The sequence below is a fragment of the Rattus norvegicus genome, chromosome 8 (assembly GCF_036323735.1).
Source record: "Rattus norvegicus strain BN/NHsdMcwi chromosome 8, GRCr8, whole genome shotgun sequence".
NCBI classification, from domain to species: domain Eukaryota; kingdom Metazoa; phylum Chordata; class Mammalia; order Rodentia; family Muridae; genus Rattus; species Rattus norvegicus.
The window spans coordinates 77,764,420-77,836,508 of NC_086026.1; positions in this window are offsets into that span (position 1 = coordinate 77,764,420).

A 72,089-nucleotide genomic window follows, 5' to 3' on the forward strand; every position below is an offset into this window, starting at 1 on the left:
GTTCAATCCCTGCTGGTGGCAGAACGAGAAAGAGAGAGAGAGAGAGAGACAGAGACAGAGACAGAGAGACAGACAGATATAGAAAGACAGAGACACAGAGACAGAGACAGAAAGGTAGAGACAAAGAGACAGAGAGAGACACACAGAAAGAGACAAAGACAGAGACAGACAGAGATAGAGACACACAAAGAGAGACAGAGACAGACATAGAAAGACAGAGACACACAGAGAGACAGAGAGAGACAGAGAGAAAGAGAGATATATACACAGTGAGAATTTGCAATGTGTGGACAAGACAGAATATATATTTCAGAACTATAAATCAATGAAAAGTTTCCCAAAATAAGCCAGAGCAGCCAGGCTGGCTTTAAAATAAAAGGCTTCTTTGAGCAAGCAGACAATGATATTTATCTCTACAAGAGAGAAAGAAGAACGTGTTGGTATCATTGTTTTCAAAAACAATACTCTAACCTGAAAGCAACACAAGAATGTGTTTAGAGTATTTAAGGCTGCAAGTAATGAATCGGGAAGTTCACAAGCAAACAGGCTGACCTTTATCTCCTCTCTCTCTCTCTGTCTCTCTGTCTCTCTGTCTCTCTGTCTCTCTGTCTCTCTGTCTCTCTCTCTCTCTCTCTCTCTCTCTCTCTCTCTCTCTCTCTCTGTCTCTCTCATCCTACCACCAGCAGGGATTGAACCCAGGACTTTGGCCACACTGGTCAGGTGGTCTGCCACTGAGCTATGCCCTCGCCCTTGCAGAGCACCTCTGCAGTCTTCCTTCTATGTCCGTTTCTCAGTGAGTGACGTGTGCTTAATCGTTTGCACAATGCTCCAAAGTTGGCTTTAATTGTCAACCTGACATAGCCTAGAATTGCGAGGGAAGAGAGTCTCAACCAAGAAATTGCTTAGATCAGGCTGACCTGTAAGCATGAGCATGTGTGTGAGGCACATTATTATTATCTTGACTGTTACTTGATATTGGGAGACCCAGCTCCTTATGGGTAGCACCTAGGCAGGGGTATCCTGAACAGGGTGAGCCAAGAGAAAGCTGGGTGAGAACAAGCAAGCAGGGATCCATGGCTTACTCTCACTCTGCTTTGACTGCGGATGGGACACTTTTTTCTAAGTGCCTGCTGTCACTTCCCGTCAGTGATGCACTGTAACCTCAGATTGCATCAGATAAGGCCCTTCTTCCCCATGCTGCTCTCTATCAGGTTGTTTTATCACAGCAACCGAATTGAAACTGGAACAGACTCAGAGAATACTGACCTCATCCTTCATCCCTACGGAATCTTCCAATTCACCAAGAACATGAAAGAAAGCACAGGGAAGTATCCTTATGGGAGGGATCAGAGTATGTGGAAATAAGGTGTCATTTGCACATAGTCACGGTTTTTGAAAACAGAAGGCTCAGATACAACTGCTTGTGAAAACCCAAGGCACAATACCAAGGTACAGCCAACAACTAAGCCGCGGTGTTCATCTGATTCAACTATGAGGGTACCGGATAGGTATGGTTGGAAATCCCTTAGGGAAATCACTTCTTGGCGGTTGAGATGAAGTTCAGGTGCCATGCATATTTAGTGACAAAACACAAGCAAGGACTTGTCTAGGAATGAGTGGAGACTAGCACAGGCTATACTCAGAGTGGAGACTAGCACAGGCTATACTCAGACAGTCTTTGCAACCAAAAGAGCATCAGTACAGAAACAAAGAGCTTAGGGAAGAGCTTCCCCAGGCTAACTGTTTCTATGACTAAATTCTAGCTATTGTGGGAAAAAAGACAAGTGGACACTCTGTTTAATTCTGATGGGGAAGGTCAGTCACACCCTGTGATTGACCTCCTCCCACTGTGTTAGGTCATCGCTTCAGTGGGAGGACAAAGTGTTTCAGAACCAGGAGGGATTTGTGAGACTGAGGCACCTCACCAGCACTCCTCTGAATGGCTACTTCTACTCCGGATGCTTGGATGATACGCACGGCATTTTGAGGTGTGCTTCCTGACTTTGGTGCAATCCTCCCATCCCCGAAACACGCACACAAAGAAAAACCCAAACTCTCGAATTGCTCCAGTGTTCAGACTGGTTAAATCCACTTGAGTCAGCCGTATCCTAGGAGAGCTATAAAAGTCAGCCTAGGAAGTGTGCCGTATTCCTATCTGTCCTGTACATTCGGTTTCTTTGAGAACAGCCATTCAGTGTACTTTGAAACGTTGGCATGCCTAATTGTACATCCTTGGTCCCCAAATCCAAGGATCACTGCTGTCCCCTGATTGTATTCCTTTACAAAAAGATAGGACACAGTCTTTGAAACTAATGGGCTCAATTTTGCTGAATAACATTTTTTTCTTGTTTTATTTATCCCCAAATAAGAATAATTTTGAGATACGCTATAAATAATTTTATTGAAAACAACTTTTCTTTTAGAATTGAGCGGAAATAACCATGTCAGAAGCCAACAAACAGATGGTGAACTTCCTGGTTCTGCTGACTCGGGCAGATTGCTTTCTTCAAGCTGAAGGGGGGCTCCATGGCTGCCCGAAGATCTCAAGGCTTCTCAGCACCTTTCAACACTACAGATTTGGGTCATTCACTGAGAGCCCACATTTATTTCCAGCCTACACAATCTTAGCATTATCTCGGAGTTTAATTACTACAAATGATTGACACCAAAAATGTTCAAGTCGGAATCTGAAACTGTAGAAAACTATTAGGTTCTGCTGTTAACGCAGCATCATTTTGAGTATTCGGCTGGTCTTTCTGTTCCAAGGTGTTGAAACACTGTAAGCGCCATGTTATTTAACTATTTTTCCTCTGGGTAACTACAGAGACACCAGATTCACGTACTGCTTATCAAGGAAGTTAAGGTCTGTGGTTGGATCAGCATATTGAGGGCCAGAGCATTGTAACTTATGACCTCTGCACTCTTCTCTAGGGCACATTTCTCTTCTTGGGGTTTCTGGCTCTCCTCATGCCCCTATTTTCCAATAAGTAGGTCTACTAAACACTTATTTTGTGCTAGATACTATATATTATTCATGTGTGCATGTGTGTGTGTGTGTGTGTCTGTCTGTCTCTCTGTCTGTCTGTGTGTACATGTCTCTGTGTACATGTGTGTGATATAGCTTTCATGTGGGTGCGTAGGCTCACAAAGGCACATGTGTGGAAGGAAGCCGCATGTGTGGAAGCCAGAGATCAGCATCAGGTATCTTCCATGATCACCCTCCACATCCTTTTTTGAGGGGGAAGTCTCTACTGAACGTGGAGCTGATTTGGCTCACTAGCGCTTTCCATGGATCCACTTATCTCTCTATGCCTGCTCTGCTCCCCAATGCTGAGGCTACAAATGTGGGATGCTTCATCTGGCCTGTTCATGGAAGATGGGAAACCTAAGTCAAGCCTTTATGCTTGTAATGGGAAGCGCTTTACTGACTGAGCCACGTGCCCAGGGTCATAGGCATCTGAAAGGCTCGTTTTTGTCTCACAGCTGTAGGACGGAGTCCATCACAGCAAAGGAGGCACGGTGACAGGGATGGGAGTTAACTGATCGCATTGCATCTGGAGCCAGGAAGCAGAGGCAGATGGATGATGGTGCTCAACTGGCTTTCTCCTCGTTATTCAGTCTAAGACCCCCACCTTGTCAATGTCATTGCCCACTTTCAGGGTGTGTCTTCCCTCTTCAGTTAAACCCATCTAGAAACAAGCCAGTTCTTGCTGGGCAGCCAGTTCAAGTCTACCTCTCCCCTGCTCTTCCCCACCTTCAAGAGATTCCCTGCTCTGCAGTCCTGACTTGTGCACTGTTGTGGGGGAAAAACCCCATTTGGTGTGGTGTGCATTTTCTTGAACTTGCATGTAATCCCAATCTTACTTTTCCCCAGAGTTTCTGACACGCCTCGTGGATAGCGTATAAATTTCCAGTTTATGATTCCTGATGGCCATTGCTTTGGACTAAATAGTAACTCCTAGGTTCCATAATGTGCTATGTGGTTACAAAGGAGTAGATAAAAAGTGGTTAAATTGATAATGAATAAATGCTCAACAAATAACCATTTCGACGCCCCCATCAAAGATGGCAAATGTGTTTCACTCCTCCTAGGATAAATCATTTGCAAGTGGCTTCCTGGAGCAGGGTGTATCTCACCCTTCATATAAAGTGATATGCATTGATGTAGCTTGGTGTCTCAGAAGATGAGGACTGGCCTTGAAAGCACAAGGGCCAGAGTTCTGTTGCCCAGAACCCATGATGAGCAGACATGGTAACTGCCTGCAAACCTGATAAACTTGTGAGACAGAGACAGGGGATTCCCGGGGCAGACTCACTAGTTAGACTAGCTGCAATTGGTTTGAAAGACACTGTCTCAATAAATAAAAAGTACACAATAACTGAGGAGGATATTTATTTCAGCATCACACACAGACACACCTGTGTACATGTATGCCCAAATATACATGAACCCACACATGTGCAAACATGCCTGCCACATATGTGTAAACATGCCCCCCCCATATAGACACAGTGGGAATATAAGGTGTGATAGAACGTTCTAGAAAGAAAAAGAGTAATGGGCATCGGCCTAGACTATATGAGATGGGCAGAATTAAAATGGAAAGATAGTGGGTTACTCTGGTGATCTACATGGGCGTGATTAGGGCTGAGGAATTATGTGCTTTACTGCAGGGCAGAGCACTATGTCTGGAGTATGGTAGGCACCCTGCCAAAGATAAGCATTAGATACTGGTATAAAGGGATGTTCCTCCAGGAGGATAGTTCCCACGAGCGATTGGTATCAGATAAAACCCACACAGTGCTTGAAACTGCCTCATCTGGGTGCCATGCCACTGTGGTTCCAGGATTTGCAGTCTGGTCAGGTTCCATAGGTTGCATAGTTGACTTTCTGTCTACAAAGCACATCGTGTCTGCGTATAATCATTTGCTCTGTTTGGACAGAGGTTTTTTTGTTTGTTTGTTCTGCTTTTTGTTTCTGTTTGTTTTTGTTCTAGCCCACACGTGGATCTTTCATGCACAGGAAAAGCTCAATCGCCTGTCCATGGAGGTCACTGGCACCTCAGGTAGGTGGCCTTGCTCCCTGCACAGGGTGGGCTAACTTTCACCCTTTCTGATCTTCCTCTTCTGCCTCTCGTTGTCCACCCATAAATAACCAGCACCACAATCTCTGTGTGGGGCACATGCCCAAAAGCCTCACACTGGAGCCTGTTAATTTGTACAGTTGGATTTCAAAATTCCTGGACTGGCATGATGGCTCAGCAGGCAAACACACACACGCACGCACACACGGACACGCAACGCACCCCCCACATGCACAATGTAAATAAATGGCATTTGAAGTGGTTCTGCTTCACTCACTATCTCCCAGCTGCTCCATGGGCTCTTTCTTTCTCAGTCTCTCTCCTTCTTTCTCTTTTGACTGTTAGCATACGTAAGAGTTTTAAGTCAGCCTCAGTCCGTGACTTTAGCTTCAGCCCTTTGGTGGCTAGAAGAAAAAGGAAGGTGATGTTGGGTGCATTGAACTGTGAGCGCCTGAGGAATGTCTCTGGTCCATCTGTAGGTGAGTAGAGTCTGGTAAAGTCTCCTCAGCACACCTGGAAGTCCCAGTTAGTTTTAATGGGCACCACAGTTTTCCAAAACTGTATGAATCTGGTCAGGGACAGCCTCCCACTCCAAGCCCAAACCTTTCATGGCAGAATCCTCTCCCTTCTAAAATTAACTGAGAAAAGTTGAGGCTGAGGTTGTAGCTCAGTCGATGGAATGCTTACCCCTTAAGCACAAGGTTTGATTCCCAGCAGGGCTTAGAGGATAGTGGTGGAATGTGCCTTTAGAACCTTATGGATTCACAGCATTATGGAGATGAAAATGGGTCATAAGTTCAAGGTCATTCTAGCTACATAAAGAGTTGGAGGCTAGCCTGGGCTACCAAAAAAAAAGTGGGGTATGTTGTGAGCAGCCCTATTTAGTTAGCTCTGCTCCGCATCGTTTCCCTGGCCCTTGGTTATTTTTACTCTCACCAAGCGCCTTCCCATTCTTCAGGTGCCGGGCGAGGTGGCGTTCATTTGGCTTTGCTTCTGACACAAGATAAACGAGCTTGGGGCCCTCGGCGATTCACTCTAGCTGCCAGGGGGTTCCAAAATAGCAAACTATTTTTCATAACAGCAACGTGATCTGAAGGGAGATGCGGCAGGTGCAGTCAGGTTTCCGACCGCCGTCTGGGCCCCATGGTGCAGGAGAGAATTCATTAGGTGTGCGCTGATGTCCAGGAGAAAGAAGAGCGGGGCTTCACAGTGACCATTCCCTTTGGCTGGTTCAAGGTCTTAGTTCCTCAAGGTGGATCTTGTCCTTGGACAAAGTGGGAGGGTGGGCCAGCCCCAACCTGGCCATCCCACATCCCGACCTTTTTACATTTTTCCTTGTAGAAAGATAAGGTTATGAACACGAATAACTACTGTCTTCCTTTTTTCTTTTTGCACATCACCTTGTGTGTTTAACAAAAGATCAAGATTCCTTAAACGTTTCACGTTTTTGACATTTTAGTTCATTAAATGTGTGGTCATTTCACAAGGTTTAAAAGATAAATGTCGCTTTGACTCTCTCTGCTTCCAAAGTTGAGGAAGGGGAAGAAAGACCACACTGACATGGTCTCTTTGAGTTTGTCTTGTTCTTTTGACTCATTAGAAAATTAAAAGTTTAAAAAAATCAGCTTTCACCACACTCTCTTCACTATTAAAAAGTTGGTCCGTGGCCCTACAGCTAATAATCTCCCTTTATCCCCCATCATGAATTATGTATATGTTTTTAGGATGGAAAGTCTAATAAAGCAAAGAGGATTTTAATTTATATTTGCATAAATATGAGTTTGCTTTTGATGTTTTAGCCCACAAAGCGCCTAGGCCTTCCTAGTCAGGATTGAACACAAGTAACATTGAAGGGCACGTGAGATTCATAATAATGGGGGCTTTTCAGAATTGGGATGGGGGAGAGGTAGAAACCTTTGTAAAACAATGTCCATAATCAAGTCAGAATATTAGGGTCAGTGTTTGTGAAAAAGCTGCCTTGGTGAATTGTCATTGAGTGTGGAAGACCCCAGGAACTGACTTCTGATATGCCTTAATTTAAACATTTCTTAGGGGACCCAGCAGTGGGTGGTATACACATAAGGGAATGATATAGCTTCTTTTGAGGGCCTGGGTCATAATGCAGTGTTATGCACTACAAACTGTCCTGTGAGCTTTATCTTACTTTTAGTTATTATTGTATTACTTGATGTGTATGGGTGTTTTATACACACACACACACACACACACACACACACACACACACACCACAAACACCACATACACACACAGACACACACACATACCACACACACACAGAGACACACACACACACCACACATACCACATGCACACACACACACACACTCTCTCTCACATGCACACACACACACACACACACACACACACACACACACACACACACACACATCTGTGTTGCCTGTGGCCCATGGAAGCCAGAAGCCGGTGTTAGATCCCCAGAACTGGAGTTATAGAATCCTGTGAGCAGCCATGTAGGATGCTGGGAATCAAACCTGGGTCCTCTGAAGGAGCAGCCAGTGCTCTTAACCACTAAACCACTTCTCTAGCTTAAAATTTTGTTTTAATTCTGAAGCTGCATTGTGTGTGTGTGTGTGTGTGTGTGTGTGTGTGTGTGTGTGTGTGTGTGTGTTCTTCAATCAAGCCACAGATATGGAGTCCAAAAAGTTAGTCAGACTCTAAGAGGAATGTTTTTCCTTTTAGCACCGTGTCTGTCAGCAGGCAGGGGGATTCTGTTTAACATGCTGTTATTCTCCCTACTGATGGCCTGGGCCAACCAGCCAGTGGAAGAACAGGCAGAGGACAGGTGAGTGACTTTCTTTCACTGTGGCTGTGTTACCTCCCTGAGTTTTATTTCTTTACAAGTGATTTTCTCTCTCTCTCTCTCTCTCTCTCTCTCTCTCTCTCTCTCTCTCTCTGTGTGTGTGTGTGTGTGTGTGTGTTTAGTATGGTGTGCATATGAGTACACAAGTACATGTATCTGCAGAAGCCAGAAGAGGTGACTTGATCCCTGGAGCTGCAGTCACAATACTGCACAGTGCAGGCATTTGGATCTGAATTCGGGTCTCTGCCAGGGAGTGAAGTGCTCCTGAGATGGAGCCATTTCTCTAGCACTTTTGCTGAATTTAGAGACTATTTTCCTTCTCCAAACAGTGGGCACTTCTTATACTACGAGAGGAAAATAATATATTTTCTTCTTTAAGAAGAGCGTTTTCAGGGTTGGAGAGATGTTCAGAAGTGAAGAACCCTTGCTGCTCTTCCAGAGGACCTGGTTCCCAGCACCCATGTGGTAGGTAACTCACAATTCTATGTACTTCCAGTGCCAAGGGATCTGACGCCCTGTTCTGACTTCTGTGGGTAGCAGACATGTACATGATATTCACACACATGCAGGCAAAATGAATCGTCTTTAAGTGTTTCATTCAAAAGAGAATTTTCTGTCCCCAAGTCTCCAAGATCTATTTGGCAGCTCCTAAAATTTAACACACTGCCCTGCCTTGTGAGAAGTGACCTGAAGCTTGTAGGGGATTTCTTAAGGCTTCTACCCTCCTCAGAAGCATTTTCTTTGTTGAGTGTCTATGGTGCCAGTTTGACACCATTTTCACTTCTTTTCTGTTTCTGATTTTTAAGTCTCTTTTTCTTTATTACAAAGACTTGGAAAGGTTGGGTAAGAAGCTCAGTTTGTAAACTCCTTGCTCCACAAACATGAGGAACTGAGTTCGAACCCTGGAACTGGTGTAAAAAGCCAGGTACAGTTATGAACACTTGTAATCCCAGCCCTTGGAAGACAGACAGAGGCAGGGTAACCCTGTGGCTGATGGCACAGTCCAGCCTAACTGGCAAGCCTTGGGTCCTAAAGAAAAGGCCAGTCTCTATAAACAAACAAACAAAAATAAAAATTAAAAAAATAGAGGAATAGCTCCAGTTAGCCTAAACTAATTGGTGATTCCCAGACTTTAGTAAGAGTCTGTTTCCATGCCTCCCAAAGAACAACACCTAAGGCTGACCCTTGACCTCCATTTGAAGTTGATCTTTGACCTTCATGTGGATATATACATGCATCTGCATACATACATACATACATACAGCCATAGACATTTGTATAGTTCTCTCTCTCTCTCTCTCTCTCTCTCTCTCTCTCATACACACACACACACACACACACACACACACACACACACACGCACACACGCACACACACAAACATAAGAGAGATTTGGGGCAGCCACTGCTTCAGATCAATGGCCTGTGGTCACACCCAACTGTATTTTCTACTTCCCCTTTAAATATTGTCTGCTTAGCTTCGCCAGTTCTTAGTTTGGTCTCATAGGAAATAGGTGATTATATAGTTCCTAACTCACTTGGCCGCTATGGGGTTTACATAGGACACTTTGTAAGGCATGAAGTAAGTATAAGAGATTATCATTTCAAAAACCCTACAGTGCCCAGTTTCGGGGAGCCAGTTGCAAAGGAGTTTAAAAACAGTTAAGGTCTGTTTTAATCTAGATCAGAACTAATCTGCTCGAGATACTTTGGTTTGTTTTTTACTTCTTTATTTTTATTTTTCATTATGTGCACATGAGTGCAAGTGCCTTTGGAGACCAGAAGAAGACCACAGATCCCCTGAAGCTGAGTATGGACTGCTTGATACAAGTGCTAGGAACTGAACACTGGTCTTCTGTAAGAACTGACTCTAGTTTCTGAGATCTCTCTACGATCCTTGGTGTGCTTATGTCAAGGACGACCTGGGGATTGGTGCACAGAGGTACTCTCCTCTTAGCATACCCCATTCTCAGTTTGATGATTATACACGGCTTCCCAGTTCTCCTTCATGCAACTGGAGAGGGAGACATAGGTAGAGTGCAGGGTTTGCGGTTGATAATTTTAGTTCGTTTTTAAATCTCTCCAGAAAGTGACTCATATTCCCTTGGTATTTGGCCTGAGTGACTCCTCTCTTGCTAGAAAGGTTGAATTCTTGGCATATACCACCCCAGGAGGCTGATAATTATAAGTCACCCTGGACCTCCTATCCACTTCAAGCAGAAGGTCAGTATTTTAATGACACTGTAAAAATTTGACCCAGGTCCATTTGTGTTCATACTTCAAAGTGTCCTGATGGTTCTGTATGCAAAAGATAACCAAGGCTCACAAGCCTGGGTGGCTAAGATACAGACTACACATGTAATGACAGCAGAGACCTGGGCATGAAGGTCACAGACACGGAGGACCCACCTGCAACTCTGGCCAGCAGGTGGGGCCACAGCCCAGCTCCACTGTTCATCCAGGTGTGGCTTTCTGGCTGGCTTTGCTTTGAGTTTCTGCCTCTCTGTCCTTTTCCATTCTGCAAGCTTTGTTTTCTACTGTTGTATAGATCTTTCCCTCCCTTCCTTTCTTCCTCTCTCCCTTCCCGTCTTTTTTCCTCCCTTCCTACCCACTTAGCTCAATCCTCCAACTTTTGAATGTCAGCTGTGGAACAGCTATTTCTAAGTGGCTTTTAGAACACTGCAAGTTCCTATAGCATGAACGCAAGGATTCCTTGTTCCTCATCCTTCCCCAAGTGTCTGGCCACTTGTCACACCCGTGTCATAGGATTTTTACAGCATCTCTAACTTCGTGATCTAGGCGTTGTCCCTGTAGGAACAGACGTAGGCTTGCAGATCTTTGCTTGAGATGCTGGCATGGAAGTCATCTGAGAATGTCATGAAAATGGAGGCTCTGGGGTCTTTGGAAATGTCTTACTGGGTAAGAGTATTCAGCCATGTGAACAAAAGGACATGTGTTCTAATCCCAGGACCCATGAAAAAGCCAGACATAGCCATACATGCCTGCTACCCTAGTATCACAAAGTAGAATCAGGTAGATCCTGGGAGCCAGACTGGTTAAAATGGTGAGCTTCAGGCTTAGCAGGAGACCTTGCCTCCAGGCAATAAGACAGAAAGTAATAGACACACACATAAATGCACACACTCAAACACACAAATGCACATGCGTGTATATACATATATATATATATATATATATACCCACATGCAACCATACATGTGGACACACACACATTTGTACACACACACACACACACACACACACTCTCACATACATACACTCACATACACACATGCACTGACACACAAACTCACACACACACACACACACACAGAGTTTATGAAGTCTGAAAAGGAGCAGAGCTATTTCTAAGTGGTTTTCTAAGTGCTGCATGTTGAAAGTCATACTCCCTATAGCACAAAAGCATGGGATTTTTGTTCTCCATCCTTCCCCAAGTGACTGGCCACTTGTCCTATCCATGGCAGAGGAGTTTTACAATGCCTCTAACTTACCCTTCCCTAAGGGGCTGTCTACTCTTCCTGTGATCCTGACAGGTACCTACTTTCCGAAGGAGGCCAGGTTGGGAAAGATGGACAGACTCCCCTATGTCGTTCCATCCTGACCAAATCCTCCACCCTGCTGGACACCTGACCACTAAGAGCCCAGGGTGGGTGCAGGGCAGCCCCTGACTCCTAGACGATAATAGGATTGAACACACCAAACAACACCATCTCCTCTAGTAACCGGTGTACTATTTGCTAATTTGCTGTTGTGGCATGACCAATTTAACTCCAGTCGCTGCCCAGTCATCAGGAAGTCCTGATTCGTGTGGCAGAAATGTGCTGAGTAAATAGAAGGAAGTTGGGGAGAGAGGGAGATGAAAGTCAAGAGTCAGAGTCTGGTGAGCGGGGGACTTGCTAGCATCTACTGCACATCCCCTTTAAGTCATATACACAGAGTTTTCTTGCTTCTGAATCCTGGTGACCCTAAATGACCAGAACCACCGGTAGCCAAGAGCAGCTACCTCCTCTCCTAATAGGAATCACACCTGATAGATAGAATGGACACACTTCCAATTACTATACAAAAACAATGGCAGTACTACTTTAAAAATGTACAGCCCCCTTAGGGCTCTGGAGGCCCTGGTCCATGCAAATATCTGTCATTTGTATGCAGCCACAGAGGGAACAAGGGCATCTCCCATCATGGGCTATTTAATCAAGCGAGAAGCCCTTAAATCTCCTTGGGAAGACTGGTGAGTTCTGGAGTTAAATATGCGGTTGGTTGCTGTCTGCATAAAGTCCTCCTTGTTTCATTCCGAATGGCGTGGTGTTTTCGGTGACATTTCGATGACAGGTCATCTTGGCTTTCTCCTGTTCACAGCTGGGACCTTCGTAGCATCTCCCATTAGTAATCACTGTGTTTTGTCCCCCTAGTGACTGAGCCGTTTACAAATCAAGAAAAAGAAAAAAAATTATATACTTGGAGTACCAACTGTAGAAAGGAAATAAAGTAAGGACACTGTGGGAAGGCACCCAGGGTTACCTTGTGCAGATAACTGAAAATCAACCGGAAGGGAAGGACTCAAATAGTGTGTTTCACCCTCTTCCCCGCCAGCCTCATAGCTAGGCTTATTCCTGAGGAGGGAAGATGTCTATAGCATATGGAGTCAGACCACAGACAACCACAGCCTCTAATGCAGGGGCACTGGGGAAGTGGGGAGATTCCTCTCAACAAATGCTCATTTTTCTGGTTCATTCTCCCTTGCTATCAGCCTATGACCTTGCAGAATCTGTGAGTAAAGAATTGTCCTTTCAAAGTGAATACACAACCCAAACATCTGTGGGTCATTCACAACATTTTGGAACCATTTACATGAAAAGAAGAAAAATCTAAAATAAAAGACTACAACAATGACAACAACAACAACAGCAGCAGAAGCAGCAGCAGCAAACCCAGACAGTAAGGCTAATGAATGAATTAGTGGAAGAAAAGAAAGAAAAAAAAAACAGCTAAAAGCACTAGAACTCTTTTTAAAGATCAAGGAAATAAACTTTAGTTAGCTTTACTCAGAGAGAGCTGAAATTAAATTCGAAAATAAAGAAAAGACATTGTAACTGATCCGAGAGAAACAAAGGACTGTAACAAAGTAGCCATCTCGAGCAGGAGGCTGGCCCTTAGCAGGTATCAACCCTGCTAATGCCTTGATCTTGGCATTCTCTACAATTGTGGCATTTGAATTCCTGTTGTTTATAAACCACCCAGTGCATGGTATTATAGTTAAAGCAGCTACTTTAACTATAAATTGACTTTATATTGCTTGCTTGGCTGTATCTTTAGGGTTTCGGAGTGCTGTGTTTTGTGGTTTTTGTGTGAAGTAGCTTCCAATTTCCCCTTTGATTTCTACCTTGTCTAAAAGCTTAGTTTTAAAGAATTCTCCATATTTGTATGGATTCGTTTATCTTTCTTTTTGTTTCTCATTTCTAGTTTAATTCCACTGCAGTGACTAAGTATACTTGTTATAATACCTTGTTTCAAAATGTATTTATTTTTTGTTATTTTATTTATTCACTTTACATTCTAATCAAAGCCCCCTTTCCTCCTCTTCTCCCCATAGAAGAGCCCTCCTCGGGTACCACCCCACCCTGGGACATCAAGTCACAGCAGGACTAAGCACATTCACTCTCACTGAGGCCTAACAGGCAGTCCAGTTAGGGAAAGGGGATTCAGTGGCAGGAAATAGAGTCAGAATCAGCCCCTGCTCCAATTGTTAGGGGACCCACATGAAGACCAAGCTTCACATCTGCTACAAATGTGTAGGAGGCCTAGGTCCAGCCCCTGCATGCTCTTTGGTTAGTGGTTCAGTCTCTGCAAGCCAGTTTAGTTGGCTTTGTAGGTCTTCTCTTGGTGTCTTTGACCTCTCTGGCTTGCTCAGTCCTATCCCCCATTCCTCCACAAGACTCCCTGAGCTCTGTCTGATGTTTAGCTCTGCATCTGTTTCCACCTGCTGTTGAATGAAGCCTCTCAGGGTACACTTATGCTAGGTTCTTGTCTGCAAGCATAGCAGAGTCTCATTAATAGTGTCATTTCTTTTTATCATTAATTTCCAGTTTAATTCCACTGTGATGACTAAATATGCTTGTTATAATATCCTGTTTTAAATTGTTATTTTAAAGAATTTAATCATGTGTGTGTGCACGCGAGTGCTTAAGTGTGCATGCACGTGTGTGTAGATTCCTATGGAGAAGGGCATCAGATCCCCTGGAGCTTGAGTAGTTACAGATGGTTGTGAGCCATCTCAAGTGGGTACTGGGAGCCGAATTCAGGTGCCCTGTCAGAGTAGCAAATACTCTTAGCCACGGAGCCATCTCTCTGTTCTTCTATTTGATACCATTTTAATCTTGTATCTTAAATTTGTTAAAACTTGTCTTCTAACCTAATATATGCTCTATCCCAGAGCAATATTGCATATGTATTTGACAATACTCAGGATGTGTTTGTATGTATGCATGTAGCCTGTTTGAGCTTCACTATTAAGTTTTTGGTTACTTTGGTTCCCTGTTTTGGTGCTTTGTTACTGAAGAGGATGGGGGACTGAAAATTTTAACTCTCATTGTGTTGCTGTCTATTTCTCCCACCATCTCTGCTAATATTTGCTTCCTGTAGTGTGGTGCTCTGCCATTGAATGCATTTATATCTATACTTGTTATTCCTTCCTGGTGAGTTGACCATTGTATTACTAAATGGCACCCCCTTTTGTTCCTTTTGACCAATTTAGACTTAAGAGTATCTGTGCATGGCACTTATTTTTAAAATCATGTGTATATATGGGGGGTGGAGGGTGCACAAGCAGGTGTGTGCATGTACATGTGTGTATGCTCACAGAAGACAGAAGAGGGCATCTGACTTCTTGGCACAGAAGTTACAGGCTGTTATGAGACAGTCATTAGGGATGCTCACCCTGGAATCTGAACTCTGGGTCTCATGATTGAGCAGCAAAGCTCCTAGCCAAGGAGTCGTCTCTCCTGACCCAGGGTAGCTTTTACTGAGTGTGTTCTAGTCAATACCCAATTGCTTTTGTTTGTTGTGCTTTTCATTTTATTTGAATGTTAACATCTTCTCCAGCATTTGTAAAGTTTCTGCTATTTTCTTCAAGGAAGCTCTCTAGCCTTTCTTCTACCTACTTTCCCTTCTGATGCTCTCACAGTTTGTAGACTGTCTGGTTGATGGTGTTCCCATGAGGTCTTAAACTATCTTTTATTGGTTGTCTTTTTGCTTGTTTGTTACAGACAGAAGCCTGCATAGGCCAGGGTGTCCACTAATATCTTACACAGTTAAGGATAACCTTGAACTCCTGTTCTTTGTTTTTTCCATCAGGAATGGCTTTTTATCCTGATTTTTTTTCCTTTTTGTTTTCCTGAGTCATTTCAGATTAACTGCCTTTGAGTTCATTTATTATTTATTTCTTCTTCATCAAGTTAGTGGTTGAAACTCTTTAATGTGTCTTTTTCATTATTTTTCTGTCATTGATTAGAAAATTACCTAGAGTATGAATTACTTCTGGTCACCAGGACAAAAGTACCCAACAGAAACAACATAGGGGAATAAGAATTAATTTTGGCTTATGGTTTCAGAGCTTTTCAGTCCAGGATCATCTGGCTTCTATTTCTGGGCCATTGTGAGGCAGTGGTGGGAGGCTGTGGTGGAGCCCCCTTGAAGCTCCTGGAGGAAATGGTCAGAGGGAATTCTTACACTGAGCTGGCCTTTTTACCCCTTTCCCACAAATATTTCTTTTACTTATGCACTCAGCTCATGGAATAGTGTGGTTCACACTCAGGCTTGATTTTTCCATGCTGAGTTAATCTCCCGTGGAAGTTTCCTCACAGACACACCACAGGTATGCCTCCTCCATTTTCTAGATGATTCCAAATCCAGTCTAATTGTCTGTGACACTTAATCATCACAGAGACTGAATGACTGAATGTAATCCACAGTCAGGACAAACCCAGTAGGAATCACCCAGCACTGCCGGGTCATGTTTCCCTAAGGAGGCATCTATTAGCATCCTGAAGTCCTTTGGTGTGGTAGGAGTATTCGTGAAGTGTATTCCCTCATGATCTGTATATATTTTTCATAAGGTCTACCAGATGTCTGCCATGAGTTTTCAGCACATGGAAGGCACTGGACAGGCATTCCTGATGAATTCATTATCCCATGGATTCTCACAATTACCCTTTAGGTGAGTGCTGTGATTATCTCCCTTCTCATTTAGATTAAAACCTCATCTGTGAAATGAGCCTTAAAATACTCAGGCAGTTTTTCTTGTCAGAGGTGGCAGAGTTGAAATTGCACTGAGCTGGGACCCACATACAGGTTGGTTGGGACAGGCACCCAATCTCTCACACATCCCAATTATACTACATCTATGCTAAACTCGATTGTCCAGATTTTTTTCAGATTCTCATAAAATCCACAGGTGCTGCCAGTCGTTCAAATCTAAAGCTTGCTTCCAGACTCCAGTTTGTGGTGCTTTCCTAGGATTTTGTTTTGCTGTTCCTCTGTGGGCTGCAGAAATGCCCATCGTTTTATATCCCTCTGCCTAGGGAGCTATATGTTATGACTCTAACAAAGGAAGTTGATATATTTATTAAGTCATAAAAATTTACTTTTTTCTCATAAAATTCTAGTTTAGAGCAGTTCAAAATTCATCCACATTCTCCTTGGTCATGTTGGGGTTTTATGTTGTGTTATGGACCTGGTGCAGAGGCTAGCTTTGCCTCCTTCTTGGAGGGACAGACCCACACATGATAGATTCTATAACATCAGACATAAAAACCGGACAGAGCACCACAACCTCAGATGTACATGTTCACTGGTAGAGGAAGACTTCTAAGGTTATTTAATTTTTTTAAACTGTAGTCTTGGGTCAAATCAATATCTATTTTTTTCAGTGGTTAACCTGTCTTGACTGGATTAGACAATAGAAATCTCCCGCACATGACATTCAGCTTGTAATTTCCAGGTATCTACAAAGTTCATGTTGCTGGTCTGTCCCATAGCAAACTGAGCATCCCTGCTTTTGAAACAGTATCTTCTATATCCAATTTAAAAAAAAAAGAAAGAAAAAAGAAAAAAAAAGAAACAGTATCTTCATGTCCATGCACTGAACCCAACACTCTCTAAACATAATGTAGACAAAGGAAAGTGTTTCTTCTGGCTCTGTTCTATGCAGTACCAGTACTACCTTATCTGCTTGGCTTAAAGACAAGCCATAAGGAGTTCCTTGTACAGGAGGCTGTGTCTGTATATAGTGATGCCTCCTTTAGGATTCACCTTGCCCTCTTATTCTTCTGTACCGGAAAGTTCCTTAATATGTCCTAACCAGGGGAAAGATACTTCAGGTGATCATAATCTAGAATTTAACTTCCTACAATAATATCCTAGTGTAGCATCCTGTCTGCATGGTACTGAGTTAAGTAGATTTGAAATAAGTGAAATGTTACATGGTGCTTGGAGTTTCCTCTCAATTTGGAGACACACATGTCATCATTTATAGAGCTGAGACTTACTCCAAACTGCACGTACCCCAGAGTACAAAGTGTCTAGGAGTCTGTGAAGATGAGGTATTTCTCCCTCTTTCATGCAATCACTCTTCTGGCATTTTTTAAACGATATAACCCAATGTTAGGAATGATGGACTGGCTGAAAATGTGGGTCAGGGCAGCTCTGTACTTTGTCAAATCTACAGCTTAGTCCAGGAGATAAGAAGCAATGTTGCCAATATGAATTTTATGAATGTAACCAAGACACAAATGGCAACGATCTGGACCAAAGGTAAGCACACTATCCTATCCTCCAATCACACTGTCCAAATCTAGCCTGATGCTTGTTTTGTAGAATTGCAGCCACACCCATTTGTAGGCTTATTCCTCATGGAGGATTATAGGGCGGGGTAGTTATAAGGGAAATAAAGTAACTCACAAAGCCTAAGATACTTATTAGCTCCACCTTTATGGAAAGAAAAACGTGTGACTCATGTTCTAGGCTTCTCCAGGGAAGCTTTGTGGTAAGGCTGATGGAAAGGCTACAGGTATAGCTGCTGCTGGTGGCAGCTTAGTGTTAAGGGTACTGCGGGACTGGGTTCCAGTCTCACTACTACCACTGTGACCGTAGACTTCAAATTCACAAGATATTTCCAGTTCTTTTTGAGACTGCATCTCAGGTAGCTTAGGCTGGCCTCGAGCTTGCTATGCAGCCAAGGATGACTTTACACTACTGATCATTCTGGAGTGCTGGAATTAGAGGTGTGTAGTATTATATTGCATGTATGCAGTGCTGATTGATGTGTGTGTGTGTGTGTGTGTGTGTGTGTGTGTGTACATACACGTCTACTTTGAAGGAACTCAAACTGAGATTTTATGATATGAAGTGTGATTGTCCCCATCTAGGAGGAAAAGGCTAAGGACAGGCAACATAAACTGGATACAGAAGTTAGAGGAAGAAGTTAGGATTAAAACAGTTCTTTATTATTGTGTGGAGGCATTGGTCCTGTGGGTTTGTACAAGTCACAGAACATGTGTGAAGAGAAGACAAATTTTGGAAGTCAGTTGTCTCCTTTTACTTCAACCTCAAGTTGTCATTGGTACACCAAATTCCTTTACCCACCAAGCCTTCTCCCTGGCCCAGAAATCAGTAAATTTCAGTAAAATGAGATTTTTTTATACCCCCAAAATATGTTGTATGGTACAGCATTTGCCAGCATTGTTACTGGTTAAAAAGTATTTGTGGAAAGAAGCCAAATCAATGTGGGACAAGCCATCAAGGTTCTTCTAACAGCAAAGGAGCATTCACTATCTGTTTCAGGAAGGAAATTCTACTGGTTGCTTATTTTCCTACTCTTTTGACTCAAAGGTCCTTTTAAAGGCATTCTTAACAGATGTAGTGGTGACCGTTTAAAACATATCATGTGTCTAGAGAATATAATTCATTTTAATATCTTTTCACCTAGAAAGCATGACTTAAAACTCACATTTTGTGATCCACTTAGTTGATAATATTCTTCTAAATTTTTTCCCTGGCTGGCAAAAAGGAAGATAATTTAATTTGAAAAGAATATATTCCGGGGGACTTGAAGTGCAAGTCCCCCAGAATTTGACAGCAGAACAAGCCCAGCGAACAGAAAACTCATCTTGCCTTCTTGCTAATATAGGTGTCAGGGAATTTATAAGTTGGGCCGTCAGTCTTCCGCTCCACAGAGTAATGTCAGCGTCATTGATTCTAAAAGGCTGACATTCATTAAAAGAAGGCAGTTGGATATGTATGTAGAAGGATTTTTGACAAATCAGCCAAGTGTCACCATTCTGTAAGGGATTACAGAATGATGCCGTCCAACTTTGAGCTCTCTCTTTAGACTGAATGGCTCTTGTCTCCAGGAAGTGTGTAAAAGGCTGAGTTTTGTTACTGTTGAGGAAGAGCTGGGTGAGTTACTTCATTTTTTATCAAAGCCAGTGCGAACTTTGGAGATGGAGAGGGAGGTAAAACTTACTCTGATCCAGATGTTGCAGAAATTCACTTACCAATTTATTTATTAAAATGTTATATACATGTACATCTGTTTACCAGGAAAAGCTACTATAACTTATCCCCAGTCTACAGAGTGAGGCAAAAGAGATCTCATCATTTGTGTATATAATGGGGCTCATTTATTTACTTTTCTCATTGTTGAGATTTGCAGGGACCAAACACCTGACCAGAAGCAATTTTTAGGATGGTTTCATAGTTTTTTAAATACTAAAAAAGAGAAGCAATTTAAGGGAAGAATGGGTAATTATGGGAATAGGGAGTGTCAATCTATCATGGTGGAGAGAGCGCTGCTTCAAACAGGGTAGGCATGGCTATGGGACCAGAATGCTGGCTGGTCACATTGCATCCAGTCAGGAATGGATACCTATACTCTGCTCACTCTCCTTTTTCTTCAGTCTGGGACTTCAGCCCAGCAGTGGCATCGCTCACATTTAGTATGAGTCTTCCCACCTCACTTAATCTAATTAAGAGAAGTCTCTCACAGGCTCCTTTCCTAGGTGGTTCTAGATACTGTCAAAGTGACAGTCATCAAAGTCTACCTTGGGGCTTAACAGTAGATGTTGATAAACCTTTCACGGCAAATTTATCACTGTCAAAAATATGTCCCACACAGGGTTATACTGGTTAGACCATTCTTTGTGGGGAGATGAGAGGTCACAAAATCCGGTTGGCTCTTCCAATTTTACCCTCTCCTCAAAAGCCATGGGCACAGACAACATGGAAATATATATTATTTTAAAAACAAGCACACAACTGGCTGTGCCCCACAGATGTGTTGTGAGATTGAAAACAATGCCCCCTGTGGCTTTCATTCCCCTCCTCTCTCATTACGGCCCATCCTTGGAACACAATCATTTTCTGTGTTATCCAAAGGTGTCATTACGGGGCACCCACGCTATACTTAGTGCAATGTCAGCATATTCTGTGTGAGTCGATCTCTACCCCTTCCCCATCTTCTACCCTTGGGGGACATAACTAGGCCAGAAGAATTCCTCTGGGGTGATTGGACTAGGTAGAGACAACTGTGAGTCTGGGGGAATTGTTTTTAGTGACATTGTCTATAGCTGAAGGCCACATTTAAATCGATACTTCTTTTACTTCTAGGGAAATAGTAGATCTATAATTTGTAAGATGGCCATGTAGAGAGGATTTGTGCAAAGGCTTTGGGGAGGCCAAAAGGAGAGACCTATATTTGAGACTAGAAATCAAATGGAAGAGCACGTCTCGTTTACAATACTAACGTCACAGTGAAGTGTCTGGGAACAATTGTTAGTGTCCATATGATCACTGCTGATGCACAATATCAGGAAAAACAAAACAGATTTTATGATTTATTTTCCTCTATGTGTTTGCATACATGTCTCTGTGCCCACATATATGTGTGTGTGAGGAGCAGTTGTAAGCCACCATCAACTTGGGAACTGGAAACTAAACTTGGGTCATTTGGATGAGCATGAAACTCTAACTACAAAGATATCTCTTTCATCCCCCAAATTCAGTTTAAAGTAGGATTTTGGAGCTGAAGAGGGAGCTTGGTCATGTAGAATGCTTGCTTAGCATGCATGAAGCCCAGGTATGAGTCCCAGCATGGACAGACCAGCCATAGCTGTTTATGCATGGAAACATACCACTCAGGAGATGGGCAGAAGTATCAGAAATTTCAGGGTATTTTAGGCTACACAGTATGTTCAAAGCTAGCCAGAACATGGTTTCCTTTCTGAAGTCCTAACCAGTTTACTAGCAAAATAAGTAGACTTGGCTTTGCAAACTGAAACTGGCATTTGAATCAGATTTATGGTCAATCTCAAGGCTGAGACATGTCTTTAATTTCATTTTCATTAGAAAACTTTTTTTTATTGAACTATCACATATCATGGTAAGTATCAAAGTGATAAATGCTCACACTGATTACTTTTTATAAGGTGAATTTGCCTATGTAAGCTGGTTTCCATTCTGTCACTGTGGTAGAACTCAACGACAAAAGCAACTTTGGCAGGAAAAGGTCTGTTTTAGCTCAGAGGTCCTTCACTGTAGAGCAGCCAAGACACGGGAAGCTCCAGGCAGCCTCTTAGTTCCAGAGTCACGGGCAGGGAACAAACACATGCATACCAGTGCTCAGATGGCTCTCCCTTCACATCCAGTCTGGGGCTCAGGCCATGAAAATGGTGCCACCCACACAGAAGTCGTCTTCCCATCCCACTTATTCCAATTTCAAGGTAGGTCTTCCTGTTTCGATTAATCAAATTAAGAAAAGTCCTTCATTGGCATGCCCCACAGACAGACACAATCTGGTCATTTGCTCCTTGAGAGCCTTTTCCCAGGTATGCCTAGACTGCCAAGTCAACACTTAAAGCTAACCACTCCGCCCTATATCCAATTCTGGATGCAAGGCACAAAGCAATCCAATATCTTCAAAGCACCCCTCCACTCTTCCAGGCATTGCCACTAACAGAGAAAGCTGCTGGTCCAGCCCCCAGCAGCACAGGGCTCATTCTGATCTGAAGCTCTGTGAGAACACAGCTTCTCATGTACTCATTTACCTGGGCTTGTTTTACTCAGCTTTGTCATTATTGGATTTCTGCGCATTGCTACCAACCCTGTAGATGACTTTAGGTTCTTTTCTCACAGCGGTAGCAAAATACCTGGCACAAATCAAGCGAAGGAAGAAGAGTTTATTTTGACTCATGGTTTGAGGATATGGTTCATCAAGGTCAGGCAGGAATGGTTCTAGGAGTGGGAGACTGTGAGTCACATTGCAGCCGAGGTCAAGGAGCAGAGACTGATGGATGTCTGTGCCCAGCTTATGTTTTCCTTCCTTCCCTTCATATTCAGTCTTGGTTCCCAAGCCATGGTTGGCTTTGCCCTTTTAGTTAAACCCTTTTTTTGGAAACACCCCCAGCACGCCCATAGATGTATCTTTCAAGCAATTCCAGATCCAGTCAAATTGAGAAGAAAAAAACTAACACATTTGTGGGTGTTTTAGTGTTGTATAGAACTCCACTGTTTGAAAGTAATCTGAAGTACTCCAATTTATTTATATATTTTGTTGTAGATAAACACTGTACAAGTTTTCAGGACCTTAATATGTATCAGAGCTATTGTTTTAAGGAAGAAAAAGGCATACAATACAGCATCTGCGCTTGTCATAAGAGTTATATTTGATGACCTTCCTACCATGACTCTAATGCCCTCCAAATCATGCTCACAAAGATTTTCATAGAGTGTAGTGTGTCAGAGGAACTCTCCACTTCTCTCGAATTAGTAGGCTCCCTCTCTTTTTTTAAATAAGCATGCTTATTTTAGCCTGCCTTGTTCTAGAAATAACTAGGGAGTTTAATGAATTTTTTTAAGTTGCAAAATTAAACATTCAACATGAATTGAAAAGGTGAGGCGCAGTCAGATCTCTTGCAATATGTTCTAGTGACCACCACACTGATGCTCCTTCAAACATTGGTCTGACGAAATCCTGTGTAACATCTTACTTGGCCCCCAGATGCCGCAGTAAGTTTCAAAGCAGCTCATTCTGTAAGGGCAATGAGATCTCAGGCCTATCAAACTATGTCCAAAGCATGGGAAGAGATGGGCTTCTGGAGGGAAGGGCCCTGTTCTCATCAAAGTCATTGTTCAAAGAATTATTTAGCAGAGGACCACCTTTATCAAGGACCACCTTGATGGTTAGTTATATGGTTGTGCATGTGTGCATGTGTGCGTGTGTGTGTGTGTGTGTGTGTGTGAGAGAGAGAGTATGTGTGTGTGCACATGTGTGTGTGTGTGTGTGAGAGAGAGAGAGAGGGAGAGAGAGAGAGAGGGAGAGAGAGAGAAAGAGAGAGTATGTGTGTGTGCACCTGTGTGTGTGTGAGAGAGAGTATATGTGTGTGTGTGCACGTGTGTGTGTGTGTGAGAGCGAGAGCGAGAGTATGTGTGTGTGCACCTGTGTGTGCACGTGTGTGTGTGTGTGAGAGAGAGAGTATATGTGTGTGTGTGCACATGTGTGTGTGTGTGTGAGAGAGAGAGAGAGAGAGAGAGCGCAGGTGTGTGTGTGTGTGTGTGTGTGTGTGTGTGTGTGTGTGTGTGTGTGTGTTGTATTTGAGGGTGCATGCATGCACCTTCTGGTGGAGATCAGAGATGATGTGCAGTGTTGTTCTTCAGGAGCCTTCTATAGGGTCTCTTATTGGTCTGGGAGTTTACCATATAGGGCAAGACAGCCAAACTGTGAGCCTTCAATGATCTGTCTGTCCACTTTCGTGTCACTGTCTCTGAATACAAGCTCCCCCTTTTAATGGGGGTTCTAGCCCCTGTTTATTGTCAACTTCATACAATCTGGAGTTATTTGGGAAAAGGGAACCTTAACTGAGGAACTGCCCAGATTAGATTGGCCTTGGCAATATTTATAAGAGATTGTCTTGGTTGATGATTGGTGATTGGTGTGGGAGGGTCCAGAACACTATAGGCCTCACTATTTCTAGTCAGGTGAGTATGAGCTACATAAGAAAGTTAGCTGAGCACAAGCCAGTGAGCCAGCAGGTCAGGGAGACAGGGAGACAGGCAGCCAGCAATAGCCCTCCAGGGTTCCTGCTACAGTTTCTGCTTGAGTTCTCATAGTGGCCTGTGGCCTGCTGAGGGTAAGCCTAATAAACCCTTTCCTTCCCAAGCTGCTTTTGCTCAGGGCATTTTGTCACAGCGAGAGAAAATGCATGGGAATTTGTGCTTTGAGGGTTCTGAGGATCAAGCTAAGGTCCTCGAGCTTGTGATGCAAGCGCCTTACAACTGAGCTCTCTTCTCAGCCCGGTTGTTTTTATTTGAGCCATGCTTCTTTGCAGGGTGATAAGGCCATGCTGGATGACAGTCCAATCAAAGGATTTGAGCAAACTACGAAGGGACTGGAGCTGGCGAGAAATCACTTGAAACCATCAAGCTTAAGCCAATGGTAGATTCTATGAATTTTAAAGAATTCAGATTAGAAATCTTCTGGGTTGATTCCCATAAAGCTGGTAGACACAGGGTAATGCAAAGTTCAACGTCACATTCTCTATCAACCATGCCTGATCCACCCTGCTTTCCTCCTTGAAATACTGGAGATTGAACCTAGGGCCTCATGCATGCTAGGCAAGCATTCTACCATTGAGCTTCAGCCCTAGCCTTCAAATCTGTTCTGTCTAATCCTAATACCTAAGGCTGTGATTAAGGAGCCTGGAACATTTTAAAGTATGTAAAACAAAAGGCCCCAAATATTCATGTGACATTGGTCAGACTCCTTTGGATGCCTTGTATAACAGCTTGTGACCTAAGAGTCCCTTGCCTGCCTATCAAGAACCAGAGAAGAAACACTGTTTAAACCCTCACCACCAGTTTAGAAGCTTAGAAACACTGCTTATCTTTGTGTTTAAAAATGTTGACTGCCTCTTCCTTCCCTGCCTCATGTTTCCTCTTTTCTATCTCTCTTCCATATCCTAGCTGTAGCTAAACTGAATGCGGGGGAAAAAACCCAGAGCATTCAGAGATAAAAGACACGATCTAAACAAGATTCCAGGGAACAAAGTGTACAGGCTAAGGAAGGGATGAAAACTCGCCAAGTGTCTGCCACTTGTCTCCATGTCCTCTGCTCTGGGAATAGAGACCTGTCTGCACAAAGGCGCCTTGACAGCCGAAGGAACAAAATGCTCTCCTGGACGAAAAAACGGGAGAGAGAGGAAGCGAGAGCTGCTCCGCACTGAACAATGGCTCCCAGAGGGGCTGGCAGCTGGCTGTTGGCAGGTGGCAGAAATGGCACTGCAGCTTGCGCAAAAAGAGAAACCCTCAATTTTCAGTTTTCAAGAGAAGTGCAAATCTTCTGGCCACAACCTCCTCAAAGAGGAGCAACTGCCACAGCCACCAAGCCAAGTCTGGCTACTCCGTGCCACAGACTGATCTTTTCCAATGATCACCATTCTAGTTCCTTCTGCGGGTTGGAGAGAAGGGGTCAGGGACAAAGCTTGGCTTCTAAGGTCCCTGTGCTTCTAAATCTGCTTTCTCAGTTGTGCCTATGGTGACAGTGAGTGTGTTCAGAGGATGCTGGTGCAAGGGCCACTGAAGAGGAATATACGGTTAATGTCTTCAGAGTGGAAGGCTGGGTCTGAGCTCTTTCCTCCTCCAAAGGTTGCAGAAGAACTGAGTCTAGGTTAGACCAGGTTCGCACTGATGGGTGCATTAGTCAGGGCTCTCTAGAATAGGACAGAATGGAGGACTGGCAGGTAGGCACTGCAACAAGCAGAGTCCAGGTATAGCTAAGAGCGTTGATGTCTTTTCTCCCCCAGCAACCTGCATAGCACCGTCCAGCACTGTGAAAGCTAGCCAGCAGGCAGGAAGTTTCCTGTTCAGGTCAAGATTGATTTTCGCCATGTGTGTGGTGTCTTTGGCAATAGGATCTTACCATCTAGCTACGGTAGGCAACCAAGAGCAATGGCAACAGCCTCTATTGTTTTGGGTGCCTCCCTGACCAGTAGCTCATAGAGCGACAACTTGTGCTTGGCACTGAGATTTTCATCAAGTAACCTGGATCTTCTGGGGAGCAGCATTGTTTACCCATATGGCATACCTACTTTCTTTCTTTTTGTTTCTGCCGGTATTTATTTAAATATTTTCTAACAATACTATAATACATTGAGATTCCTCCCTTTCATCCCTCTGGACCACAATTTTTTTAGCACCTTGACCTCAAACTTTGAAATGAAAGCATATTGTGTTAATATTCTTCATTTTTTCTGTTGTTACATTAATTTTTATTTTAACTCCTAGAATGTTCTGTTAAAAATAAAATGCTAAAACATCACTGAACAAACTGCAGCCAAAATCCTGAGGATTTTATACAAAATTTTAGATTCATTAATTTTTTGAATGTCTTCTTATATTTTTATTATTTATTGAATTGTATCATTTACCTTGATAACTATATACCCCGTGAGGTAAATACCATAGTTGTCACTTCTTACATAAAACATTTTACTCAAGAAAAGGAAAACCACTGGCTCAATACTGCACAGAAAAGAATTAGCAAAGGCCAGGCCGACTGGATTCTACGGTGACATCCAGCACTGCCCCCTTCACCCATGATCTCTAGTTTTGTTTCTACAAATTCAGAGATTGGCATTATGTAAGAAGAGAAGCTTTACATGTTATTACTATTACTGTTATTATTACTTTACCAGAAACTCCTCATATGAGGAAGATAGAATGTGAAACTGGAAGAAAAGTTAACCATGGATAACTACTTTCAAATTCTCTTCTTTGTTATTTTATTTGAATTGTTTGTTAACTCTGCAAACTAATAAGATTTCATGAGGCATCTTCATATATCCTAGTTTTGGTTAACATAACCTTTATCCTTCCATGCCCCATCTCCTGCCTTCATTTTCACATAAATGCTTACCACCCATTATCCCTTCCTTGATCTATAACATGTGTTCTACTGTCCTTGTGTGTGTGTGTGTGTGTGTGTGTGTGTGTGTGTGTGTGTGTTTAATTTGGTTTGAAAGATCATAACATCTCTAACATCTCATGAACATTTATTTCATTTTGATTAAAGCCTTCCTTTGATGCCTGGTTTTCTCTTCCTTACCACTCCATTACCAATAGAATGAGTATGTATTTCAAAAGGAAACTTATTAGAATGGCTTTTAAAATAGGTGCTAGGTAGTTCAACAATGTTTTTCTATAATGTTGGAGAAGTTGAGACCCAGTAGGTATTCACTTCAGAAGGCCAGATGCTTCAGCAGCCTCAGTCTGGCACTGAAAGACTAGAAAATTCTTAGAGAGCTTTTGGTTTTCAGTCCACATTGGAAGGTTGAAGAAGATCGGTTCTGATATCATCTGTGGTCAGTGGCTGCAGCACCTGGACAGATGAGCTCAACCAGAGGAGAGTGACAATAGGCAGGCAAGGCGCCTGTCCCCCAACCTCCACTTCAGCTTCACAGGAACTTACGATCCAATGGAAAGTGCTGGCCACTCTATGGAGGGTTTTCTCCTTAGTTAACTCTTCCAGAAAATTCCGCCAAGACACACCAAGGAGTTCCTCCTAGTTGATTGCAGATCCAATAAAGTTGACACCCAAAATGAGCCATCACCAGGGCTTGTTTTCCTGATGATTCCTTTCATTCTAATAGCAGATAGACAAATAGACAGTCCTGATGGTAAGAGAATGATTCCCATCCTGCTTTTAGCCCCATCCTGTAATAGTTAATATGGATCACCAAACTGCTGAGTAGAAACACTTAGGAGACAGAACTCTAGACATGTCTATGAGAGCAGTTTTAGAGTCACTTAACTAGGATCCACTCTAAATGTGGGTTGTTCTAGTTTTATTATGGGAGGAAACATTTTATTTGGCTCACAATTCAGGTCACAGTTCAACACTGAAGAAAGTCAGGGCAGGAACTTGTACTATAACCCATGAAGGAAAGCTGTTTGCTGGCTCACTTAGTCTCATGCTCATTTAGCTTCCATATAAAGCTCAGGATCACTTGCCTAGGGAATGGTGCTGCCCACAGTAGGGTGGGGGCCATCCTATACCTATTAACAATTGAAACAATTTCTCCGAGACAGGTTCACAGGCAATTTAATGTAGGCAACCTCTTTTTCAATGACTCTAGGCTGTGTCAGGTTAACAGTCAACACTAACTAGAACGTGGGCAGTATTATTCCTAGATTATGGTCCCAGAACCTGAGTGCAGCCACCTTAGTAAATCACCACAATCTCTAACTACATTCTAAATATTTGTCTTTATATGAACACATAGGTATAGTCCTTGTCCCCCATTCAAGGAAACTTCTCTTTGTGAGGGAGACCATGACAGAAAACCACAACCAATCAAAAGAAAAGTTGTAGTGTTTAGTCCCAATGATACAACTACAAAACAATTCCTGCACCTACGGCTTGGGGAATACTGATGGAGAGGGGGCTAAAGGACTGCAAAAGCCAGGGATTAGGAAGTTTGCTATGAGGTTGCGTTTTCTAGGAATGTCAGAAGCTATACCCATAAAGTCTCATCCACATGACTTGTCTAAATATGAGCTGAGCAAGGACAACACCAACAGACATGCTAAAGTGGACAGGGGGAAGTTTATGAGGCCTCAACCATATACAAAGAACTACAGACATCTAAAGGAATGTCAAGAGTGGGAAAGTTCGTCTTCCCCAGGGAAGAACATACCAGTTGGTAATTGGCTATCCCATACCAAATGGTTAACAATGAAATCATAAAATCAAGCAATATACAGATTGAGTAGGTTGTATTTATTATATATTTTAGTATATATATATGTGTATTTTAGTATATTTAGTATATATGTATATGTCATAGTATGCATTATATATTATACATTATGTGTATGTGTGTGTGTGTGTGTGTATGCAATGACAGTTAATGAAAGAAGAGACCATGGTTTGAAAGAGAGCAAGGAGCAAGAAGAGGCATATAGGAGGGTATGGGTATGGAGAGAGGAGAGGGAGGGGGAAATTATCTAACTATATTATAATATCAAATAATAAAAAATATTTTAAAATAGGATAAAGTGAGCTGAGTGCCAGCTGTCATCTGCTTCCTGACTACAGATGCAACGTGACCAGCTGCCTCATGCTCTTGTTGTCATTCCTGCACCACCATGACAGTTTGGATCCCTCAAACCGTGAGTCACAATCAATGCTTCTTTCTTTCCTTGAGTTGACTTTTTCCTTTTGCAATGATGAGAAATGTAAATAATAGGCACCCTATATAAAGGAGGAGCAACCGGCAATAACTTGAAGGTTGTGGTTCTTGGCTTCAAACTGTACTTACATTTTCATGGCTCCAGCGTACTTACAGATCACTTTCTACTTTCAGAGTGTATTAAAAATAGGAGATATTTGTGGCCAGCCAGGACTAACTCTACATGTACTAGCTCAAAAACTGAGCATGACTTGATGTCATCGAACAGGAATGAATACAGAGTAATGAACATGCTAGTACACACCTCTGAAGTTCTGTGATAACTAACAAGCACTGGCTATGCAGATTACTTGGTACATGTAGTTTACACTGGGTAAATGGATGCTATTATTATTGGGATAATGGCCATACAGAATTTGGCATCTGTTACTGGAAAATTTGTGGGCTTGAAGATGCTAAATATATGATAATAATCTTCAGTTTTCAAAATGTCTAATTGTATTCTGTGGACAATAATGGTGTTCAGGGTCAATGGGAAGTTACTGACTTACTGGATTTTAAATCACAGAGGACCCTGAGGTTGTCTACCTTTTTTTGGCTTCAGGAGTGGACCAGTACTCAAAATCTTAGGCAAGAAGAAAGACGGCTTCTATCTACACTGATGATTATGACCTGGTAGGAACTTAATAGAGGGGGCTAAAAAGATCAGATGATCCTCTGCAGGGTTCTTGTACTTTGAATGTCTCTCAGAGAATAATAGAACAATGGCCATTTCCTTATCCAGTGCTAGACACCTAAGCACTATGCATTGACTCTTGTAATAATCCCATAAGGTAAAGATTGCCTCACATCAGAGTGTAGCTGCAGTTGATAGAGCTTGCTGCCCTCCCATAGATCTTGCAAGAGATAAATGGCATTGCAAATATTCTTACTTGTATTGTCATTGTTAAAGATGAACCATCATTGGTCACTGGAAAAATGGCCTGTGCTTCTTCATAGCAGAATCATCAATCAGTATTGTTGGTTAAACAACTTATACATGCTTGTGCTGACTATTTTTAACTATCAAATAACATAACCTAGAGTCACCTGGGAAGAAAGTCTTAACGAGGAATCACATAGGTCAGATTTGCCTGTAAGGGATTGTCTTGATTGTTAATTGATGTAGATTCAGTCCATTGTGGGCAGCAACATTCCATAGGAAAGATTTCCTGAACAATATAAGAGGGGAGAAAGCTAGCTAAGAGCATTTGTTCTCCCTGCTGATGACTGGATGTGACACTTAAAAATTCCTGCCTTGACTTCCCTGAAATAATAGACTGTGACCTGGAATTATGAAGCAATTAACCCCTTTCTTCCCTACACCAATGAAACCAGGACAATGTCTTTTACGGTTTCCAATGCACTATGAATCCACTTCAATTCAATAGCTATTTAACACTATCTTCAGGGCACTGATACAGGGGCATAGCCCCCCTCTGGTGGGTTTCTGTCTTTGGGGAAAAGTAATTAAAGATGTTGATCAGGGAACTTCAGCAAGAGGCATGTGAGTAGATCCAAAGGAGTCTGAAAGAATTATTGGAACCTCTGCTCTGGGATGCTGGGAGAGAGAGCAAAGGTCAGCTGTCTTATCAATCTTTTTGAAGATGTGGTATTGAGGGTGGACCTTATATCAAGTTTTTTATTAAGTCTCTAAATGAATATTTGCACAATATCCAAAACATATAAAGAGCCAGACTAAACATTTACTATCCATAAACCAGTCAAAGACATTATGGTTTCAGTTTGAAGTAAGTTTTTACAATAATTTCTACCTACTTATAAGTATATTCATTCTTTTACTTATGCACATATGTACAATGTATACATATGCTTATATATACTACATCTGTGTATTTATATATACATATAGTATGTATTTACACAGGTATTAAAATGTACACATATATGTTTTATTAGCTTGAAATTTTAAATGTTTTATCAATTTGTAGAGATGTCATAAATTTGACTTTAATAACCACTTGGTGTTTCAAAGAATAATAATTATGCCCAAAATATACCTAACAATTTTATACTATAAAGCATTCTGATTCACCATCTCTGGCTTTGTTTAGCAGGGACAGTTAAGCTGAATGGTAACAGGGTGAGTACTGAATCTCAGCTATGACCATAGTGACCCTAGTTCAACACTTTCTGCACACTGACCTTCACAGATCATTTAATTCTTTCAGTCAGTCCCTGCTACTCAGAGTATATGTTCCTTCCTACTCTCTCTCAACCCCTCTCTGACTGTAAAAATACAAACAAAACACAACCATATTTCTACCATTGTCTTTTGTCCAGTAATATGAAGTGACCTTTGACCTTCTCTCTACATTTTTGTATTTTGAAGCCCTTGAGTTTATGAAAACCACACAACCCTTGGTCCCTTCTTTAATCTGGGTCTGACAGTTCTCTCTCTCTCTCTCTCTCTCTCTCTCTCTCTCTCTCTCTCTCTCTCTCTGTGTGTGTGTGTATACCTATGTATGCCAGTGTGTGTCTGCGTCTGTGCTGCATGTGTGTGTCTCAGTATGTGTGTTTGTCTGTGTATGTGCTGCATGTATGTCTCATTGTGTGTACATATGTGTGCTTGCATATTTGTCTCTGTATGTCTCTCTGTGTCTGTGTATATGCATATGCATGTCTCAGTGTGTATTTGTGTGTGTATGCACATACACATGTATGTTTCAGTCGATACATTTCATTTATAGGTGTTCATATGCCTGTAGAAGCAAGGGGTTGATACCCAGTGTCTTTCTCAATCATTCTCAACCTTATTTAGGGGCCAGGATCTCTCATTGAGCCTGCGGCTCCCTGATCTGACTAGGCTGGTTAGCCAGTGAGCTCCAGTGATCTTGTCTCCACATTCTACCCCTGCTATGCACATGACTCCTACCAGGATTCTATGGAGCTAAATTTAGGTCCTCATGCCTGAGGATCAAGGGTGAAGGCCGAAGTGTCCCCCACCCCTTTCAGTGTTTTCCTGATCCTCTGATTTAGGCATCATCTGAGCCCATTTTCTGCTCAGCTTATTTATCTGTCTGAACTGGTAACTTTCACTGGCTTCTTAGGTAGTCACTGGACTGTGCATCCATAACTGTGTTCTTAGAGAGGAGAAAGAAAGCCTCCCTGCATTTGAGGACATAATAAGTGTTTTGCCTGTTACAAATATCTCACACCAAGCTTTCTTTGGCAATTATACGTGGCTTATAAAGCATACAATGTGTGGCAGATTGTATTTACAGGGCTACCTGACAGCCTAGATCTATACCATTTCCCCGTCTAGAACTAGGGTCATTTCTCTTCACCTAGAAATCAACCAATAAAGTGTGTGAAAGTTTTACCAAGTGACTCCTGAGGCTAGCTCAGAGATGCAGACGCACTTGTACTTTCCTTTGGAAGTAAGCTACCAAGTTTGAGAAAGCACAGAGCTCATGTGGCCAGGTCAGGGAAAGAGGCTGGGGTGCTAATTCCAGCTAAGGACCCAATAGCACCAGAAAGCAGAGAGGAGAACCCTGAAGTAGATTTTAGCCCTGGCTTCAAGCTGCATAGCAAGTGTCCATTGGAGCAGAGACTGCTGCTCCCTCTGGCACTGCCTAAGCTGTAGTAGGGGCAAAGTGAACATCTGAGACACTGTGTTTCAAAGCAATAGCTGACCAGGTGGTGCTCCGAAAGCACAGACATGGGGAAGATGTGAAATGTCCAAGGCCACCTACCTTCCACCCAGCCTGTTTTTCTATCAGCCAGGCCAGGGTTCCTTCACCAGGTCCTTTTGGCTCTTGTAAGTATCCACAGATCTCTTTTAAAAGAGAAAATAGTTTATTTCAAGTGATTCTCACTCTCAGTTCATATAGTCTTGTCCTTTAATTCAGTAACCATTCTGTCCCTTTCTTTATTCCCCACAGATATATAATGTCTTTCTCCTCTCTATCTCCTCTCTCTTTCCCCTCTTTTCTTTCATCTCTGTCTGTCTCTGTTTGTCTCTGTCTCTCTGTCTCTGTCTGTCTCTCTCTTTCTCTCTCTCTCTGTGTCTGTCTGTCTGTCTTTTCTTCTTAATTTATTTGCATGGGCATTTATTTAGTTATGTACTGAGGAAGGGTCTTCTGGAAACTTGATACTCAGGCTGGCCTTGAACTCACTCTAAAGCCTAAGCTGACTTTGAACTCTCAGTCCTTCTGCCTCTACCCCCTAAGTGCTAAACGTACATCAGCCATGTCTGCTAAAACCAGGGCTTCATGCATGTGAGGCCGGAACTAAACAAACTCTACAATGTAAACAGATGAGGAAACACACACACACACACACACACACACACACACACACACACACAGAGCAAGAGAGAGAGAGAGAGAGAGAGAGAGAGAGACAGACACACATGCACACACACACACACAGAGCAAGAGAGAGAGAGAGAGACAGACACACATGCACACACACACACACACAGAGCAAGAGAGAGAGAGAGAGAGAGAGAGAGAGAGACAGACACACATGCACACACACACACACACACACACACACACACACACACACACACAAACACCACGGAGTGCATATTTTCTTAAGGAAACACTAAATGATAGATACTCTCTTCACATCTCATCATTAAATGTAAACCATTCCCAAATTGTCTTTTGTGAGGTCTTTATTTGGCTCACATTTATGCTCCTGACCCATTTTGAATCCTGGTCTTGCTATGTAGATCAGGCTGGATTTGAACTCATACTCCTCCTGCATCAATTCCTCTCTGCCCACCAGTCCAGGGATTACACCCACCATGGTCAACTTATTCAGAATTTCGATGTGATCTTATCTTGTTTTATGCCATAAGTATATATGTGTGTATTTCCACTCTGCACCCTGGATTGTACAGACACTGAGGACTATGGTATTAAGTCCCTTTGTCTCTGCCCTGCCTCTCTGAACAATGTAGGCTACATAAGAAGCATTTGCCAGCTTAATTTGTTTAAAAGTCTTATTCACCCACCATGGAGGGTGTGTTTAGAAATCTATTAAGTCAGAAACCAAAACAAAGTAGACAACAGAAATTCAAAAGTTAAATCTCTCAATCACAATTGAATCAGTAAAGGCTGTGGGCACACCTTAGTTTTGTTTGTTTATTTTTTCCCTTTTCTTTACCTAAAAATGTCCTTTCTCCTCCTTTAATATTTAAAACCATGAGAAGCATAAACTCCTGCTGATAACCTTTAAAGGGAGCTTTATTTTATTTTGAAATGATTGGGCTTTCTTATTTGTAAGTCCTTTTTAGCCGAGAGAGAGAGAGAGAGAGAGAGAGAGAGAGAGAGAGAGAGAGAGAGATCTGAATGAAGACTTCATATTGATCTTAATTACAGCTACAGGCTCCAGCTTCAAATTGGAGCTTGATCAATATGGATCAGAGGCTATCTGGAACATTAAATAAGACCTTGTTAGGGTGATACTTTTTTCCTTTTGATGGATTTAAACTGGAGGCACATGGAACTGGGAGGATGGGAGGGGCATGGATGTAGTGATGTAGGATGTAGTGATCAGGCTGGTGTATGCTAGTGCACAGCTACATGTGTTCTCCCATGGCATCCTATAGGCAGGAGGAAAGTGGTGGCGCTCTAGATGGCCCCAGTCATGACTGTGCCACATATTCATGAGGTGCTTGACTTATGTCTGTGCTGTATAGTTAAATCATTCTTTGGGGTGGACGGTGAGATGGGACAGTTGGCAAAGTATTAGCCTAACAAGTATAAGGACCTGAGTCTGACCGCCAAAACTCACGTTAAAAAGCTGGGCAGAGTAGCACATGCTTGCAATCCCAGGGATGGGGAGATGAGAGATGGAAACAAGCAGATTCTTGGATATCCCAAGGTCAGCTAGCTAGACCTGCATGGTGGTTACAGGCCAATGAGAGACGCTGAGAGGCAAACAAAAGATAGAAGATTCCTGAGGACTGGCACTGAGGTCCTGACTGCCATGTATATGTGTGCATGTCGCCTGCACACACACACACACACACACACACACACACACACACACACACACACACACACACACACACACACAGAGTATCCTTTTCAAACTATGTGTGGTGATGGATATCTGAAACTTTAGCATTTGAGAAGTGGAGGCAGGAGGATCAGAAATTCAAGGGCACTTTCATATATATCTCAAATTTGAGAATTCGAGACTATCTAGACTACTGAGATACTGTCCCAAAACAATGGAAGGAGGAAAAAGAATAGAAACATGCTAGCAGGGGGATTTGAAGAGGAAGAACAGCATTTTAACCATCCAGTCCTGGATTGCAGAGGGGAGAGGATCTTACTTAATCACTGTCATCAGCGCCAGTTTGCTGGGTTGGTGCTGCTGACTTCTGAGAACTTACAGCCCCACCTATCATTTCAAGAGAGTGCCCCTGTGCAAGAGAGAAGCCCAAAAAGAGATGTCAAGAAGCGATCTCATCTCATGCAAATGTTCCTCCAGTGACACTAGCTTATATTTTTGCTGAATATAGGTCTTACAGCACTTTGAATGAATAAGTAGTTTCTTGGTATAAAATACTTCATATAGGAGATCTCTCATGTCTCTACATCTCATAAGCTTAAAGCTAATTCTGAAGCATGATGTAGGTAACTTGCATTTTGAAAATGGTATATATATATATATATATATATATATTTCAAAATGTCACAGTATAGAAGTGGGAGAGGCATGACACCTCATGTTACACATGAGGAAAGAGAGAGCCACAGCAATGAATCATGTAACTTTATGAGTGTACCTGGATCATGCTAACTTGTTCACTTAGCCAACATTTATAAATGCAGGTGAATTTTTTGGCAGAATGATCCCGCCAAATACACAGTAAATAAGGCATAGCTGTGGACTTCAAAAGACTTAGAAATGATAGAAACTGTGCTGGAGAGCTGGCATAACAGTTAAGACCACTTGCTGCTCCCTCAGAGGATCTGCGTTCCATTCCTGGCAATCCTAATAGGTGGCTCACGTTGATCTGTAGTTCTAGCTCCAGGGGATCTGTCATCCTATTCTGGCCTCTGTGGGCACTACACTCATGTGCATATGCACACACACTGACATATACACATAATAGTAACAGTTTTTCAAAATTTTACAATGAAAGGACAGTAGCAAATAAAGAAAAAAATCACAGCATCTAATTTTCTGCTTTTTTTCTGAACTCAAGACTATTTTAACCTTATTACTTATAAAGAAAGCATTTAGGTTCCATACCCATTTGGTTTTAACTTCATCTCATAACATGACTGGCTCATTTACTTATGGCTTTATTTTTGCCACACCCATGTGCTCCTCAGCTTATAAGAAGTGCTGTCTTGATTCAAAACTGCATTTAATGCATCTCACATGCAAAACCTCCCAGCTTCGCCTTGCCTACCTTAACCATGCTCAACAACCATAGCTTCCAGCAGTCAAAAGCAGCCAACTCAAGCCCATTTTTGAGAAGAAGAGTTTTGATTTTTAGTGGGTAAAGGGACCTGACACCAAGCCTGGTGACCTGAGTTTGATCCCCAGGACCCAAATTCTAGAATGAAAAAAACGGACTCCTATAAATTACCCCTCCCCACCACACAAACAAATATAACTTTTTTAAAAAATAAGAAAAAAGCACGAGCCCCGAGTGACATCTGTGTTTTTATGTATTTGCTTTACATGGTGTCCTGGTTTGCTCTTTCTGTTGGGATAAAACACTGACCAAAAACTACTTGGAGAGGCAAAGGTTTATTACGTCTTACAGATTAGTCTATTGTCAAAGGAAGTCATGGCAGGAACCTGGATGCAGGAAGTTCAGCAGAGGCCGTGGGAGATGCTGTTTACCTGGTCTGCTTGGGTGTTTTCCTTCCTTTATAATACCCAGAACCTCTTGCACCACCCACAGTGGGCTAGACCCTCCTTACATAAATTATGAATCATGCTAAGGCCTCCATCAGATTAGCCTGTAGGAAGGTCTGTGAGGCACTTTCTTTGTTAAAGTTCCCTCTTTCCAGATGATACCAGTGTGTGTCAAGTTGAAGAACAAACAAACAAAAACCTCCAAACTGATGAGGACACATGGTCACAGCGATGAGACATGACCTCCATCATACATCTGGCTTAATACAAGTGGACACACAGTTGACCTCAGAAGAGCTCTGTTCTCTAGTTCAACGGGTCTTTGGACCTCACCCAAGAACTCACCTAGGGAACTCTGCCACTGAATGGCATGGGTATCCACACTCCTGGGATTGTTCTCTGGGGCTCTGAGAGTCTCTCAGACAGAGCTGTATGAGATGCTCAATAATACACTAACTTAATTGTTTTTCATTCTGTGGAGAAGTAAATACAATATGGAAGTTTAGAGCCAGATTGTTATTAAATTATTATTTTCATTTTCGTCTTCTTTCAATAATTGTTATTAGTGATAATTATTTAATTAACCGTGCTTTAGTACAGCAATTCGCAACCATCGCTACACATTAGAATCACCTGGGGAACCACTTAAAAACACTTTTGGGGGATTCCACTCTAGGTCGATTAAATCAGTTCATCTGGGCATAGCAGTAAGGCTGTGGTGCTCTCCAAAGCTTCCCCTGCGTATCTCATACAAAATCACATTTGAGAAGCTGCAGGTCTAATGGTTGGGCCCTGGATCAACAGAGGCTTTGAGTTTTTAAGCTTCTCTATTATATTCATATTTAAAACGTGACATAACCCACATAATACAAAATATTCTTGTTATTATTTATTACTTATTTACTCCCTTACTTGTTAGTTATGTATTTCATTCTTTATTAGTTATTATTTATCTTAAAATGTACAATTGCGTCAGTTTCCTGCAATCACAACCGTTGGATGTCATCAGAAGTCTGTCTTGCAGAACTGAAGCCTCACATTCACTGAACACAGACACCCTCCACCCTTTCTGTCAGTCCTGTCTCCCTGAAGTCGAATCCAGGTACCTCACAAAGTACAACACACATACAAGGAATGGAATTTAATTTGCTTTCTCCATGTTGGTATGTTCTTCTGACTTGTTCCTCCTGGGGTATGTTCTCTGCCCTTGAACTTCAGTGATTCATAGTTCTACTGAGAATGGGTCTCTCCTAAGCTATTTTATCTAGACATCAGTGAACCACTTTAATATGGAGGCAGAAGATTTTCTTCCCTAGCATTCTGTCATCATCCTCTTCTGTGATGGCATTGATAGCTTTCTGGCATTAGCATGGATGGTAGTGGCTTTGAGGCTTTCTTCAAACAAAACCTGAGTCTATTTTGAGGGTGTCTGAATCTCTGGGTCTGAGGTATACCCTGTAATTCATGTTTCTTACAGGTTCCAAGGTACTACTGTTGCTGTTTCTGGGAAGGTGGTATTTCAGACACTGGAGTGGGGTGTGGTTGGGTCTGATTTGCTGAGCTCCTTTATTAGTAAGCTTCTCCAGATATTGGCTTTATCAGTCTGGGAAACATACTCGTTTCTGTAAGTCTTGCATACATACATTGAAAGTAGACGTCTTGACACTATGACATCATAAGGACTCAGATCTAGCTGGATTTATTTTTTTTTTAGAGTAGTGTTTGACAGATAATCAGGAATGCAAAGTCTAAAAGTGAAGATAAACGTTGGTGTGGTCTAATTGGTCCAAATCCATGATGAGATTTCATTACACAATTTCTGATTGTGTAAAGAAATGGGGTAAGGTCTTGAAGAGATGGATCAGCAGTTAAAATTAGGCACTGCTCCATTGGAACTGGAGTTCCGATTCCAGTGCCCATATCAGGTGGCTCACAAACCCTTGTAACTCTAGCTCGAAGGATCTAGAAGGTGCCCTTCCTGGAATCCTTGGGTACCTGCACACACATGTGCATACACACACACACACACACACACACACACACACACACACACACACGCGCACACACACAAATAAAATAAGTCTTTAAGAAAAAAATAAACAGAGGAGGGATGTCCAAGGTGATTAGTGATATTATTACCTGGATAGAATTCATGAAAGGCAGAGTATGTTCTACCTGGCTTCCTTCCCTTTCACAGGTACAAGCTTGCCTGTCTGCCACATTTCTGAGGCCCTCTCCAGAAGCAAGCACTTGAACATCCCAGCCTCCAGAACTGTGAGCAGGTTAAGATCTCCTGTTTATAGTTAAGCTCATCTGCAAAATTCTGCATCAGTAGCAGAAAATAAAGGCAACACCAAATAGCAAATGGAATGTGGCCACCAATCAACTTCTGAAGCACTCCTTGCCTCAGCTCTATTCGCTAATGCCTTCAAGTGTCGCAGATATGGAAAGAGACGGAGCCCAGAGTGTCTTTGGTGTAGAGCTTCTCATGCCTTGGGTGCTGTTTGCAGTTGGCTATCGTGCCCGAGCCTCTGTGCAGGCTTCCTATCCCTCTTCATGACTCTGATTTAGTTTTAGGAACAGAATGACCTCTCAGGATAAACCAAAAAGTTTCTGAATCATTTTCCTTGCAGTAACTTTCACAAGGAGGTATTGGCTCTGATTTCTGTGTGCTTCCTCTTTTGGGAGCCATAGATATTCTGCCTGCTTCTAGTACTTTCTTTCTCTTGATGTCCTTCCAAAAGGCATTCTACGCTTTCCTAACACTGGAAAGCCACTGTTTGCCGTGTTTCGAAATTCCTGGGGAAAAGTATAACTTCTCAAAATTCTCTTCAAAGTTAGTTTTTCGTGGATTTTTGTTCTACTGGTGTGGACTTCAGGTAGCCTGTGAGTGAGGGAAGGATGCCAAATGTTCAGAGGCTGCTTCTGTGTCAAGGCTGCTGTGCCTCTGGGATGACTACTAATGGGAGGATAATTATGTATGGGAACTCCATTTTCTCTCTAGTGAGGTGCATTGTATCCAGAAGCGGATCACGGGTCCTGTCACTGAGGTCTGCTCTCGCTGGTAAAGACATTTGCATTCTGTATCAGCAACAGCCATGGTTGGAACTACATGTTCTGACTGTGACTCACCCTGTCTTCTCCTCGGGCTCTCTCCACTGTCTCCAGCTTACTCCCTGGGTGAGCTGTTTCCTCTCAGGTGTGAGAAACAGGAAAGACTAGGAAGAGTTTGACACAATACAGAAAAGGCTCATTTAAGTTTTGCAAGAGAAAGGACCACTGAAGCCATCTATGGTACTCTTGTGGTGGCCAACACAGCTGTGAACAACACACGATGCTGGGAAATGCTGGCTTCTGAGTTTACAGCCATTGCCTCCTCACCAGAGCATCTGGAAACTCTTGCCAGGGATTGGCAAGATCATGCCACTTGGTGTTTCTTCACTGAAGGAAGGACTGACTAGGAAGGTCCTAGTCTTTTACTGCTGCTTACATCTTGTAGATAGGCAGGCTTCCCCCTCTTTCTGACTCTACTTCTTTCCTCTGTTCACAGCTCCCCTTTTTTTCACTATCAACAAGATCAGCCCCCTCCTTAAACTCTGCAGTTTGATTTTGCTTCTGTCTGACTTGCTCCCTTACCACCTTGTTGGAGAGGCTGCCCTCCAATAAGCCCCTCTTTCCAGGTAGGGAATTTTGAAAGCTTATCCATTTGCTTTCTCATTGTATGGTGCTGCTGGGGATTGAACTCAGTGCCTTGTGCATGCTGGCATGCAGTCTACCTCGACTTACATTCTTAGCCCCTGTTTGTCTTTCAAACTATGTCTTTTCTGTGGCAGTGTAAGGTCTGTGAGATGCTTATATTATAATTATAATGATTCTTAACCAAAAGGATAGATTTGGCTTCATGATGGAAGGCAGGGTTTAATGTGGAGGTGGCTGGATTCTACTGTGAGAATTCCCTTCTCTGAAGTGTGGAATCAGGAAGGAAAGGGCTGCAGAATTGTCAGAGGGTGTGTGTTCCACCCTGAGGCAGCTCACACAGGCTTCAGCTGGAACAAAGATGGGCTTCCAGAATCCTACTTCCTTCAGAGAACCAAGATTTAAATGTTTTCTGCAAACCATGACAAATACTATTGTGTCATATTCCCACACCCTGCATCAAATACAGGGTGTCCCCATGAAGCATTATTGGCTCCATTATTCTGTTTACATTAAAGAAATGGGTCCGTGGAGGTTAAGCCTACTGCACAGTGGCTGGTAGTGAGGCTCCTGAGGAGTCGCAGAGACCAACCAGGTCTACCCCCTTGATTCTTCTACGTTTTATTTATGACTTGATGTTCATAGGTTGGTTGAATTTTACTTACTAAAAATTCACTACTACACTTGCAGGAGTGCTTGGAGCCAACTGAGATATAAAAATGCCTTTGTTCGTCATCGAGATCAGCCTGAAATGGGGCAGCAGAATTGAAGACCTTGCCCCAAGTGACTGATTTTGTAGATTATTGATTTGGGCAGCAGTTTATTTAAACATTAAAACCTTGAATGAAGTAACTTAGCCCGAAGAAAAATGTGTCAAGCCGAGTGCTTGTTACAGCTCCCTCTCAGCCTCTGAGGACTTTGTAAACTGTCCAGATGTATTTGTTTTTTGGGTTTTGGACACACACACACACACACACACACACACACACACACACACACACACACACAGAGAGAGAGAGAGAGAGAGAGAGAGAGAGAGAGAGAGAGAGAGAGAGAGAGAGAGAGCGTGCCAGGATGGATTCCGCAGGGTGGGACTTGTTCTCAGAAGCTCTTTGAAACCCTGGAAGGTTTCTCTGGCTTTTCCTTTGTCCTTTGTCGTCTCTCCCATCCCACGCTCCACGAAACATCTTCTGGTATTTGAGCTACTTCTAAAATATTAGATGTTAACATTCCAATTCTTAGAAGACGTAAAATGGCTCCTCCTTCCCTGTTGTCTGCATCACCTTTATCTTTCTTTATTATAATTGACACTGAACTTAATTTTCCTACCTAAGGAGCTAGAAGGGAGAACCTAAGCTAAGCATGATAATTTTATGGGGAATGTCGATGGTTCTCAGCCTCGATGCTGCCAGGGAAGTAAATTAAAGCCATCATTGATGCACACACAGCTGGGTGGGGTCATGTGCTACAGTTTGGATCTTACAATACAATATCCTCCTAAGGCCTATGTGTTGAAGTCTTGGTTCACATCCCATAGTCCAAGTGGGGAATGATAGAAAACATTGTGTGTGTGCATTGTGTGTGTGTGTGTGTGTGTGTGTGTGTGTGTGTGTGTGCGTGTGTGGAGGCTTTGAGACAGGGTCTCACCAAACACAGACCTTGCCCACTGGCTAGACTGGCTGGCTAATGAGCCCCTGGAATCTCTCTGTCTTCATCCATCAGTGATGGGGATAGAGACAAACACTCTCTTGGTCAATAGATGAAGGTGGATGCTGGGGTTCTATCCTCAAAGGTTTGTGTTTGTATGCACTTGACTCCTTGAACCATCTCTTATCTTCCCAGGCTGGGACATGATGGATCCTTTAGATCTGACCAAGTTGGAGGAAGTTAGGTTTTTAGGTGAATACACTTGAAGGGGATGCTGGGACGTGGGAACCCCCCTCTTTGCTTTCCTGCGTCAGTGGGTAGGCATTCTCTGCTTTCCAGTGTTGACTGTACCATGTACTATAGGCTCAAAGCTATGGTATAAGTTACCATGGACTGAGAACTTTCGTCTTTTAAGTTGTTTATTTCAGATATTTTGCCAAGTGATGAAAAATGACTTAGCTAGGAGTTTCATTCTGAGGACATTATCCACGAACTTCTGTCTCAGGTGGCTTCATCTTGGCTCTATAGCCATTGTGCAAATATCCTGAACAAAGGTCTGTATAATGTGGAGGTTGAGTAGGTGAGCTGTTGGATAGAGAGATGGGTTCACCAGCAAAGTGTTTGTCATTCAAGCATGGGGACCCCAGTTTGTTCAGCCACCCAGGAGACATATTTATAAAAACTGGGCAAGGTGGTACATACTTGTAATCCCAGCACTGGGGAGGTGGAGGCAGGAAGATCTCTGAGACTTGCTGTCAAGCAAGTCTAACATAACCAATGAGTAACCCTATCTCCAAACACAATGCAAATGGCTACAGAGGACACAATGTTGTCCTCTCCATTTCTTAGTGGTGGTGGTTTGCTGGTGTTTGTTTATAAGAGTCCATCTAAATTCTTCAATAAAGTATTTGACCAATCACTGTGTTTTAATGATTTTAACCAGTTTTCTTACCCCCTCAAATGATCAATACTTGATTATGCAAGAAATACCATGGATAAGAAAATTAGAATGAAAATACAAAACAGTTTTAAGAAGTATCAAGTTTCTTGTGGTGATCTCTGCGACACTTTGGTGCACCACCATGTCCGGTTTTAGGTATAGTACCATACTAATCAAATTCGATGGAGAATATCAATCGAACAAAGAAAACGAAATAAGACACATTAATAGATTAAGATGCCATGAGTTTTCCACTCTGAGGATTCTCTTTTAACTCTGGGACACTTTGGTGGATGGGACCAGAATATAGACATCATTTGAATAAAATGCAAAACCACACTCCTGCTCACCTCTCATGAGACTGAGGGTCCTAGTCCCTAGAAGCTGCAGCTTAGTCTGTCAACTTCTGACTGGAAAGCCCTGATTGACCTCTTTCTCCTTGAATATTTCTTAAGTAAAACATTTGACCCCTTGAAATTCTATCAGGTACAGAAGGGATAGCTCAGTGGTAGGGTACATATTTAGCATATGCAAGTCCCAAGTTTGATATCCAAGTTTCTATAAAAATTATACATGTATGTCCAAAATTAAAAACAAAGACATTGCCTTTTTTTAAAATTCAGAATTAAGTATGGAAAGCAGAACTGATGGTTATTCATAAAACTCTATCATTTGCCAACAGAAAGTAATATTATTCTGGAAAAAACTGTTTTCAACACTGTTTTTTTTTCTTAATCTCTTTTAAAAAGTAATTATCATGACATTAATTAATTAAACCACAAAGGTAAAGTTATTTGGTTTTTAAAGATTTATTTATTTGTGGTGTGTGTGCATGTGCTTGTGTGTGTGTGTGGTGCCTGCATAGCCAGAGAAAGGTGCTGATGTGCTGGTGCTGTAGTTAGAGGCAGCTGTGGAGACTCCATACACAGGGAACTAAACCTAGATTTTCTGCAAGAGCAGTGCCCACCGTTAAGTTCTGAGTGGTCTATCCACTCTTTTTATGGCTTTTATTTTGTAATTGTCTACAGTCAGAACCTTTTTCCTTCAGATATTTTGATTAAGTGTTTATGACAGGGTTTCTGTGCCACTCAGGCCAGGATTAGATGCATAATCTTCCTTGGTATTTGAAATTTAGGTATACATTCCATATTAATACTTTCATATTTAAAACAATGTATTTGATAGTCAAAATGAAACGGGGAGAAATATGAGTATAGTCTACATCTTGGTGATGATGCCAAGTGTAAGTTTCTTATATCTGTCAAATGTGTGGTGGCTATATAATATGTTAATATTGCAGAGAACTGAGAAAACAGCATCAGACACTCTGTAGCATTTCTAGTTCATAAATTATTTCTAATATTAATTTTTTAAAAATGAAGTTTGAGACAATCCATTCCTCTGAATAGCAAGAAACCATTCTAGACAAGAGAAATGACTACAAGACCTGGTTTCCTAATAGTTTAGTGGAATATCTGAAAATACATTTCGCTCAATAGGCTTTGTTCTTAAAGAAAATATTAGATTTTGGACTTTTGTTCAACTATGGTTCCAAAATTCTTATTGAAAGTTTTTTTTTTTTGGTTATACTTGGGGTTCTCAATGTGAGCCCAAAAAGTAAAAACTAGCCCTGAATCATCACCCAGGTCATTGACTTTACCTTTTCCTCCTGGCCTTGACAGCTTGCTGAAGCTCTGCTCTGCAGTGCACTTTGGCTCTTGACTTAGAGATCCTCCCAGTTCTACAGGGCTGTCCTGTTGCAGTGAAGGTCCTGGGATGGAGGGTTGTGTGGGATTAGAGGCTGAGCTCTGAGCATGTGTATAGGTGGGGCTCAGGAACATAGCCCTAAAGTGGTACCAGCTCCCCTACCCAAACAGTGTCTCAACCTTACTGACTGCATTGCATCTGCATCCTTACTGGTTTCAGAGCCTGTCTGCCAAAGAAACTCATGGCTCAGAGTTGTTGGGATGGGATTCAATGTCTTCTATTGCTATTCTAGTTTCCTATGCCTTGCCATGCCCCTGCTTTGAGCTCCTGCTATGCTTCCAGGCCTGGGCATCCCACCTGCTCACCCCAGGCTTCCCAGCCTCCTGCCATCCCCACTGGTCATTGGCTTTACCTTTCCCACCTGGCCTTGACAGCTTGCTGTCGCTCTGTTCTGCAGTGCCATTCGCTCTTGACTTAGAGATCACCATCGACAGCATGTGGTAGCGTCATGAAACGAGTCTGTCTTCTCAGTGAGAGTCTTGGCTCTATGAAAAATAAAAGATTACATCTCATTTGTTATCTTGAAGGGACACCTTCCTCAGGTTGGAAGACATTGCTACCGATGGCCTGGAGGCCTCTTCAATACTAATGACCTTCTTTCATATTGTTTTCTACTTGTACTAACATATGTGGCCTCATCCCAGCATGGTTCTCATGGATTACAAGTTTGGTTCTTAGTGGCTGAGAATATTAGGCTGAGTTGTAGCTGGACAATACTAGTTTGAAGCTAAATTCTGCCATAACTTTCCTTTTAGATTCTCAAGTTTCCTTATCTTTGAGAGAGAAAAGAATGGAAACTTCCTCAGTTACAGTGGAATTAAATTGTCGCATGACATCAGAGGTGAAGGGACTTCATAGTCTTTAAGGGTCGATCTCCTATCTCCATTTTATAGATGAAAGAACTCTTGGGGGGTCTCAAGAAACATGAATACATCCGTATATTATCGAATTAACCATTGGGACCGGGGGTCACATGTGATCTTCTGCCTCCTTTACCTGTACATCAAGGGGCTCCGGGCAATAGATGTGTTTTAGAAGATATTTCAAGGAGCGAAGGACGGATGCTCAGCTTTAGATGGAAGGAAATGAAAATGGCTAATGTGCTCTCAAGGGTTACTTTGATGTCCTGACCATTCTACCATCCTTAGCCTGAACAGTCTCCATCCACACTTCTTAGAACATATTATTAGCTCTGACACACAAATGACTACGCATGGACTGCTCTGTGTTGCCTTTTCATATGTCTCTAAAAAGTTAAATGTGTACTGTAATCTCCTTTTTCTGTGAGGTAAGTAGGGAGGACAAAGATAGATGGATAGATAGATAGATGGATGGGTGATAGATAGAAGAATATATATATATATATGTATATGTATATATATATATATATATATATATATATATATATACACACAGAAAGACAGACAGATTTGTTGGTTGGTTTTTGTTCCTTATCAGGTCAGAGAGCATGTCTGTACTTCTAAGGATCCTTCAGGACATGTATCTTAGTTCCTGGCACAAGAAGAATACCAAAAAACTTCTATGAATAGGTGGGGTACTTCATTACTATTTGACCACCATATTTGTAGTTAAAAGGGAAAACACGCTCGTTTTGTAAGTAGGTCAGGCTGTGAAAAGCCAAAACCTGAATATCAAGGGCCCCATTTAACTACTGTTCTTGTAACTGACATTGAACGGCTGAACCTAGCTCCTCCTTTGACCTTTTTCCTGGCTTAGTTTGTAGTCTGTTTGCCTGTATGTCAACTTGACACAAGTTATTTTGGAAGAGGGAACCTTGGTTGAGGAAATACCTCAACCACATTGGCCTATGGGCAAGCCTGTGATACCTTTTATTTATGTGATTGACATGAGAGGGTCTAGCACACTGTTGGTGGTCCCACCCCTGGGTTGGTGGTCCTGAATCATGTAAGAAAGCAAGCTGACTGAGCAATAGAGATGCAGCCAGTAGGAAGTACCCTCTAGGACTTCTGCATGAACGCCTGCTCCCAGCCTCCCTAGAGTTCCTGTCCTGACCCCCCTGAATGATGGGCTTCATGCTGTAAAATGATATAAACCTTTTATTCTTCAAGTTGCTTTTGGTCAAAGTGTTTTGATCATTGAGGCAATAGAAATCCAAAGACAGCCTTCATGTTGAATGGTGACAACAGTTCGAAGAATGATTCACTCTTCGATGAATGAGACTCATTGGTGACCCCTTGCTGTATGGCAGCCCAAGGCTTCATCCTGGGCGCGTTCTCTGCTTTTTTTGTGAAAGCGTGAGCAGGTTCCATTTTGAGAGAGTGAGAGTATGCGATGGCAAATTTATGTCTGTTTAACATAAAATAAGTTTACCTTGGAAGAGGAAACCTCAATTAAGGAATCGTCTCTTTTGGACTGGTCTGTGAGCATATCTGAGGGTCATTTTCTTCACGTGATTTTTGTAGCAGAGCCCAGCCTACTGTGGGTGGTACCAGCTCTGGGCAAGTGGGTACTGAGATGTATAAGAATGGTTGCACCAACCCAAGGAAGTCATACAGGAAGCAGTGTCCCTCTATGATCTCTGCTGAAATTTCCACCCAGGCTCCTACCATGAGTTCCTCTCTTGGCTGTTCTCAACAATGCGATATGATGTAAAAATGTAAGCAGAAGTAAATCTCTTCCTCCCTAAGTTTGGCCAGCTTTTTATCACAACAGAAAGCAAACTAGGACAGGTGCAAGATGGGGAAAGAACATGGAAGGGGTGGGTCTGGTTCTCTGGATACAGGTCCTACCTTCAGCCTCATTCCTTCTTAGATGCTTGACTCTGGGCACTTGATTAGCCACTTTTACCAATAATTTCATCACTTGAGAGCTATGGACAAGAGTCTAGTTCATGCCCTGATTATGAAGATTGAATGTACAGGTCTAATCTAATACCTTCCCTGAAGTAGCACACAGGCATCTGACAGGAGCTCCTCCTGCACAGTAGCCATGATGACATTTGCTGCGCACAAGAATTCTGTGTGTTTTTTTCAGATTAAAAATAAAAAGGAAAAAGAGTTCTGGAAAAGTTGGCCAGCATTCTTGCTATCAATCAGAAACATCACAACTAACCAGGCTGAAACTTGTAGTCTTCTGTTTTGTAAACCTAAATCATTTGATTTGTTGTTCGATATTAAGGGACTAAGCAACATATTTAAAAGCATAATATTTTAAATGTGTTTCAGTCAGTCCAATATGGAGTGTCCTGAAATTGGATATTCATATTTCAATTGTTCATTTTATACAAATCCACAGATGGATATTATTTTTGAGGGCCATGGTTTTATTTTACTATCAATATATTTTTTCTGTAGGTCTTATTACCAAGCCAACTCAACATAATGACCTATGAATTCTTTTTTTTTAAACTTAACAAAATTGTAAGGGATTTCTTTATAAAAAGTACCTGAATATTTTTTCCCTCCTGAGGTGGGTCTCCAAGGAAGCCAAGAATTGGCAGACAATTACTTCCTTCCTCCATGCAGAAGGCAGAATGCAGTCTTATTAAAATCCCCAGAATGAATTCAGTTAGGCTTTCCCCACTGCGGGATGTTTTTCTGACAAGTTCTGTCTTGGAAAAAAAAAAGTATGTTGTACAACTAATTAAGAAATTATTTTGACAGGATGAATGTTTGATGCTCCGTGTTGTACACAACCTAATGTAATCTAATTTTCTTCCCAGTGAAACAAAATATGTGGATTAAAAAATGGCCAGATAATATCAACAATATGACTGCCTCAATTTCAGCTGAGAGGAATTCAAGAAGCCAGCCAATTTGTCTAGAGAAATTTGCTCTTGGCTAAAATGGTATAAAAGGTCTTACCTCTGGGCAAAGCATTTATTTAAAAAGTTTAGAATTTTTTTTACTGATTGTAGGGATTTTTTTTTTAAGGGTTACTGTCGGTGTATGGTGGGAAATAGCAGGTAAGTGATCTGCTCGCTAACAGCACAGTAGACGTGGGCAGTTTACAATTAAGGAAGATTCTGGGTTTATTGAGAGCAAGATTATGGGTAAGTTGAGACCAGTGTAAAATCTGAAGACTATATGAATGTGTGTGTGTGTGTGTGTGTGTGTGTGTGTGTGTGTTTGTGTGTGTGCACTCGAGCACGTGTGCATGCATATATGTGTGTGGATAACTCAGAATAGCCTAATACTTTACACTCTCTCCTCACTTTGTTTTAAATTAACAGTATTTCTAGAATCTAGGTGAGGAAATGAGAAAAGATAAGTATTGTACCAAATAAGTATTATATCTGACTTTTTAAATATTACATTTCTTGCGGAAGTGCTCAGATGCAATGAGAAACTTGATGTTCTGAGGTATGGGAAGGCGGCCGTTCTAAAGCCATACTTACGAGTGAGAAGCTTAGTTTGGAAAATTTCCCATAAAGATAATATTTCGGGTCAGAAGCTAATATGCTTTCAGAGTGATGAATAGCAGATAGATGGGGTATTTTCATGTTCCAGATGGAAACAGTAAGCCCATACAGACAGGCTGTTGCTAGGACGTTCTCTGGTTTATAGGACATTGGTTTATAAATACTGCTGAATCAAATGAGAGCTTTTAAAAAATACCCATTCTCTGGCTCCAGGCCAAACCAACCAAATCAAAACTTTCCTTTCAAAATTTCTTGCAAAGTTTTTCATAAAAAGGCCATTATAATGAGGGTCTGAAGGATCGGAAGTGGTCTGGAAGGATCCTGCCTTTCTAGTGGTTATAGGTTGAGGCCAAGACAAAGCTGTAAGGAGGAGGTTGAGTGTGGGCCATGCTGCATTTGAGGTGCTCATGGGAATCTAAGTGGAGACAGCCAATAGTTTGTTTTTGAAGCATCCATCTGGATGTCAATGGACAGAGCCAAAGAGCCAGATCTGAGAGGCAAACTGTAGACTTGTCCATTAGCCTTCATTGCTTCCATAATGGACACAAGCAAAACTTCCCAATGTGAGGACACAGAACGAGAAGCAAGCTATACTTTTTAAAACATTATCAAAATTCCTATCATATATAAGGTATCTAAACAGGTATTGTACATCCAAAATACATTTAAGCTCCACCTTTAAGTTAATGCACGGTTTAATGGAAAAGATGAGCTCCTGACTGTATATAGTGGGGGACAATAATGTTCTGATACATGTGATAGACCTGAACAAGAAGAAAAACCCAAAACATTGTCCAGAAGATGGAACAGCTTGGAAACTCTTAATAATCAAGAAAATTAAAGCAAGAAGAGCAACGAGTAAAATTCTCAGTGACCAGATGGATGGCTAAGGTTGAGGAGAAGAGGTCTAAAAGGCTTTCTGCCTTGGGACCTTCCCTAGAGATTTTTTATAGAAGAAAATAGTTTATTTTGGACTATGGTTTCAGAGAGAGAGAGAGAGAGAGAGAGAGAGAGAGAGAGAGAGAGAGAGAGAGAATCTGAAATTGAATTTTAACTGGATGCGCTTTCTTTTTGTCTACTATCATGATGCAGTAATGATGCTTCACTCTGTTGTCCATACCATTTTCACACATCGTCTCAATAATGCTTCATAGCATTCCAAAGTCTCTCCCTTTTAATAAGTTAGCACTCAGAACATAGGACTCAAGCATCTTCTCACCAGAGACTATTTCTGCCCTTGATGACTGACCTCCTTCAGTTTTCTTTTGCTGACGTAGAATACTGGCCATACTAACGTGAGTAAGAAAGGATTTGTTTGGCTTACACATCCTATGTCACACAGTCCATCACTCATAGAAGTTAGGGCAGGAACTCCAAGGAAGCACTTAATGGCAGGAACCGAAGCAGAGGCTATGGAGGAGCACTGTTTACTCGCTTGTTACCCATGACACCCAGAATTACTGCCCAAAGTGGGGCGAGCCTTCTCACATCAATTATCAATCAGTACCTTATAGACTTATTTATGGGACAATCAGATAGAAATGATTTTTTATATTGAGCTTACTTCTACCCAGATGACTTTAGCATGTGACAAGTACACACACACACACACACACACACACACACACACACACGCCCAAACACACAAGAAAACCAACCAACCAACCAACCAACCAACCAACCAACCAACCAACCAACCAACCAAACCAAAACCAGAAACGAACAAAAACTTATTTATCTAGCAATGTGATGTTTTCTGAGAACGTAATTTAACATACATCAATTTCTCAGATACTATACTTCCTTATTGTCATTCACTGGACAAAGTATGGTCACATAAATAGCTCCTATTCCATCCGTTCCCATGTGTGAGCCAAACAGTTTGAGATTCAGGGACCTTTCCAAGGTTACTCTACTTGATTGCAGCAGTGTGAGACCCAAAGCCCAGCTCTACTGGCTCAGAACCCTGGGATTCTTTGCTACACATGCAACATATTACACTATTACTGTTCATGTACCCAAATACCTGACAAGAAGGGGGTTAATGCTGACTCACAGAAGGTAAGAGGATCCATTTTGTCATAGCAGGATGATGGGAGAGGCATCCTCCAACAGGAGCAGTAGTCCACCTAGTCACCACATTTTTTTCTCTTTCCCGGAAGCAGACAGAGAGCAGGAAATGGGGCCAAGTTATAAAACCTCAAGGTCCACCCCCAGTGACCTACTTCCTCCTGTGATGTGCCTCCTCATAAAGTTTCTGCACCCTCCCTTAGCAATTCCATCAGCTGGAGACCAAGTGCCCAAACACAGGAGCCTGATAGGGAAGGTGAACATTCAAGCCACACATCTATTAGATGGAGATTAATGCTCTTTGTTATCAGGTCTTACTTATTAAGTTAATATAGCCTTTGAATAATATTTGAACAATATTCAAATTTGAGATAAATGGCATTCAATCCATGCATAGGGGTGAACTTCATAGGCAAGCTGCGTTTGTAGAAGATTAAAATCATTGACAACTTCCAAATGTCTCATGGGCAGCTGTCACTAATGTAGCTCTAAAATATCCCTGATAATTATATGTTGATAATTAGAGGTATTCTATTCTTATGACTTCCACAGTTGGAAAAGCATTTGCATAACAGTATTTTCAGTTTGTTCCTTGGTGCTTGTAAAGTTGTAAACAATTTCATGAATTAAAATGACTCAAAAAAAAAACCCTAACAAGTTTATAACTGAAATTTTAATAGGGCATAGATATTTATGCAATATATTACTATATATTACTATATATTTTTTCACTAATGTATTCCCTCTATGTTTTATGGGACATGAGTCTGATCTCTGAGAGTCTAAATTGAGGTTACTAAATCTATCATAACGAGGGTACTAGATTGTTATTAGAGGAACATAAAGCTTTTTACATTTAAGTTTAATACTTAATGAATGTCTGCCTTTTTTTTAAATGTTGCTAAAAATAAGGGCCCTGTTTAATAGGTAAAGAATCTTCTGCCCCTCCTTGTATTCTAGATCCTTCTGTTTCCCACCAACGACCATTGCTGCCCCATTAGTTTCTTCTCTGCTGCTTTTAGCTCATACTGCATAAAGGATGCCTCTATTTTCCTGTTAAATGCTCTGTTCCTTTTTAACTTAATTTTATTTTTTGGTTTTACAGAGTGTTATGAAAAACTACCAACTTTGAAAAATTGACAGGTCCATTAGCTAGAGCTTTATGCCTGAGAGTCCAAGCAGTTAAGCCTCCTGGATATTCAGGAAGCGGAGGGTGTCAGAGCCGTCACTTTTATTGCAGCCTGAAATGATGACTGCAAGGAGTAGGGCTCGCGCGATCACTCCGTATAAATCACCCGGCCTGTCTTTCATTTCTGGCCTTCCCTTAGAAGTGGGAAAGCTCAGAGCTCTTCCACTTCAAATAAGAGAAGAACAGAAAGCTTATGAGTTTTGGTCTAGCCCAACATCCATCCAATCGAGCGTGTGTCTTGAGGTATCAAGGGACATACAAAACGACAAGGATATTCCCTTTGGTTAGTTTCAAAGTCTACGCATGCCTTCCCAATAGATGAGTGTGAGATTTTGTAGCCAGGGAAACTTGGTTATAAAATCCAACCTTGCTGGTGTCTGGCTTTGCTCAGACTGCTTAACCTTCCTAACCTTTGAAAATCTCCAGTGTGATTGTAGGAATGACAGTGTTGTCTTTTTATTTAAAATTCTCTCTCTCTCTCTCTCTCTCTCTCTTTCTCTCTCTCTCTCTCTCTCTCTCTCTCTCCTCTTTGTGAGTGTGTGTGTGTGTATGTGTGAGTGTGTGTGTGTGTGTCTGTGTGTGTCTGTGTGTGTATGTGTGAGTGTGTGTGTGTCTGTGTGTGAGTGTGTGTATGTGTGTGTGAGTGTGTGTGTCTGTGTGTGTGTATGTGTGAGTGTGTGTGTGAGTGTGTGTGTGTGTCTGTGTGTGTGTGTGTGTGTAGGTTTCACCAGGGCACAGGAGAGGACATCATATCTCCCTGGAGCTGAGATATAGACATGTGCTCGTCAGCTTGCAGCTCTGTGACAAACTATCTGAGATAAACAACCAAACAGAGAAAGATTAATTTTGACTTAGAGCATCAGGTCATGGTCAGCTGACATCATTGCTTTTTATGTGACAAGTCTTTAATTACACAATGTCAGGACATGTGTGGTAGAGCAAAAGTGCCCACCTCATAGCAGCCAGGGAGCAGAGAGAGGAATGGCCCCAGTATCTCCCTCTCATTGTTTTCTTTTTATTCCTATTGCTGTGATAAAATACTCTTACAAAAACAACTTCAGGAAGGAAAGGATTTATTTGACTTCCCAATTTCAAAATATAGTCCCCATTGTTGGGAAGACACAGAGGCAGGAGCTTGAGACAGCTGGGCATGCCGCTCTCCAGTCAAGAGCAGAGACATAATGCATCCAGACCTGCTTAATAATGTTCTTCTCTCTTAATAGAGTTCAGGGTCCAGTTTTGAGATGGTACCACACACAGTGGGACAGGCCTGCAAACATCAGTGAATGAACAAGACAATGCCTCATAGTTATTTCAACAGACCAACCTGTGAAAGACAACTCTTCCTCAAGAGTTAAAACTCTCCTCCCAAGTGAGTCTAGGTTATGTCAAGTTGACAGTTAAGACTAACTGACATAGTAACCACCGTGCTTCCAGTAATTTCCTTCCAGTGAGCCTCACCTCCTTAAATCTTCATCTCTTCCCTAACGTGCCATAGATTGGAAGTCAAGCCTTCAGCTCATGGCCTTTGCAGGGCGGCATTCAAGACCCAACCATAACAACCCACCCTACCTTGGATCTTGAATATCCTGACTCATTAATGTCAAGAAGGAACTGAAAAAATGGCCTTAATCCCATAGCCCAGAGCCAAATAAAGTAGCGTGTTTCTTCCAGACTCCTTACTCTTGAGGTCTCCTTGGTCCTTCTAATCAGAGCAAGTATGCCTCAAATGAGGCATTACTCCCTCTCAGATCCATCCCTGGGTGCCAACCACATATAGCAAACCCACATATAGATACCCTCGGGTATCTTTAATGTCTTCGAGAGACTTCAATAGAAGAATGGAGGACTGGAGACCACATGACTGGAAATTAACCCACCAATTTCTTCATCCAGCTGTGAGCTTTCCTCCTTTGGATCAAGGAACTGTTATCAAGTCCTGTGGGTATTTGGGGTTGAATAACAACTCTATTCCATGGGGTCATTCTATGCATTGTAGGGTGTTTGGCAGCACCACAGCCACTAGTACATGCTAGCACTGCTCAGTCCTCACTCCTGACAGGCAATGGTGCCTCCGAATATGATGAAGCATATCATGGAGGACGAAGCCATCCCAGTGGGTACCTCTTTCATTAGAATGAAAAAGGGAGCATTGAAATTCACTTAGGGATTAGAATATGTCACTAATACCTACATAGCAGAGTTGAATGTCACAGAGAAAGTGTTGTGCCAAGAGACTGGGATATAGAAAATGCTCAGTAAATTTATCTTGCTATTATTCTTCCTTTCCTGTAGTAGCGCCTTACAGTTGAGATGTCACCTGGGTCCTGTCTTGGGAACTGATTTGCCTCTTCTGGTTTCTTTATGTTACTGTGCGAACTCCATGACTAAGAGCAACGGTGGGGGAAGAAAGGTTATTAATAATAATTAATATTATTATTAATTAATATAATAATATAATATAATATAATAATATAATATAATAATATAATATAATAATATTATTATTAATAATATTATGGTGGTGGTGGTGGTAGTGGTGGTGGTTGTAGTAATAGTAGAAGTATTTTGCTAACCCATGAGGTTATTCTGGCCAATCATTAAGGAAAGTCAAGGCAGAGAGTTGGAATGCAGGCCTACTTGCCTCCACAAAGCATTACTACCAATCAAGAAACTCACTTCTCAGTAAAAAAAATATGTGGCAGAGTACCACAGTAGAGGATAGTGGTTAGCTGGCTCACAGGCTGGCACATATTCAGGTAGTTTTCTTGTGCAATTCAGGATCACTTGCCTAGGGATTTTGCTGTCCACAACGATATGATATGACAATTAGCAACTGAGACAATTTCCAATAGATATTCCCACAGGCCAATATGATATGGGCAACTCCTTAACCTCAATTCCCACACAACTCTAGATTATGTAAGTTGAGGTATCCTTGTATGTCCTTGATCTTGTTCCAGTCACTGCCCGCATTCCATCCCCTCTCCTTCCCTCCCTTCTTCCTTCCCTGTTTCTTCCCTCTTCCTTCTTCTCTATGTTTCCTTCCCTTTCTCTATGATGTAAAGAACCCCTTTTACCAGAAGCTCCCATCATCCTGGTGTTCTGCCCAAGTCCATGGGGCCAAATAGCCATGGAAGGAACCCTCTAACACCGTGATCCCAAATAAATGTCTATTTTTTTTAAAAAAAAATGCTTCATATCAAATACTTTGTTGTAAGGGATAACAGACTAAATAATAGTGGTTCAACTTCTCCCCCAATCATCTTTTTTGATCCTGCTCCCAATACTGTTGCTGTGGCTGACCCCAACCCATAAGCTCTGACTTAGCATCCTCCGTAACAGAACTCAAAGTGAGGCACACCTCTTTTGTCCCAAGTTGTGTGACAATTTATAATACTTTTTAAAATGTACTGATGAAAATTCTTGATGCTCTAATAATTGCAGAATAGAGAGTATCTATTGTTGCTGTTGTGTATGATGTTACCCATCATGCCGTTTGTTAACTGTATCTTTCACTTTATCATTTCCTCTGGGAAATGCTTCTAAAGCAACTGTTTTCTGGATTAGATTGTATCTCACCTTCCCTCAGTATATACAGATTTGTAGTATTATATACATTATATATAGTGCATATAATATTATATATATTATGTATAGATTAGTTAATTCTCATGTGTGTCATTGTTATTCTTCCTAACTCCGCAACCTTTGGTCATAGGTCAGAGCAAAGACTGTGATACACAGCAAGGTGTCAATTAAGGTTTTCTATCCTAGTCACGTGGGAACAAACACAAAACACTATCCACAATGAATAGCCAAATTTAAACATACAATATCCTGGTTTCAGAGATTTCTCTAGTGAACGTTCCTCCTAACTTGGCCAAAACCTTTCACATAAGTCTTATGGACTAGAGATAAAATTATTAAAAGGCCATTTCCCCTTTAAGACACATGTAGTCCAGGTTAGCCATAAACTTACTATGAAGAAAAGGATGACTTTGAGCTTCTTATCCTCCTGCCTCCACCGTTCAAGTGCTGAGATTAGACAATTAATAACCATGTCTGGTTTATATAGTTCTTGCGGTCAAACCCAGGGCTTTGTGTATGCTAGGCCAGTGTTCTACAAAACTGAGCTAAGTATCATAAACTCTACGTAAGATATGAGACAGAATAAATATACATGCAGGGTAACAACACATTATTTTTAGGTATAATTCCTAGACCCTAATCTCCTTCTTTTAGAGATAAATTTGTTTTATTCTATTGGTGTGTAAGATTCCCACCATTATGACAAGAACCTTGAAAAAAAATCACAGATATGAAGACTTCAGCTTTTGCTCTTTTGGTTTGCTTGTTTCTGGTCCTGTGCTGATACAGAATATCTTGGTGGATATGATCACTAACGTTTTCAGCTTAACCTAACCTAGAGTCACCATGGGAGAGGGTCTCAATTTGGGATTGTCTATGCTGGTTTGACTATGGTCCACGGTCATGTTGGGGTGGTTGGGACTAGGACACTGTCTCAGAAGTGTCTTCCCTCTTTTGTGGAGAGCAAGTTAGGTCCTGGTTCTTTCACACACTGTTCTTTCCTGGAAAGGCTGTCCTGTGGGGAGGTAAATGCCTTCCTGTATCATGAATGGGTGAGGAGGAAGCCTTTGCAGTTCAGAAGCTCAGGTAACTTATGGACTGAACTCTCACACTCAGCTCTCTTCTGTTTCTTGGCCTCTCTGAACAGTAAAGGTCCAGCTGACTTCCATCTCGACTCTTCAGAACTTAGCTAGAAATCAGATGGTGGCTAGTGCGTGCTCTCTTGGAGACCTTATGGGTCCTTCTTGCTAAGGACATTTGGGAAAAACTTAAGCTGTGCTGCTCTGTGTATTGAATTTCCTTTCCTATCTGCTCAGCCCCAGCCTGGGAGTTTCTTCCAAGCAGGGTGCCTACTCCTCTCTAATTCTTTTTTCTCCTTTATAATCCTCCTTTGGTTATTGTCCACAGCAAGAGCTAAATAAAGGTTTTATTGTGTGTTTTCCCCAGTTTTTAACATGCCCTAAGTTTCCAAGTTTGCCAGTGTACTTCCCACCACGAACATCTTCTTTGGAGATTGGCTGCCTTGAAAATAACATTAATAAGAAAAAACATACGAAATTGACCATTTCCATAGGGCACTTGCACTAAAGTTTTTGTTAGAACTGACAAGCCAGGTGCAGAATATTCCATGTATAATTTAAACCCTTTCCCCGTGGGCTGCTCTGCTGGTTTTGTATATAACTTCAGTTATTATTGCCATTAAAGAAAGATATTTTAGGGACAAACTCATTTTTTGAATAGATTGTTATCTCAAATTAAAAAAGATTACGGGAACTGGCAATCAATGCTACCATCTAATTGCTATTTCTCCAATTAAAAATTAATATACAGAAAGAGCTGCCTGGAACCAATTGGTCTTTAGATAATTTTGAAATAAGGGGAAAAAATAACAGTTTAAAAGCAGTGGGCTTGGGTGCCTATGGGAAGGGCTCACAGCTCCCGGTGTCCTCCATAGCTGAGGCTGCAGGGACAGGTACTGCCCTCCTTCCTACCTGTGGCCATCCCACACCAGGTGACTTGAAAGAAGGAACACTGAGATCTGTTTCATTATCCCTCTGTTAAAGACATGTACAAAGTCACTGCATTTTGTGATGTACTTAAGAATAGATGGCAGGTGTCACTTTTATGCTGTGCATGTCATTTTGTTGAGGCAGTGAGAAATGTGTGTGATGGAGCCTGTGCTAAAAATGTCCCTGTTCTTTGAGCATGTCAGAGAGCCGTTCCAGCTCCTTGTCTTCTGTGGAGCTCCATTTGCTAGGCAGTCCTCACGGCGTTCAAATAGATGGAAGCCAGGAAAGTGAAATCAAAGAAAGACTCATGTCTTAAAGACAGGACAGCTTTCTAGCCAATTCAAAATAAACCTCTTTAATCTGAAAGATTCACGCTTGATATTTTGAAACTACTAGGCTGAAGGGTTTCAGGTTTGGGCTTCAAAGTGGGTTGCTGATACTGATTGGTCTTTTGAGGGAGATATTCAATCATTGAGTTATTATTTTTAATGGTTTGTTTTATTTTAACCGTGTGTGTGTGTGTGTGTGTGTGTGTGTGTGTGTGTGTGTGTGTGTGTGTACACATGAGTGAAAGCACCTGCAGAGGCCAGGAGAGCCTGTTGAATCCCCGTAGAGCTGGACTTACATGGTTGTAAGCTGGTAGACTCTGAGTACTGGGAACTAAGGACTCTTAGTCACTGAGCCATCTCTCCAGCTTCTAGAAGAGTTATTAACACCACAGATACACAGCAGCTTGGTGGGAGCTTTGGGAAGAGGTCAGGCTCAACGTAACAGGTAGACAGACAGCATGGTTCGGCTCAGATAAGAGTTCAGATCCACGAGGCAGAGTGAGGTCACTTCTTAGAGGAATTCCTAAGAAACAGGAGACTTTCATGTAACACCATTTTGAGTCATCTACAGGAGGGCCTGCAGGCTGTCTGCCTAGGATCCCAGCATGTAGGGTGGTGAGAACGCCCAGGAGGGATTGTCCATGTTCAACGCTGAGGTTTGTAGCAAGGACTCAATTAGCTAAGGTGCACCTGTGGGTTGCTTTCTGATGTCCCTGAAGTCTGGCAACCTGATCTGTCAACTTTCCTGGGGAAGTGAGAACTTCACGTGCCATTTTCTGGAATCTAGGCACCTGGAAAATCTGTTAGGACGTTATAGACTCATAGATAGGTTCTTGATAGTAGCCATGGTCATAAAAAAGGAGGGGAACTGTTGGGCATGACCTGGAAGCATGGATGCATCCTGCAAAGCCCAGCCTCTGTGTCCCAAAGACTCTGGGAATTCACAGGGGGTAAAGGCTCAGCAGGTTCAAGTGTGAGGAGGCAGAGGGCAGGCTCAGGTGACTCAGGACTCGGGTCCCACACTGTTGTTTTCCTCATCTCTGGTGGCAGCAACACCAACAAATAGCTCCCATTGGTGTAGACATGAGAATCTCCTACCTGCATTAAGAAGGTTCCAAGAGCCCTCTCACAATTCCATGGTTTCTACCCCTCTGTTTTGGCTCTGTCTCTTACTGGTCCCTGATTCTGGGGGTGCTTCCACAGACACCCCATCCTTCCTACCCAGCTTCACTACCAACAAAGCCCCTGTCCTACTAAGGTATGCTTGGAGGCAATCAAAGATCAATTAAACCAGGCTAAGTGAGCTATGGAGAGCAAGGCAGTAAGCAGCACTCCTCTATGGCCTCTGTATTAGTTCTTGTCTTCATGTTTCAGCCTTGTTTGAGTTCCTGTCAGTGATGACTTCCTTCAGTGATGGCTACAACAAACTGAAGAGTGTGTGTGTGTGTGTGTGTGTGTGTGTGTGTGTGTGTGTGTGTAACAACTGGTAGCTTTCTAATGTCCCTCGAGTCTGGCAACCTGTCCATTGTTGAGACTGGCCACTGGAATCTGGGAAGTGTGTTAGAGCATTAGAGATGCAAAGATAGGCTCCTGCATGTTTTATAGTCATAGACAGGATTATGTATGTCTGTCTGCATGTGTGGAGGTGAGAGCAGGATCCAGTGCCTCCCTCTACCGCTCTTCACCTTAGGTCTTGATGCAAAGCCTCTTGCTGAACCTTGAGCTCACTATCTTTGGTGGCCAGCGTGCCCCAGTGATCCTTCTGTTTCTTCCCACTTCTATGAGTGGTTTACTGGGACCCTAAGGGTAGCATAGAACCCAACGGGGACATATATCTTAGCAGGATGCTGCCCACGGCAGGCTAATAGTGTAAGTGTTGACTGCATACGGTTACTAGGGTGATGGGTTCATCAGATGTGATCATAGGGAACCCACTGCAACGTTTTAGTGCTCAGACCTGTATCTTCCATTCTCCGAGAGAAACCAGCCAGCACGGGGGATCACCCTCCCACATGGTTTGCTGTGCAGTGAGGTAAGGTAAACAGAACACGAGCATGAGTGGAGGCGGAGGTGCCATATGTGTTTGGGGCTTGTGACTGCTTTCCCCTGATGCTTTAATATAATGCTTTAAGTTAAACTACACTATTTATTTTGTGTACATGTGTGTGGGCACAGGCATGCTACAGTGGGCACGTGGCGATCAGAGGACAATTTACAGATGAGTGCCCATGTATGCTGAACCATCTCTGCACTCTTAATTAAAGGTGAGTTTGGGTACCACTGTGCTCCTGGACTCATGCATTTATGTGTTTAAGCATCACATATGGAAAAGTTTGCTGCTGTTGTTCTTTTTGCAAAAATTCATGGTGTAAACTCATTGTATATTGTATTGTGTTAGGGACATTTTCATACATGCATCTGTTGTATGCTGGGCATATTCTTCCCACGGTGCCCGCCCTCTCTTTCCTTTTCTCTCCTTTCTTCTCTCTTCCTTTCCATTTGCCTCCTTTGTTCCCTACACAGTTTTATGAATCTATTCAAAGCCTAGGAATCACACATGAGGAGAAACACACTGTAATTGTCTTTCTGAGATTGGCTGAATTCCCTTCATATGATCATCTCCAGTTGGAATCAAGTTTCCTTCAAATGACATGATTTCACTCTTCCTTACAACTGACAAAACACCCCTTGTGTCTGTTGGGAGAGATCAGTGGTATTTCTTATGTGTCCAAGAAAATAAAGTCTCCTTTGGATCATGTGAAGGCTTCAGGGTGCAAGGTAACATCAGGTTGAGGCCTTTGTCCTGTTCTGGCTTCTTTCTTCCAGCTTGACTTCTGGGAGAGCTTGAGAGCCTGTGCCTGGTGACTGTTACCGAGGGAAAGCAGGGTTGCTGGGACTTCTCAGCTCAGACTAGCCAAAGCAGGGCCTCCCCCCAGCCCAAACTGGAAATGCTAAAAATAGCCAACAGCAGGATTTCATGGGCAGCTGCTTCCCTTTAAGGGAAAGATCATTTAAATTTTATTTTTAAAAAGAAACTGTCATTGTGGCCACTCATGCCATAAATAAAATCCAATCAGTAATTCCCACATCCATTAAACATACATGTCTTGGGGACTAGATATTCTTAAAGTGCAGGGCTAGGCCAGCCCCTTCAGGCTGGTAGACTCTTTTACAGCTGACTAGAATAACATTGAAAATGCTCCTAGACCAGGGCTAGGGCTGTAGATTAGCAGGAGAGTGCTTGCCTAGCATGTATGAAACTCTATCTTTGGACTCCAGCCCTAAAAATTAATTAATTAATTAGTCACTTGATAGGCTGATAAAATGAATACTTAGGATAAAATAAGTTCCTCATTTAAGTGAGTTTAGACAAAAATATTTCTGGTAAGTAATCACTAAAATCACAAATCCTTTTTTTTTCTTTTTCTTTCTTTCTTTTTTTTTTTTTTTTTTTTTGTTTAATTTTGAGGTTGGGTCTCATGTGGTCCAGGTTAGCCTAGATCTCAATGTGTAGCCTATAATGAACTTGAACTTCTGGTTCTCCTGCCTCTGTCTCCAGGGTGTTGAGATTACAGGCCTGAGCACTATGCCTACTCACTTATGTTGTGCTGAGATGCAGGGCTTCATGCATGCTAGGCAAGGGCTCTATTAATTAAGCAGCATTTTCCTGCCTCTTCAGCTTTCTACACCTGGTGACTTGGAGCAGTTCCCTTCAGGGTTTGTCTTTTTGTTGTAGCTTTGCCAGTGTCTGGATAGACTGTGCTATCTTCCTTATACAGAGTAAGCAGGGACACTAAGTTGTTCAAACTAAAGGACTGCCTAGGGCTGGTGAGATGGCTCAGTGGTTAAGAGCACTGGCTGCTCTTCCAGAGGTCCTGAGTTCAAATCCCAGCAACCACATGGTGGCTCACAACCATCTGTAATAGGATCTGATGCCCTCTTCTGGTGTGCATGATGACAGCTACAGTGTACTCATAAAATAAATAGACAAATCTTTAAAAAAAAAAAAAGACTGTCTAGGTTCTTCTTTGTTTGTCTTTTACATCAACACCAGCACCCGATGCCTATGTTTTCTGTCAGCACTGTTGCAGGTCTGGGAGATTCTGACAGCTCAAGGCATGGTTATAGGTAAGCAAAGGAGAGTCAGCTGACCAGTGTTTCCCAGAAGTGCCCAAGAGAAGTAGCTCATTGGCCACCCACCCTAGGCTAACCTGCTCTATCCCATTGCTTCCAGTCAAGAGAAAGCACGGGTGTGAAGACAAGCCACTTCATTTGGAAGTCTTCATGCTAGTTACAGGGTTCTGGGAAGTACTTAGTCCTGCCAAGCCCATGTTCTTACCTTTGGAATGGAACACATATGGAAAAAGATTGTATTGAAGTTCAAATTGGAGCTGGATGGACTAAAATGTGTCCCCTGAATAGATGTTAGTGACTGGCCCCGAGGTTGGGGCAGGTAGGAGAGAGGCTAGATGCTGTCACATTCACCACAGTCTTTTCCTTTACCTCTGTTGAGGCCCATTTCTGAGGCACTCGGGTCTTTGATGCCTTTATCCTTCCCCATTGCACTGATTTTTCTTAATGCACAGATATTAACCTCTGTCTGCTCATGCATGCCTGATCTGGATAGCGACCTCTTTTCTCCGTCACGCTGAATGTGTCCATGTGCAATCCTGGTGGAAATTGTGTTCTGACCCTTCCTAGCCTTTGGCTACTTCCGAAGAGTTTCTTGTTAGGTTGTCTCCAAACCTGAGGCCCACACTGAGTCACCAGGGTCAGCTCCAGGTTCTTTTTCGTTTTCAGTCTTGTTACCTTAAAAAAACAGACACAGACACCTGCAGTTGTTCTAATATACTTTCTGTTGCTGTTATTAGCAACCGATAGCAAAAGCAGCCTGTGGAGAAAAGAGTTTATTTCAGCTTACAGTTATTGTCCACCATAAAGAGAAGTTTGTGCAGAAACTCAAGGCAGGAACCTGGAGACAGGAACTGAAACAGAAGCCATAGAGGGGTGCTGCTTACTGGCTTGCTCTTCATGGCTTGCTTAGCCTGATTTCTTATACAACTCATGGTCACTTGCCCAGTGCTAGCATAACCCACAGTGGCTAGGCCCACCTATATCAATCGCTGATCAAGGAAATGCTTCCAACATGCCCACTGGACTATTTGATGATCAGTTCCTCAATCAAAGTTTCCTCTTCCCAAGTGACTCTGGTTTGTGTTAAGCTGACAAAAGCTAGCCAGCACACAGGTAGATACCTCCTCCCACCTCTTACAGAAGAGCTCTTACCACACAAAGGCTGAGCTCTAAGAAAATGGCTTGTCCTTGCATTGCTGATGTAGAAATTTCTGGAATCTTATGAGATATCCTATTCTACAAGAAGAATTCCAGAAGAAATCCTCCATCAACTCATTTGGGTTACTTGTTGAGAACTTTGAAAGGGCAACCTGTAGCTATCTCTGATTTTTATTTGGTCATCGAAGTCTACTTATACTAGGGAACGCTGGGGCTGGACTTCCTTTACTCAAGGAATTACATTTGAAGAATTTTACCCGTTCACCTTAAATTATTCTAGTTGACGATGATGTTACCTCTAGAAAGGAAAAGCTTAGATTTCCTTGGACATCCAGCTGAATTATGAACTTAGTCTTTTTCTGTGTTAAGATTAGTTAGTCAACTGGTGAATTCTGTTTTGGAGTAGGGACCATTCCATCAGCTTTACCCCACTGCTGTAAAAGATAAATGTACATGTACAAGGAGATAAAATGCTGGAAAAGGAAAAACTATGACTAGAAGTAAATTTCCAATTTCCCCAGCCACCAACTTAGAGATGAACCAGGCTGTAGCAAGCCAAATGCTATCTCATCCAGAGGAACAAGATAACTTAGAAAGCAAATTGCTTGTTCTAGTTTGGTTTCTGTTGCTGTGATAAAGCACTCAGAGGAAAGGCAATTTAGTGGAGGAAAGGATTTATTTCAGCTTCCAGCTTCCATCATTATGGATAAGTCAGGGCAGGAACCTAAGGCAAGAACTTGAAACAGAAACCACAGAAGAACATTGGTTACTGACTAACTCAGGTTCATGCATACCTAGATTTCTCATATAGCCCAGAAGTGCCTATGCAGGGATTGTAATGAACCCCTCTGCATTAGTTAATCATGAAGACAGGCCAACACAGACAATTCCACAGCACAATGTGATCCAGGCAATCCCTTGGTCTACATTAACTTGACATCCAACAGTAGCCAAGATATCGTTCTTCCTCTCTCTTCCATTACTGATTGCAGACTGGTCATTGAGCTTGCTTGCTAATAAATCTTCCATGTTTGGAAATGCATGGTAAACATGTTCATAGTGTAGATGCTTCCTGCTATTCTAAACTATAGAAATGTGTTCTTCATGATTCCAGAGGCTGAAAGTTCCAGATCAAAATTCCAACAGACGTGGTATAGAGTAAGGGTGGATTCCTTTTATCTTGTGCACACAAACTTCCTTAGGTACATTTATGAGGGTAGAGAGACCTTCATAAAAGTTCTGATCTCATGATCCCTTGATCCCATCCCACCTAGGATTAAACTTGAACATGCACATCTTGGGAGACACAAGTGGGCAGATCATGGCACCTGCATTCTGTAAGTATTCTCTGTAGCTGACACAATCAACACCTTAGCCTCCTATGAGAAAGTTGGGAGTTAAATTCTGCTTCTCCTCCCTCCACCCCTGCACAGACTGGTTCTGCTGCTGTGGTGCCTTTGCAGCAAGTCCTCTCCTTCCTTTGCCCACTGCCTTGGGTTTCAGTTGAGACTCAGGCACTGGCATTGCTGACAAAGTAATCTTTCTAAAGATTAGCAATGTGGTTATCTCAGCCACAGTGCCCCATTACCTGTGATGTCTGACCTCCCTGGCCTGACACATACTGTTCTTTTGGATATGGTCTCTATTGCTCCTTTCTGACTCCTCTACCACTACCTGGCACCTGTCGGTACCCCTATAACTAAGCTCTGTGGTCCCTGAAACACATTGTGCTGTCACCATATCCTGTCTACTTGCTCTGTTTTCTACCTAGGATGTCCTTCTGTCCTTCTTTCCCTGGGAATGATGGTCATCCTTCAAATGGTGGGCTTGGCAAAAGTCTCAAAGGCAGGAGAACAGTGGACCCTTACAAAGTGTCTACTTGCTGTGTCACTTGCTATGATGCACTATGGGTTATTTACATTCCCTTGTCTTTTTCATCAAAGTTCTCTGGCACCATGTCTAAGACATGGCTGCTGTTCAGCTAAGCTAAATTCTTATGGTAGAAGCCATATACACTTTATAATTTACACATACATATACACACATATTATACTATATAAAATATGCACATAGTAGCACATGATATATACCATAGTGCACATATAATACACCTGTGTATCATATATTCACATTTAATAGTATATAGAGAAAGGACTGAAAGAGCTTGAAGGGGCTTGAGACCCCATATGAACAATAATGCCAACCAACCAGAGCTTCCAGGGACCAAGCCACTACCTAAAGACTATACATGGACTGACCCTGGGCTCCAACCTCATAGGTAGCAATGAATAGCCTAGTAAGAGCACCAGTGGAAGGGTAAGCCCTTGGTCCTGCCAAGACTGAACCCCCAGTGAAAGTGCTTGTTGGAGGGAGAGTGGTAATGGGGGGAGGATGGGGAGGGGAACACCTGTAAAGAAGGGGAGAGGGATGTTGGCCGGGAAACCAGGAAAGGGAATAACAATCGAAATGTAAATAAGAAATCCTCAAGTTAATAAAGATGAAAAAAAACAATATATAGAATAATTTATGATCTATATAATATAGTGCACATCTATAAAATACTGAACCTGGAGCTGATTTAGCTAGACTGGTTGGCCACTAAGCTCCAAGGATTGCCCCTGTCTCCACCCCTCCCCCAGTGCTAGGATTATAGGTGTGCTCAGCCTCATCTGGATTTTACTCGGGTGCTGGATATACAGACTCAAGTCTTCACTCCCACATAGCAGGTGCTTTAATGCCTAAGCCATCTCCACCCCCAGCACATAGCCATATTATAGGGCTCCTTAGAGATAAAGAGGTAATTCGCTTATTTTATTCAATGTTGTCAAACCTGTCATATATATATATATATATATATATATATATATATATATATATATATATATATATATATATATATATAAATCCAGTCATTACTCTGCCTGGAGAGGAATAAAGTCAATTGGAAACCAGAACCATGGAGAAAAGCATTTCACATCAGGAACAAATTAAAACACTCAGGTAAACAGTAAGACAGGCACAGTGGGGGTTTTAGTGTGTGTCCTCAGGACGGATTTGCCACTAATACTTTTAATTGATGCTTTCCTGGGAGCTGGGAGCCTGCTACTGTGTGGCTGATTTGTTTCCATTTCCTTTACTTTTCAGCTGGTTTTATCTTTGCACAGATTCCTTCCCCTGGTCCCATTTCAGTGCAGTGGTTCTCAGTGTGCCACGGAAGTAAAGCAGTTGGGGGCCCATTGGGATTTCACAGCCATTTGATTCAAAATTTATCCTAGAGAAACCTCCTTAATCCATGGCACTCAAAACCTCAGGGATAACCAGAGGAGATGAAGGGAGGCCCCTCTGGGAAAACAGAGTTCGGTCTGTAGTGTTTCTCTCTTAGGAAGAAGGGGAATGCTCCAGAAGCATTTCCTAGCAGTGGCAGCCTGTGGTAGAGGTGACCTCTCTGGGAGTCCCACTGAGGGCTGGCTCAGCACAGGGGCCTTTGAAACCTCTTGGTTCCTAGAGCAGCACATGCTGCAGTCAGAGGGCCCTGTCCATAGGGAATTCCCATCCTCAAAGAATACATAGGAGGAGGGAAGCTCCTCCTGGGAAAGCTTTGTCTTTAGGTGAATGCTACTGAAGCTGTTTGACGAAGGAGCCATGGCTGTGGATGAACTCACCCTCTCTTGTTCTCCTTCTCTCAGCCCCTCTTTCCCTCTCTGTATTCCTCCCTACCTCCATACTTCTTCCCTCTCCCCCTCTGTCCCTCTTTTACCCCTTCCTTTCCCTCCCTCTCCTCTTGCCCCTCCCCCCTCTCTCATTTGTGCATGCATGCATGCAGGCCAGAAGAGGTTGTTGGATCCCTGCAACTAGAATTTAAGGTGTTCGTGAGTCATGTGATTCGGGAGTATTTGGGAACCAACGTTGGATTCTCTGCAAGAGCAGCAAACACTCTTAACTGATGAGACATCTCTCCAGTCTGGACTAACACACCTTTTGTGTGAGACAGAGTCTCACATATTGCAGGCTGGCCTTGAACTCACTGTGCTGCTGACAATGACCTTCCACACTGGACCCTCCTGACTCCACCTCCTCACTGCTGGAACTACAGGTGTGAACCGTCACACCCAGTTCATGTAATGCAAGGGATGAAACCCAGGTAGGCAAGAAATCAGCTGAGTTACATTCTCAGCCTCCAAGTTTTAATAAAGGTAATTTATATAGGCAATTAAAATTATTTTTTAATTTATTCATTGAGATTTTTCATACATGTATGTTTTGACCAGAGTCACACTCTAGTCCTCTTCTCTAGCACCTCCCAGAAACCCCTGCTCAGGTTCCTCCCAACCTTTTTTTTATACCAGTGAGTCCAGTTGGTGCTGCTAATATGTCCACAGGTACAGGACTATGCACCTGGGCAAGAGCGACCTACCAGGTCTGCATCCCTGAGCACACTGATTCTGTTTACCTCAGCAGTCATCAGCTGTCAATGGCTCCTAACTAGGGGTGGTCTTTGTGAGAGCCTCCTCACCCACTTGGGAGATTTCATTAGTCTTCTCTTAGGTAGAGCTTGAACACAGAGAGCCACAATGGCAATGAGTTCATATGTGCAAGGGACCAAATTTGTAATTGTGTGTATGACACCAAAGTGTCCTCTGAATGAGAACAAAGGGCATAACATGAAATGGTCACTCGCCATTTGAACCCTCTTCTGTTTAGTTGTCCATGCTTAAGAACGTCACTCTAGTCTGAGAGGCTGTTTTGTGATCTCTGTTGCACTGTATCTGAGGGTACACTTAGAAGAGCTGGCCACTGACCTGGGGATGTAGCTGCAAGACCCAGCATGACTTTTTGGAAACCATGCCCATCTGTACTAGAGCTTTAAGTTATGGTCAGAGTTCTGGTTACACAGAATGAAGCTCACCTGTGGATGAACCGTTCTATGAATTTTTACAACATTACTTTAAGCAGCTGCTATGAGAGCTTTTGTGAATGTTTCCATCACTACTTTTTTTTAGTCAGGCCCATCTTCCAGTCTTAGCCCCCCTGGCAACTGGTGATTCATTCATTCATTCTTCCAACAGATTTGCCAACTCCAGAAGGTAATAGGAGTGAAATCATGCAGTATTAAGACCTTTCACTATACCTTCCTTGACTTAACAAAATGCAAAATCCACTTATGTCATTCCACCTATCAGTAGCTTATTCCTCTTCACTGCTTATGATATTTTATCATATTTTGTCCACAGTTAGATTGCCCATTTACAAATTGAACATTTGGTTTCCTTCTAGTTTTTCGATGATTTTCCACATCTGTTGCCACAGACACTTGCGGGTAGAGTTTATATAGCCTCGGTGTTCTTTTCTCTTGGGTAGACTGCTATGAGCAGAATCACTGATCACGTGTTGCACGTGAGTGGAGCAATATACAAACTGGTTTCCAGATGCTATGGCAATGGGTGACTCTGGTTTGTAGTTTGACTCACCGGCATGTAGTTTGTTGTTTGTGTGGACATGCATATGGCATGATGCACACGTGGGAGTCAGTTCTCTCCTCACCCTGTGAATCCTGTTGACTGAACTCAGATTGTCAGCCTTGGGGGAAAGTGCCTTTATCCACTGAGCTATCTTGCCATTTCTAAGGTGTTTTTGTTTTTGTTTTTGTTTTCCAGTCTGAGAAATTAGACCAGCATGCTACACTGATACATTTTTTTGTATACGTGTCACTGGTCAGGAGTTCTACTTACCATAATTTTGAGACAGGGTTTCTCTATGGAGCCCAGGCTGGCATGAACTCTCCATCCTTCTAACACAGCTCTCTCAGTGCCATAGGTGAGTACCGTTGTACTGTAGCTTGATGAGGACCCATCCCTGTGCTAGCTTGCCATTTATATTTCATCTGTGGCAAAGCATCTATTAAAATCTTCTGTTTATTTTTTATATTGGTCATTTGTTTTCTAATTATTGATTTATGAGTCTCCCTTTCATATTGTGAACAGAAGCTGTTTAAACAGAGTTGTATATTTCAAAACCTTTTCTCCTGGTCTTTAATTCACATTTCATGCTCCCACAAGTAGCTTTACAATAGAAGGCATTTTAAAAAGTTGATAAAATCCAACTTATTAATCTTTTAGTTATCGTTGGCAGCTGATTCATAAATGTACTTGGGGAACAGTGGTAGAGTATAGCACTTGGGGAAAGGAGGATTTAGCAGGTACTAGAAACCTTGCTTAGATCCCCACCTTAGTGACCTCCATTATAAGGTCCCTTTCTTGTTTCCTCCTGTTCACCCCTGGCTCAGCCATTGCTAGCTTAATGCCTAGCCAAGGCTACCCAAGACCAGAGAGAGTAGTGCTCTCTGCTCTCTACTTGGCTCACATTTTGCTTATGTATTTTATGTCTATGGGAATCTGCACCACGGATGTATGTGCACCAAGCATTGCCATACCCACAGAAGCCAGAAGAGGCATCGAAGTCCCTGGAATTAGAGTTACAGATGTCCTGGATGCTGAGAACCAAACCTGGCTTCCCTGCAAGAGCAGCCAGTGCTCTTAGCCACTGAACCATCTCTCCAGCCCCTCCCTTCCAAGTTTGTAAGCTACAGTTCAAACTGCATCTTCTACTAGCTCTCCAAGAAGTGTGGTACCTGACTCTGTACCTCTCTAAAGGCATACCTCACAGATAGCTCTTGTTTATGCATTGGGCACTTTCCAATCACTGTATTTCATCTAAACCTTTCTTTCTCTTCTAACTCCTCCTCACCACCCCTCCCACTTTCTTCAGGTTCCTTTCTCATGTCTCCGTCTTAGTGGGATGCCCCTTGGAACTATTTCACTTGCTCGGCTCTTTGCAGCCACACCATCTTCTTTGTGCCTTCTGCAGATGATCTTCGAAGTGTTGGAGATGGTTTCCCTGTTTCATTGTGTCAATTACTATGTTTTCATCAGAACCCCATGGAATCTTCTCTGCTCCATTTGCTCAATCCTACCCCACAACCTCGCTAATCTGTCTTTCCTTCCTGTCTTGCTCCCTTTTGTGAGATTATGGGTGAGTTATTTAAACTGGCTGGATCTCCCAACTTGACATGATCAGGCCATGACTCTAAACCCTCTTCTTTGTTCAAAAATTTCAAACTTCTGCTCTCTGGGTTTCACAGCTCCCTGCCTGTGGTCCTACCATTTACCTGGCTCCTCCATGCTCCGTGTCATGGAAGCTGTCCTAGACTAGTGCTCATCGTGGACGTCTTTCTGCCACCCACTTCCCTCCCATCTTCCATCCCATGAATCCATTTTACACTTGTGACAAATAATCCCTCTTAATGAAGCGCCTCTCTGGTTTAGAAGGGGCCCTGTGACATTGTGACATTGTCTCTGATTTGATGTTCTCTCCTTTTGGAATGCTTTCCCACCTTAGGGCTCCATCATGTCTCACGCGTTCACGATGCTCTCTGTTAATAAAGCTCCTTCTGAAGGGTGATTCTGTGTCCACCTCTTTCCTGAACCCCCTCTTACAATCTAACACCCCCTTCTTCTTCTGTTCTTTAGGGTTCCAGGATATCTTGATCATGCCTCTGAGAGAGTACACTGCATTCCATGGTGATCAGATATGCAGAGGCATGCTCTCTCCTTCTAGACTCTTCTAGGACAGAGGCTGTGGTTTATCTTTGTGCTTCAAGTTCCACATGTTGGAAGAGTTTGATCCCTCTTGGATAAATGGGAAACACTACCTGTGTCTTTTCTCATTTCTGTGAACCACTTCTTTAGTTTCCTTCTATGGATGTAAACTCCACCCCAACTGTATACTTCAGGTACAGTGTAGGGTCTGTCTCCTACAGCTTTCCCTATCCAATCCTGGCTTTTCTTAGCCTGCCTCTCAGCAACAAAGTCCCTGGGGCACTGAGACTGCCTTGCACCTTGCCCTATTCCTTTGTAGTAGTTTCCTCTCTAGAGCCTGGTATTAATTTAAGGTAGTGGGTAGAAGAGAATTTGCTTTTAAATATGTGTGGCCTGTATATGTATGTGTTCATATATACATATGTAAATAAGTACAAATACATACACATAATATGTATATACATACATACACATA